This window comes from Hibiscus syriacus, unplaced genomic scaffold, assembly GCF_006381635.1.
Source record: "Hibiscus syriacus cultivar Baekdansim isolate YM2019G1 unplaced genomic scaffold, ASM638163v2 tig00110332_pilon, whole genome shotgun sequence".
In the NCBI taxonomy this organism is placed as follows: domain Eukaryota; kingdom Viridiplantae; phylum Streptophyta; class Magnoliopsida; order Malvales; family Malvaceae; genus Hibiscus; species Hibiscus syriacus.
The window spans coordinates 4,657,032-4,727,885 of NW_024062688.1; the positions used below are offsets into that span (position 1 = coordinate 4,657,032).

General features: G+C 33.4%; 9 protein-coding genes, 1 non-coding gene and 1 pseudogene across 10 annotated transcripts; 5 read left to right on the forward strand and 6 right to left on the reverse strand.

Moving 5' to 3' along the window:
* Positions 1–243: 243 nt before the first annotated feature.
* LOC120119491 (heat shock cognate 70 kDa protein 2-like) lies at positions 244–2,486 on the forward strand. The gene is made up of 2 exons (XM_039139305.1): positions 244–553; positions 709–2,486. Exons 1-2 carry the CDS (start codon positions 340–342, stop codon positions 2,439–2,441), a joined length of 1,947 nt encoding a protein of 648 aa, XP_038995236.1. The 5' UTR covers positions 244–339; the 3' UTR covers positions 2,442–2,486.
* A 2,554-nt stretch (positions 2,487–5,040) lies between these two features.
* Positions 5,041–5,275, reverse strand: LOC120119288 (dolichyl-diphosphooligosaccharide--protein glycosyltransferase subunit 4A-like). Its single transcript, XM_039139113.1, has one exon. The coding sequence runs from the start codon at positions 5,273–5,275 to the stop codon at positions 5,162–5,164; it is 114 nt and encodes a 37-aa protein (XP_038995044.1). The 3' UTR covers positions 5,041–5,161.
* A 1,350-nt stretch (positions 5,276–6,625) lies between these two features.
* Positions 6,626–6,697, reverse strand: TRNAH-GUG. Its single transcript has one exon. It is a non-coding gene; the product is annotated as a tRNA-His (tRNA).
* An 8,643-nt stretch (positions 6,698–15,340) lies between these two features.
* Positions 15,341–17,363, forward strand: LOC120119493 (WAT1-related protein At2g39510-like). The gene is made up of 7 exons (XM_039139307.1): positions 15,341–15,557; positions 15,643–15,705; positions 15,793–15,909; positions 16,011–16,254; positions 16,455–16,616; positions 16,688–16,839; positions 17,129–17,363. The coding sequence occupies exons 1-7, from the start codon at positions 15,358–15,360 to the stop codon at positions 17,331–17,333; spliced, it is 1,143 nt and encodes a 380-aa protein (XP_038995238.1). The 5' UTR covers positions 15,341–15,357; the 3' UTR covers positions 17,334–17,363.
* Positions 17,364–22,656: 5,293 nt separating this feature from the next.
* LOC120119492 (ankyrin repeat-containing protein ITN1-like) lies at positions 22,657–25,851 on the forward strand. The gene is made up of 4 exons (XM_039139306.1): positions 22,657–22,745; positions 23,273–24,019; positions 24,356–24,765; positions 24,991–25,851. Exons 2-4 carry the CDS (start codon positions 23,281–23,283, stop codon positions 25,819–25,821), a joined length of 1,980 nt encoding a protein of 659 aa, XP_038995237.1. The 5' UTR covers positions 22,657–22,745; positions 23,273–23,280; the 3' UTR covers positions 25,822–25,851.
* Positions 25,852–27,474: 1,623 nt separating this feature from the next.
* On the forward strand, positions 27,475–29,856 carry LOC120119359 (annotated as a pseudogene).
* Positions 29,857–30,471: 615 nt separating this feature from the next.
* Positions 30,472–33,843, forward strand: LOC120119494 (serine/arginine-rich splicing factor RS2Z32-like). The gene is made up of 7 exons (XM_039139308.1): positions 30,472–30,535; positions 31,686–31,803; positions 32,320–32,359; positions 32,510–32,605; positions 32,766–32,962; positions 33,062–33,148; positions 33,267–33,843. Exons 1-7 carry the CDS (start codon positions 30,487–30,489, stop codon positions 33,694–33,696), a joined length of 1,017 nt encoding a protein of 338 aa, XP_038995239.1. The 5' UTR covers positions 30,472–30,486; the 3' UTR covers positions 33,697–33,843.
* A 3,645-nt stretch (positions 33,844–37,488) lies between these two features.
* LOC120119361 lies at positions 37,489–38,268 on the reverse strand. Its single transcript, XM_039139170.1, has one exon. It carries the CDS (start codon positions 38,266–38,268, stop codon positions 37,489–37,491), a length of 780 nt encoding a protein of 259 aa, XP_038995101.1.
* A 747-nt stretch (positions 38,269–39,015) lies between these two features.
* LOC120119363 (1-aminocyclopropane-1-carboxylate oxidase homolog 1-like) lies at positions 39,016–40,291 on the reverse strand. The gene is made up of 3 exons (XM_039139171.1): positions 39,756–40,291; positions 39,344–39,665; positions 39,016–39,270 (listed from the first exon to the last, which is right to left on the reverse strand). Exons 1-3 carry the CDS (start codon positions 40,274–40,276, stop codon positions 39,016–39,018), a joined length of 1,098 nt encoding a protein of 365 aa, XP_038995102.1. The 5' UTR covers positions 40,277–40,291.
* Positions 40,292–46,417: 6,126 nt separating this feature from the next.
* Positions 46,418–47,376, reverse strand: LOC120119371. Its single transcript, XM_039139178.1, has 3 exons — positions 47,337–47,376; positions 46,943–47,240; positions 46,418–46,850 (listed from the first exon to the last, which is right to left on the reverse strand). The coding sequence occupies exons 1-3, from the start codon at positions 47,374–47,376 to the stop codon at positions 46,418–46,420; spliced, it is 771 nt and encodes a 256-aa protein (XP_038995109.1).
* An 8,992-nt stretch (positions 47,377–56,368) lies between these two features.
* On the reverse strand, positions 56,369–58,916 carry LOC120119553. The gene is made up of 2 exons (XM_039139369.1): positions 58,802–58,916; positions 56,369–57,122 (listed from the first exon to the last, which is right to left on the reverse strand). Exons 1-2 carry the CDS (start codon positions 58,872–58,874, stop codon positions 56,473–56,475), a joined length of 723 nt encoding a protein of 240 aa, XP_038995300.1. The 5' UTR covers positions 58,875–58,916; the 3' UTR covers positions 56,369–56,472.
* Between the last annotated feature and the right edge of the window lie 11,938 nt (positions 58,917–70,854).

The window sequence follows — 70,854 nt, forward strand, 5'->3', positions numbered from 1 at the left end:
TCCAAACCCGGAAAGGTCCATACCCGTCAAAAGCGCGTGGCCGACCTCGTCAAAGAAAAATCAAAATTCTCACCCGCCTGAAACACGCGACTAAATACACTAGTGGACCCCGTTCGCTTTTTTCAACGTGTAAGATAAAAACCTCGACCGTTCATTTTTTCAATCCAACGGTTCAAAATCCTCAATTTTCCCTCCGAACTTTCTAGAACCCTAATCAGCCAAATTTAAAACCTATAAAATCAGTACCCCCTTAGCACTAAAACACACGGTTCAATTCAAAAGAACAAAAAACTCTTATTTTTTCCCATTTTCTTTGATTTTTGTTGAATTTTTTAAGCGATGGCCGGAAAAGGAGAAGGACCGGCAATCGGAATAGATCTCGGCACGACGTACTCATGCGTCGGAGTTTGGCAACACGACAGAGTTGAAATCATCGCCAACGACCAAGGCAACCGTACAACGCCGTCTTACGTTGGCTTCACTGATTCCGAGCGTTTAATCGGCGATGCTGCTAAAAATCAAGTCGCCATGAACCCTATCAACACCGTCTTCGGTAAATCTCTATTCCCCCTTTTAATTAATTGTAAAATTCTGTGCTGTAGATTTGAATCTGAGACTTTGCATGCCTCTAGAAATTACTTCTGCTGATGAATTTGTGCTCTAGGATTTGTAGAATTTACCAGATTTGACTTTCTTGTTTAATAACAGACGCTAAGCGATTGATTGGTAGAAGGTTTAGCGATTCGTCGGTTCAGAATGATATGAAGCTTTGGCCTTTTAAGGTCATCGCCGGTGCCGGCGATAAGCCCATGATTGTTGTCATGTACAAGGGCGAGGAAAAGCAATTTGCTGCCGAGGAAATCTCATCAATGGTGTTGATCAAAATGCGTGAGATTGCCGAGGCTTACCTTGGATCTACGATCAAGAACGCCGTTGTTACAGTGCCGGCATACTTCAATGATTCCCAAAGGCAAGCCACTAAGGATGCCGGAGTCATTGCGGGGCTTAATGTTATGCGAATCATCAACGAGCCGACGGCAGCTGCCATTGCTTATGGTCTTGATAAGAAAGCCACCAGTGTTGGTGAAAAGAATGTCTTGATTTTCGATCTCGGTGGTGGTACTTTTGATGTTTCATTGCTTACCATTGAAGAAGGTATCTTTGAAGTTAAGGCCACTGCCGGTGATACGCATTTGGGTGGAGAGGATTTCGATAACCGGATGGTTAACCATTTCGTTCAAGAGTTTAAGAGGAAGAATAAGAAGGATATCAGTGGGAACCCTAGGGCTTTGAGGAGATTGAGGACGGCTTGTGAGAGAGCAAAGAGGACACTTTCATCGACTGCCCAAACTACAATCGAGATCGATTCGTTGTTCGAGGGTATCGATTTTTACACCACCATAACCCGTGCAAGGTTCGAGGAGCTGAACATGGATCTTTTCAGGAAGTGTATGGAGCCGGTGGAGAAGTGTTTGAGAGATGCTAAGATGGATAAGAGCACTGTCCATGATGTCGTCCTTGTCGGTGGCTCGACTAGGATTCCAAAGGTACAGCAGTTGTTGCAAGACTTTTTCAATGGGAAGGAGCTCTGCAAGAGCATTAATCCCGATGAGGCTGTTGCCTACGGTGCTGCAGTTCAGGCTGCCATCTTGAGTGGTGAAGGCAATGAGAAGGTTCAAGATTTATTGCTTTTGGATGTCACTCCTTTGTCTCTCGGACTCGAAACCGCTGGTGGAGTTATGACAGTTTTGATTCCAAGAAACACGACTATCCCCACCAAGAAGGAGCAGGTATTTTCGACTTACTCCGATAACCAGCCTGGTGTCTTGATCCAGGTTTACGAGGGTGAGAGAGCTAGAACAAGGGATAACAACCTGTTGGGTAAATTTGAGCTATCCGGCATTCCACCAGCACCCAGGGGTGTTCCTCAAATTACCGTTTGCTTCGACATTGATGCTAACGGTATCCTGAATGTCTCCGCTGAGGACAAGACTACCGGTCAGAAGAACAAGATCACAATCACAAACGACAAGGGTCGTTTGTCGAAGGAAGAAATTGAAAAGATGGTTCAAGAGGCCGAGAAGTACAAGTCCGAAGACGAGGAGCACAAGAAAAAGGTTGAAGCCAAGAATGCATTGGAGAATTATTCATACAACATGAGAAACACCATCAGGGATGAGAAGATTGGATCCAAACTAGACCCGGCCGAGAAGAAGAAGATTGAGGATGCCATCGACGGAGCCATCCAGTGGTTGGATGGCAACCAGCTTGCAGAAGCCGAGGAGTTTGAGGATAAGATGAAGGAGCTCGAGAGCATCTGCAATCCGATAATCGCCAAGATGTATCAAGGTGCTGGGGCGGACATGGGTGGTGGCATGGATGACGATGCACCTCATGCTGGCGGCAGTGGTGCTGGTCCTAAGATTGAGGAAGTCGATTAAACTAAATATTAATATAGTATTGCCGATGTTTAACGGCTTCTGGTGGTTTTATGTTTTTATGCTTTCTGCAATCTCTGTTTTGAAAGAGACTTCCGGTGTATTTTGGGAATGTATTTCCCATTTTGGGTAATGGATCAAGGATTTTAGATTATTTTCTGATTAATTACAGCTCAGTACCTTTAAAAAAGTTTTTTTTAGTTCACAGTACTCTTATACTCCATTCCTGAGTTGCAATAACTAGAGAAAATTTTATAATGAATCCCTTATACAAATGCAAATTGTATAGGAAATATTAAGCAATATTATAAATTGAAAGAAACAAATACTATTTTGGCTATTTCATGTTGTCTTCCAACTGTGTTTCCAAGCAGCAGATTCAATGTAAAAGAATAAACATACATTTTAAATGAGAAAAAATTAGATTATATGAAATGAGAAGTTATTCATAAAAAAATGAAATAATCTCTGTTATTTATTTGTACTCTTTTAATGGTTTAAAATTTATATAAAATTAAAATATTTTATATTAAAATATAACCTGTTAGTCTAATCATTTTTAAGACTAAATACAATCGTAAATCAAATATTTTTAATGCGAAAGAATTTATAATTTATTATGAAGAGCATTATCAATAATCTAATCATTCACCTCTTTTTACAAATATAAAGATAAAAATAAGAAAATTTTAATAATTAGTTTAATAAAACTCAAGTTTTCTATTGATGTGTCGCTCATCTCTTTTCTTTTTAGTATAGATTAATCAGCAACGATACTAATTTTATTGTTGGTTATTAACCGTCGATATTCTTTATTGTCTTTTTTTTATATTATATCTCTATTTTTTTTCAATAGTTTTGCCGGTATGACACATCTTCCTCTGTCTTTATGACATTTTTTTATATGTTTTGACGTGTTTTTCGATTATTTGTCAATATTTTTTCATTTTTTTCTAAGGGTTGATTTGACATCACCACAATTGATTAGGGTGATACTTATTTGATATCTTGTTGATCTTTGAACCCTTGGAATAGATGTGGATACCCGTTTTGTATTTGTGGATAACTTTTCACGTCGCTCGAGTCTGATTTGCGGTTTGTCGACGGTCCTTTAATAGTTTGATACGCTTTTGTAGTTCGTTTGTCAATACGATCAGATCTATTTGTATCTATCTTTGTTAGAGTTTCTTAGTTAGATTTTTAACCTTTCCTTGTATGGTCCTTATGTGAACTTAAGTTGTTGGTTTTATTTCAATGATTATAAGAAATTTTCTTAATTATGTGTTTAATTTACGATTACAATTGTAAATTTTATTATAATTTGAGATATTTTTTATTTTGAATAAAATTAGTTATTTCAATAAAAAATTAATCTAATTTTATATATTTTTATAATCTTAGCTACCGTTAATAATAATAAATTAATAATCTAATCATTAATTGAATGTAACAATTTAATAATATATTGCCAATTAATCTTAACTAAATATTTTTATGTTTACCAATCAATTGGATGCACGGCCTGTATACGGGATGGGTTCGAATTTATTTTAAAGAGTAAATCTGGATCTGCTAAATATAAGATTTAAAATTTCGAATTAAAATCAATTTGGAGTAATCATTTCAGATTACAATTGTTTTATATTCAAATCGAGTTTGACACAATCATCAAAAATTTGAATATGTAGATATTTAAGACATTTTATAATAAATTCTTGGGTAAATTTTGTTTTGTATTTAGTTATCTAACTATTATTTTAATTCTATTTTGATAATTCAATTAATACTTTTTAAAGTATCATTAATAATGTGTTTTGATTTCATTTTAGTCATCAATCTTTAAAAGTTCACAAAACTGTTGAAATGATCATTTTTATTATTTTGGAAAAAGTGACCAAAACAGAATCAAAGTGATAGTAGGGTGACTAAATAAGTAGTTTACTTTAAATTCTTTAAAGACGCATGTTTACCAGAACTGAAAACCCAAACTCCATACGTTGCAACTCGGTGACGGAAAACTTATTATTACCATTTTCGTCCCTCTACCTTTTTAAAGTTCTATAGTTTGTCTTTTTTTCCTTCTGAATTTCATCCGCAATCCAATCGTATTCAGCCACATGAAGCAGTGCTCCTTTCACCACCAAGAAACTATCGAGCACTTGGTTAAGGGACTGCTAGACATGGTGGTCGAACATTATCGGAAACAATTACCGGTAGCTACCATTGATTAGTCTTCAGAAAGGATGGTTAATTTAGAACCTGAAATAGAAAGTGTGGTACCATAAGCAACAAATCACGACTTGACGACGGTAGGTACTGGTAATCGTTACCCATAACGTCAACCACTATGCCCTCGTAGCCAGTCGGTGCCTTAGCAAGTGCTATAGTCTCTTGGTGGGGATGGAAGAAGGAACAAAGTGTAACTGCTGCGATAAGTTTGATTACCGAGACTCCCGATTCATATTCAAGCACGAAGCCCGGATTCATGCCTTTAGGGAGGGTAATCAGTGTATGCCATGGTTAATGCCAACTAAGCCATTGAAAACAAAAAATGATAAAATAAATAACAAAAAATTACTAAATGGGATTGGGAACAATGGTTATATGCTATAAATCTTAAAGAAAAATCAACTAAATGCCAATATTTAGTAATATTCCAGAAGTAAAATCTACAAGTTCTTATCTAAAAGTTGCATAAATTAGTTTTTATGGATACCCTTTTTTCAGTTCCCTTCATACTTTGGGTCAGCCGTCACATAATGATAAGCAATAACCAGCGCAAATATTAAAATGCCTAGAAAATTGGCAAGAAACCCCAGCTGTTCATCATCAATCATCTGCATCATCACATAAAAATCACCTCAAATCAGTAGGCAAATAAAAAATATTTCCCAATGAATCCCTAGTCCCAAAGGAAGCTTCAAAGTTCAAATTCCATCCATGTTTTTCCCTGTGAGTGTCGGATACAAGTATATACTCTAAATATCTACGTTGCTCGATAACAATATCGGGTACAAGCATACATCCTATACGAGCATATTCAATTTTTTAAAGCATTTTCAAATATGTAAAAGGATCATATCCTATAACGATGTCCGAGTATACGCCAAACAGGATACTTCAGATGGGCAATTGAAGCAACATAGGAAAAAACTGTAAATCAGAAGATTAATCACAAATTTTGCCAATGAATCCCTAATCTCAAAAAAGGTTTCAAAGTTCCAATTGTCTACATTATTCGATATGAGTGTTGTATATAAGTATATACTCGAAATATCTATGTTTCTAGGTGCGAGTATCAAGCCAACGAAATTCTAATCTCAAAGAAGGTTTCAAAGTACCAATCATCTACTGTATTCGATGTCCAATACAAATACAGGGAAGTTCATTTTTTAGAAAACATTTTTATCTATTCAGGATATCATATCCTATAACCTTGTCGTGATATATATCAAGCACGGTACCTAAAAGAAGAACAGGAAAAACTAAGCAACATAGAAGAAAACTGTTAGCTATGTTTGGCTAGAATTTAAATATTAGGATTCATTTTAGATGTGAATTTTGAGAACGGAACACAGAGGGTTAAATAGAACATGATTAACCAAAATGCGTTAATGGAATAACATGAAATCATTCAGTTCTCAGCTTATATAACCAAAATGCTAATTGTGAGAATGAAACAAATAGGCTCGTCCTTTCTAATATTATGATAAACATCCAACAAATGAAGAATTTGAAAAAGTAATATGTTCAAACTCCAGATCCAGTCTGTGCAATCACTTATTACTAGAAATCATTCAGTTTTCAGCTTATATAACCAAAATCGCAATGAAGAACAATGGAAGATCATGAAAACTGGAATATTAGAAAGAACGAGCCAAAATACCACGAAAAACGAAGAAATCTATCGACGAATGTGAACGTATAAGAAACCTATGATCCGATACCGACTACGTTGGTGATACATTGATTAACGAGAAAAACAATGGCGTACCTTGACGGATGTAGGCGACGCAAGTTAAAGCCAAAGAGCTGAAGAAACGAGCTGAGATCTCAGGAAAGAACGAGTGAAACAGAACACTGAAGGTGAAGGATCCCTATTTATCGACTTCGAAAACTTTGAATTGTACACTCTGGATGAAAAACGGCAGCGTTTCATGGACCGGAAAGAGGGAAAAATATACAAATGTGGCTGCTGGGATTCGAGCCCAGGTCTCCACGGCCACAACGTGGAATTCTTACCACTAAACTACAGCCACGAGTCGGTTGACATCAACCATTTTTATATACTTAGATCTTTTATTCTTCGGATAAGATCTAATAATTGATAATAAATAAATATAGTTTATAATTATATTAAATATTGAATCACTATTAATTATATGATTTTTTTAATATATTAAGTAAAAAAATTTAAATCATATTATATAAAATATAATTTAAATTGAATTATTAATAAAATATGACATTTTTTTAATAGTCTTGACTTTTTAGGTGATTACAAGATAATATATATTCAAATATTTATTAATCTATTGATGATACACACTATGCAAACACAAATACTTGAATATAAAATTTCTAAAAAGATAATATTTTATTTTATTATTGAAATTATTTGATATGTTCACAATAGAACATGACATAACATAAATTATATTTTCAGAACTAACTAGGTAAAAAATCCAAGGGGTTGAATACATATTCTAAGTCAACCAACAAGTTAACATAAAGATTAACTACACAACTTATAATTATAATATTAGCTCGAACAATCAATCGAAAATCGTTAAGATAGAATAAATTAACTTTTAGAAAAATTGATGGAAATTTAAATGAAAAATAGAACTTTTGACACAATCGTTTTAAAGTGGTACAGTTTTAAATCAAAATCTAAATCAGTTCTTTAGCCTTTTCAATCAAAGTTTATTATTGATACGAAACAAATTCTTCAATTAAATTCATTGATATTACAATTAAAATATAAAATATCAATTTAAAAGTTATATAACAAAAATCGATGTTGCAAAGTAAATTAGAGATGATATAACAAAAATACCGTTTGGTCTTCCTGATATGGTTTTCAATATTTTCCATAATGATTGTGCTGCTTAAGGATAATTTCTTTTTGTAATGGCCTGAAGGCTCTCTTTTTTTAGTTAAACTATTCATCGAGTTATCAATCACTATGGAGACAAAACGGCAACGTTTACAGACCCAAAAATACATTTAACCTGGCTGCTGAGATTCCTGCCCAGATCTCCACAGCCACAATGTGGAATTCTTACCACTAAACTACAGCTACAAGTTGTTAAGCATGTGTAATTTTATTCCAATTATATATTTTACTCACTCTTCGCATGGAATATAATAATTATTTAAAATAAATTAAATTTATAATTACATTAAATATTGGATTATCACTAATTAAATGATTTTAATTTTTAATATTTTATGTAAATAAATTTTAAATTATATGAATAACTATAATAAAGCATATAAAATATTAGTTAAATTGAGATATAATAAAATAAAAAGTATTATAACAGTAAAATATTTTTATTTAAATTTTAGTACCAATTGTTTTGAATTCAATTCTTAGGTAATAAAATGATATTTTATTTATTTTTAGTCATAAAAATATATAAATATTATATAAAACTCTAAATATCTTTTATTTTAATAATAAAATGAGTAATAAATAAAGTCAAACCAAATCCAATCATAATCAAAATCTGGCAAAGGCAAATTTGAGCACGGCATGGGCTTATGAAAGTATGAGATGGATTACATCTTTGTAGATAAATAAAAATATATATTTTACTAATAACTCGTTAATCTAGTGAAATGAGATAAAAGAGTAATGTCATGAGTTTCAAAACTAACGTTTGCATATGGAATAAATTAAGTTGGGAGGATCACCCCATAATAATCATCTACAAAACCCGATATAAATAAGTTGGTCCATAGATAGTATACAAATGATTAATTCAAAATAATATTTTAAAATAATATTCGTTATTATTTAATGTAAAAATATTTTTATTATTTTCTAACTGCCTTGATACCTAATTAAGTTAAGAAATATAATCGCTATAAATGTTATCTGATTCAGATTTTAAGACTTGTGCGGGACCTTATGTTTATTAAGTAAAGCATATATTGATCGATTATTATTACCTAATTTTGACTAGACATAACAATTTCTGTTATATCAAACGCCAATAGTTATATAAATAAAAAAATATTGGTAAATTAAATGAACTTTTTATTAAAGTTTTTTAAAATAAATAAAAGTTAATAATTATATAATTCAATTTAAGAATAGTGTACATGTATATAGATTTTGAAAATGTTAAATATTAACCTCAAAACAACTAAACCTTATTTATATGAGTTATGTTTAGATTTATTTTTAATTCTAAAACAACATATGGTGATCAAAATTCGAGTTTGAATAATCTAATATTTTATTAAATTTAATGGTTAATTATTTTAAAATCTTAAATTGATAAAATAAATTCAATTATTATATCCAATTTTTTTTAAAAATGTTTCACTACAACTCTTTGCTAATTATATACCAAACCCACCAATCCATCAAAGATTTTCCCACTTTGCTAGACAACATATAGTGGTTCTTGATTTTATAATATTTCGAAGTGTTAGAGGTTTTAGTTCACAAATTTAAAAATTTTAAATTATGATTACTTGAATTGAATCGAATTCAAAGCTTATTTAATTTATAATTAGTTCTATAATATATAATAAATATTTTATAATTTAAATAGGGAAATGACTTTAAAAAGTATATATAAAAATTTCTAATCATTTTTATTTATTTAAAAATTATTCATGAAAAAAGATTAATTTTTTCAAATAATATTCAAAAGCCATAAATAATGTTACTTTATCAAAATAAAATACAAATCTCAAAAATCAAAGATAATATGAAAAAAGTAAAAAATAGATGGATTATTCAAAAAAAATATCTAATCGAATTAAACTAAATCGTACACAGTAGTAATCGGAAGTCACTTAACTATGTTAAAAATATTTTTTTTTTGTTATTAAACTTTCATAAATTATAAAAGTCATTAAATAAATTTTGATTTTTTAATACTATAAATTTAATGATAACTTTATAATTATTTAATATATTTCATGATATTTTTAATTTAAAAATTTAGTGACTAAAATGATCGTTTGAGCATAGTTTATTACCTCTGTTGTACTTTACCCTAAATTTAATGGGATTGGTCCGAGGGATGCTTTGTAAGGGGATATTATTTTAGATAGGAGAAACCGGACAAGAATCTCGGGATATTAATTAGAGTTTTTAAAACATTCTTTTGAAATTAATAATTTAACATTTCAATATTTTTAATATTTTTAATAATTTTAAAATGTTTCAAACTTCACCATATTTTATTTTATTTTTTATACTTTTTAATTTTATATATGCCATTATTAAATGTCATACAATAACAATTATATTAATAAAGTTAATATAGTGGGATGAAACACTTAAATAAGGTTAAGAGTTTAAATTTTAGTGTGTTGCGTATAAAATAAAATGTGTTGGGAGAGTTATCTCTGTAATGGACTTCTTCAAAATTAGATTTGAATTAATTGTTCAATATTAAATAGCAATAACTAATTAGAAAAAATTAACGACAATTTTTCTCAATCAAATATTAACATTGATGAATTTTTGGAAGTCGAGAAATCAATTGAGTGTAATTTTCGCAAAGTAATTGAATTTCTTTCTTTCCTTTTTTTATTAAGAATTTATTTTATGGTACAAATATAAAGATTAAAATATTCCATAAACATGATATTTATATATATATATTATAGTTATTTTTAAAAATACTAATTTTATTATTAAAATTTACTATAGATCAAATCAAATAAGTTCGAGTTAAATTTTCCGGGCAGCCCACTCCAAAACAATTATGTTAATGCTTATAGGGCTATAAAAAGCTGACCCGACCTGCAAAACTGACTGAAACTGACTCGAGTCAAAATTGTTTTTGACATATACTGTGGCGATCCGATACCGACTCGAGTCGAAACTGGTGTTAACCTGAACCCGATTTAGACCTGGAAACTGTGGATCTGAACCCGAACTGCATCCGACCTGAGAACGACCTGAACCCGAATTGAACCGAAAATATGATACCCGAACCCGAACCCGAGATTGATCTGGTAAATAACTGATATTACCCAACATGTTTTCAACCTAACCTGTTTTTAAGCTGACCTGTTTTTAATCTGGCATGTAAATGATCAGACTTGTTAATGATCTGATCTGATATTTACCTGACTTATATATTACAATGGATGAAGTAATTTATTTTATATAGTATATAAATATATATACACTATACATGGTTTATATATACATATTATATAAAATTATTTAATAAAATTAATAAAATTATTTAATAAAATTAATAAAATTATTTAAATATAAATTATATAAAACATGATTAATTAGGTGTTAAATAATTAGTATGTCACATTGCATATTATATGGTTCATAAATAGTAGTACATGTCATATTAATTTTATTTGCATAATTAATATTTTAGTTGCATGTTAGGTTAATTCACATTAATAGCCTATTTATTTTGTTTTTATGAATAAGTAATAATAAAACCCAAAAATAAGTCCATTTGCAATAGTGATAGTCCATTTACATTAGTTTACATAGGCTCAATACATAAACTCACTCTTTTATTACAAATATATATGCATTAGTGCTAGTCCATTTATATTAGGGTTTATTGTTTAGTGTTTATGGTTTAAAGTTTAGGGTTTAGGGTTTAGGGTTTCTATAAACTATATACTTTATATAGTTTAAGCATAGTGTTTCTATAAACTATAAGTAATATACTTTATATAGTTTATATATATATATATATATGTTATATATATAGTTTATAAATACTATATATGGTTTATACATTCATATTATATAAAATTATTTAATAAAATTAATAAAATTATTTAAATGTAAATTATATAAACATTAATTAGGTGTTAAATAATTAGTATGTCACATTGCATATTATATGGTTCATAAATAGTAGTACATGTTATATTAATTTCATTTGCATAATTAATATTTTAGTTGCATGTTAGGTTAATTCACATTAATATCCCATTTATTTTATTGTTATGAATAAGTAATAATAAAACCCAAAAATAAGTCAATTTGCAATAGTGATAGTCCATTTACATTAGTTTACATAGGCCCAATACATAAGTCTACTCTTTTATTACAAATATATATACATTAGTGCTAGTTTATTTACATTAGGGTTTAGAGTTTAGGGTTTAGTATTCAAGTTTTAGTGTTTAGGGTTTAGAGTTTCTATACACTATATATTTTATTAATTTATGTAGTTTAGTGTTTAAGGTTTAAGATTTAAGTTTTAGTGTTTATGATTTAGGGTTTAGGGTTCAAGATTTAGAGTTTTCATAAATTATATACTTTATTACTTAGTTTATGCATAGTGTTTCTATAAACTATATATATATATATCTATATATAATCTATAAAATACTTATATTAGTTATACATACATATATATACTATATTAATATAATTTATAATTTATAAACTATATAGTTTATATAATATATATATATATATATACTATATTAATATAAATTATAGTTTATAAACTATATACTTTTTATAGTTTATACATATATACATAGTTTATATATATAGTTCATATAAACCTAATTTATATATAACTTATACTAATTATATAGTTTATATTTAGTTTGGGGTGTAAATTGAAATTCAATTGCGCACGAAATGAAAATCGGGGTTTTAGGCGGGATCTGCGTCTCCAATAGAAACCAAACCCCCACAATGCACGTCAATGGCCTTGATCGAGACCCCTCCACTAGGCTCAAACGGCAAATCAATAATATTACTTTCTAAAGCAGCACATCCTTCCAATTTTGATTCCATTGATGCCCTATTAAGTTTCTCAAAAGCATTAAAATAACCATTCCAATGACAAAGAAGTGCATGCGCACTACTTGTGTGGGAATAACCACTACCATAACACACTAACTGGGAATCAAGAAACAAACGCCCCATGCTAGCATCAATTCCCATTTTTTATATTAATTTAAACCTCATATTTTAAATTTATTTCGATTTTATCCCTTACCTATGTGTGTTGTTTAATTTATATTTTAAAATTTTATTTGTAATTTTACATTTCTTCAATTTTGTCCTGAAATTTATATTTTTAACAAAATTGATCCATTATTTTTTTTGTAATTTATTCGAAATCATATACAATTACAACTTGCAATTGTTTAGGGTTTAGGGTTTAATGTTTATGATTTAGTGCTAGTCCATTTTTTTTTGAAAAGGAGGTACTTTGTATTACGAATAATTGCAAAGTACACCTCGAGGACCTCTTTAAAAAATCTCCCTAACCCTAAGTGGAGAAAAAAGAGTGAACCAAGAGGTGAGAAGGATCGAATACAAAAATAACACTAACAACACACAAGGCATACCCCAAGCCACAACCCAACTCAAATTAACACCATTACAAACCATGCAACAGAATGAAGATAGAACGAGATGGACAACCATATCCAAACAACAGCAAAAAACCTGATCACCAAACCTGCTAAAAACACTAACATAGTGCTAGTCTATTATATTAGGGTTTAGGGTTTAGGGTTTAGTATTTAGTGTTTATGGTTTAGGATTTAAGGTTTAGGGTTTAAGGTTTCTATAAATAATATATTCTTTTACTTTATATAGTTTATGCATTAGTGCTAGTCCATTTATATTAGGGCTTACAATTTAGTGTTTATGGTTTAAAGTTTAAGTTTTAGGGTTTATAATTTAGGGTATAAGGTTTCTATAAACCTATATACTTTATTATTTTATATAGTTTATGCATAGTGTTTCGATAAACTATATAAGTAATTTACTTTATATAGTTTATATATATATATATATATATAGGTTATATATATATAGTTTATATATACTATACATGATTTATACATGAATGTACTATAAGTTACATATATAGTTCAAGGGTTGAGGTTTAGGGTTCATGATTTAGGATTTAAAATTTAAAGGTTTAGGGTTTTATAAATTATATACTTTATTACTTTATATTTTATGCATAATGTTTCTATAAATATATATATATATATATATATATAGATATATTATATATAGTTATACATAATATATATTTATATATAAATTATAATTTATAAACTATATAGTTTATATAGTTTATACATATATAAAATTAATTAGAATGTATACATGATTAAATTGCATCGAATTGAAAATTCAATAAGATATTTACAATTAAACCATGACTAAAATGAAAGAAATCAAAAATCAAATACAAGTGGAAAAATGATGATTGTTGGAAGAGCATGAGCCTAATTAACCCAAAATATATTTCCAAATAAAATCTCAATTTCCCTCCAAAATTTTTTATTCCCTCTAAATTTCTCAATTTTCCTCTAAATTCTCAATTTCCCTATATTCTCAAAACTTCTCAATTTCCCTCTAAATTCCCAAATAAAAAAAATTGCATACAAAAAAAATCTTTATTTTAAAAAGTTTTCTTCCACCACCCACTTTGAATAATATATATATAAATACTATATTAATAAAAATTATAGTTTATAAACTATATACTTTTTATAGTTTATATATAAACTTATATTATATATATATATATATATATATTATATTTTTTCAATTTTTTCAATGAATGCAATTTACTATATTTTTCATTATTTCTTCACATTTTATATTTATTTCGATTTAATCCTTTTTTGTTTTTTAATTTATTTCAATTTTAACTTTTATATGTATTCAATTTAGTCCTTAAATTTATATTTGCATCTTCATTTGGCCCATTGTTAGTTGTTATTTATATTTTTGTAACTGGCCCATAATTTTTAAATGTATTTAATTTAGTCCTTTTTATATTAATTTAAACCTCACATTTTAAATTTATTTTGATTTAGTCCCTTACCTATGTGTGTTGTTTAATTTATATTTTAAAATTTTATTTGTAATTTTACATTTCTTCAATTTTGTCCTTAAATTTATATTTTTTTACAAAATTTATCCATGAATATTTATTTTTTCTCTTAATTTACTCGAAATCATAAACAATTTTAACTTGCAATTCAACAATAACGAAAGATGACAAAATAATTAATCCAAAAATAAAAACGACCCGACCTGAACTCGATCCGTATCCGGTAAACATCCGACCTGAATTTTATCTGTCAATGATGTGACCCTATCTGAACGAGATCCGACTGAAGTCCACCCGAACCTGAATTAACCTGGTCTTTATCTGCTTCAGACCTTAACTGTTTTGACCTGAACTGTTTTGACCTGAACTGACATCGATCTGAACTGAAAAATGACCTGACCTGAACCCGATTTGGATATGGTGTCAAATCAATCTGAAAATAACCCGAACTGATTTGACCTGACCTGAATCCGATTTGGATATGGTGTCAAATCAATCTGAAAATAACCCGAACTGATTTGACCTGACTTGAACCCGATCTGAATCTGGTGTCAAATCAACCTGAGTTGATATGTACCTGATTTTACCCGACCTACCAAGTCCGACTGAAACCTGACCGATTAGCTGATTTTATAGCCTTAGATGCTAGAACATACCAAACTCAACCATAGGAAAATAATTGTCCTAGACTTTTAAAAGGGGCTGAGAAAGACGTGAAGAAGCTGTAATAACTTTTACATGCAAAATTAAAAAGGAAAAGATTTTTTTAGAAAAAATGGACAGCGTATATAAATACATGCATCATCTCCATTTCTTCAAACAAAATCTTAAATTTTTTCAAGAAAGACAAAGCCATGTCCATGAAACCCACAGGTAGCTTATACAATCAAGCTCAGCCGTATGTGGCCATGGTTTTAATGCGTTTAGGCTCGGCCGGCATGCCCATAGTTGCCAAATATGCTCTCAACAAAGGCATGAGCCAGCATGTTTTGGTGGTCTATCGGTTTGCCATTGCCACTCTTGTCCTCGCTCCTTTCGCCGTTGTTTTCGAAAGGTTTGGTTCTCTGTTCGACTCTTGTTCGTGTTCGAGTTCGAAATCGGTCCGATAAATAACGATCCGACGACGTTTTTGTTTGCAGGAAAGTTCGGCCGAAGATGACCTTATCTGTCTTTGTTCAGATAGTGTTGTTGAGCTTATTGGAGTAATGAAAACCTTAAACCATCAACAAAGATTTTTCATGGTTTATGTTTTTCGAGATTACAGACGTAACATTTGATCTTCCTTGCAGGCCTGCAATCGATCAGAACTTGTATTACACTGGGATCAAGTATACGACTGCAACCGTTGCGACCGCCCTGTCCAATGTTCTTCCTGCCTTCGTGTTTTTGCTAGCATGGGTTTGCAGGTAAAATTCGCCGTTAATGTGTTTCTTTCGCGGACAATGAATTTTTTTTTCTTTTCGATTTTGGTGGATTTCAAGGTTGATTTTGTGAAGAAATTTTCCAGGTTTGAGAAAGTTGATGCGAGGAAAGTACAGTGTCAAGCAAAGATTTTGGGGACCATTGGAACTGTTGGAGGAGCAATGATAATGACAATGTTCAATGGGCCAATGTTGCCATTTCCGTGGACGAAAATCAATCATCACCCACAATCTACAAAGGTTGATGCATCAAACATTGAAGATCCTATAAAGGGTGCTATCATGATCCTTGTAGGCTGTGTTTGTTGGGCATGTTTTGTCATTCTTCAAGTAAGAAATGAAAATGCCGACCTTTTATTTTTCTCATTCGAATCTACATTACTCCGTTCCCTTTTCCCCCCAAAATTTTCACGTCTGACACACGTATCTGACCCATATTCAAAATCCGAGTAATATATATTTGAGCTAAACCGAAAATCGAATTCAATACGGGTTTATGAGTTATAACTATGTTTGTTATCTTTGTGTAGACCATCACCCTAAAATCATTCCCTGCCGAGCTATCTTTAACAACATTGATTTGCTTTATGGGCACAATTGAAGGTGCCATTGTTGCCTTGGTAATGGAAAGGGGCAATGCTTCTGCTTGGGCCATTCATTGGGATTCTAAGCTCTTGGCCGCAATTTACAGCGTACGAATACCCTAAACCATAGAAAATTAATTCCAACGTCGCCTTTGAGAATTTTATTATTATTATTGCAGGGAATTATATGTTCTGGGGTTGCTTACTATATAGGAGCAATGGTTATACAAGCAAAGGGACCAGTCTTTTTTGCTTCATTTAATCCTTTGACAATGGTTATCGTTGCCATTATGAGTTCCTTTATCTTTTCCGAGATAATGTATTTAGGAAGGTACGTAATCTGCACACTTTAATTTTTCTTCTGGTTTTCAAACACTTGGAAAGCAAAGTGGAGAAAGAAGGGAAAAAGTAGCTTTTGATTCAATATTCTTTCTTGTAAGATTCGAGTTCAAACAATTATATTTATAGGATGAGTATACGTTAACAATAAATAAAAAAGATTGTAAACATATATAATCTTATAATTGATTTTTTTTTAATATTTTGTAATCACATAAACTCGAACCGGTAATTGGTTGAGAAATTTTCGTATTAGCCCACTACTCAAATGGTTTTTGCAGGGTCATTGGAGCAATCGTCATAGTTGTGGGGCTTTACATGGTTTTATGGGGGAAAAGCAGAGATGAGAAGATGTTGTCAGATTCAACCGACGACACAAAGGAACACACTCAGATGGACACTACAAATGATGCAACAACGCCCATTTCCAATCAAGATTTTTTTGCTTTAGATTTAAGCAAAGTGTCTACAAACACCCCACAATAAATACAAAATATTATATACATGTTACATGCATATGACTATGCTTATTCTAATTGCTTTGGTTTGGCCTAACCAGCCATTTGTTTTCTTTCTTTCTATCAATTTAGGATTTCATGTTTTTTGATCATTCTATGTTAGAAGGGGCTAACTTGAACTTTTAAAATTTCAGGGAGCGAACTTGAATTTCGAAAAGACAAAAACAGATTATCAATGGAAAATACTTAGAAAAAAATATATAAAATATATAGTAATTTTAAAATTTCAGTGGGACGACTGCCCCACCCAACCCCCTCGATCCTTCCCTGTATATAAGCTGTTGACATATTAACGATAGAAAATTAATCAAATGAATTATAATTCTATAAAATCTAATATTTGTAATGAATAAAATATTTAACGTTAAAATTTTTTCAAATATTTAACGATCCAATAACCTCTTTAACATTAAAATCACCTTAGCTGAATAAAAAATAATTATAATGGAATTAGGTATTTGTAACATTTTGAAATTAAATAAGTTATTAATAATTTTACAGATAATTGAGTTACCCAACCATGTATGTATATTGCTTTCCAATCATATCAAGTCTATTGAGGAGATGGACAAAGCAATTAATGAACGCATCAAAATATAATTGGATGGGGCTATGTAAAATGAGTTGGAACGAATTTTCACATGCTATGCCACATGTGTATCATCAAGTTTTACATTCATTTTTCATGTTAATCGTGTAAACATAAACATAACACAAATTAAATTAAATTTTTAATTCATTTTGTTTTTGTGATCATTCTTATGAAATTGTATTTAAAAATTTTAAAGGTTTGAATTTTACAATTATGTAAAGCTTTAAACCCATTGTGTTTGAAGTTATTAAATTAATTTTATATTTATTAAATTTGATGAGAGATTTCTTATCTTCTTCAAAAGATGTTGAAGACCATAAAATAATATCGAAATTTTTTAAATATCTTATTTTCGGCAATATTGAACCCATATCCTTGAAACATTACTAGATCAAAAAAATTAATTTTATATTTATTAAATGATATGGTTTGACATATTATCATTTTTTTTTTAAAAAAATCAGAAGATCTCTTAATAAAATTTATCATGTTAAAAATATTATTCTAGGGTTGAAGATGATGGTCTTGTAGACATAGATTTTAATTGGAAAAAGTAAAAGAAAAAAATCAAAAAAGTATTGTTGTGGATTTCTGAAATGGAATTCCAACTTTAAAAAAAATAAATAGTTCCACCTAAAATGAAAATGAGTTCTATAGGGACACGACAATGCAACATCTTACATTAAAACAGTATTATGTTGGGATCTTGGTCATCCCCAGTTGTTATCAATTATCATCATTAAGTGCAAAACCACTCAGTTATTATTTTAACATCCTAGGAAATTAATCTGTAACTAAAATTAGGGTAAAGAACAATCATAGTCACTTATTTATGGGTTTACTAGCAAATGTGCCTTTTCTTCTAATAGTTATAAATATATCACTTAATTATAATATTATTAAAAACATCTCACTTTGTTGTTAAAATTAAAACGAATGTTAAATGTGGCATGGTGTCAAAACCTATACATTCTATTAATTTTATCTTAATTTAAAATAATTTAACAAATTTAACCATTCATGTTTAAAAATTCCATCAATTTAATCTTCATATGATACTATCAAATCAAATGAGTCTATTGGATTAAAACAATACTTGGAAAATTATATTTTATCATAAAATAGCAAAAGTTACGGTTAAACTATTAGTATATCATAAAAGTAACAAAAAAGTAATATAATATTTCTAGTAGAATAACACGCAATTTAAGATCAAAACAAAGACTAAAAGAATGAAAATTTTAAATAGGAATAATTAAATTTATTAAATTGTTTTGAATTAGAATTGAATTGATAGACTATAAATTTTGAGGATTAAAATATTATTGTACCATGTCATATCACTTTTTACTTCTAATATTTAACCACAAGTTAAATGTTTTTTAATAATATTTTAGTCGAGTGACATATTTCTAACTTTACATTTATTTAAGTAATTTGATGTTAAAATTACTCTTAAAATTAAAGATTAATTTGTAGACTTTTTTTTAAATAAATATTTTTTTATTAATCTAGAGTGATTATAAGTAGTAATATTTGTTATAAAGACTCTCAATTATTGGATAATAAATACGTAAATATTATGTAATTATTGTTACTCAAATTCAAAACCTATGAAGATAACAATTTTTCTTTAATCACTCACCCGTGAAAATAAATAATTTTTTAGAATCCAAAGGAACAAATATCCAGAATATTGACCTACAAAGATGCCTTTTGTTATTGGTTTATTGTTCCGTTAAAGTGGAAATTAATTTTTTTAAAGTCGTTAAAGTGGAAATTAGAATATTAATTCTTACATACAAATTGTATACCTGATTGTTATGAGTATGACAACCACATTAGCTTAAAAAACTTTTCATATTTTTTTTAAGAAAAATGGGTTTCATAAAAAAAACACTTCTAAGACGGTAAGACTTATTAGAGGAAAGAAGTGCTATAGGATCTTATATTACCAAAAAAAAGGTTGTTGGATCCAACAAAATCAATCCAATCGACATGCTTCATTACAAATCTAATAGTCCAATTAACATACCACATTTATTACATGATCAATAATTCAAAGGTCATCTAAGTTTCCAATGATTCTCACATTGTCGTTTTATGAAACCAAACTACATACACTTTATTTAATATTGTCTAGCTCGATCACACCGGATACTTACCCCTTGCCTCTGATTCAACTACTAATCCTCTGAAAAAGTATTAAACAACATGTGTGCACGGAAAGCCCAGTGAATAACTAATGTTACAAGAGATGCTCATTTCAACCTAAAGGAAAAGTTACTGCATGCATTCATGTCTCACTTGTTTTTACCTCAATATTCACATAATGCATCATATATGCACACAAAATCCAGATTATACACATGCTTTTCATTTTTATATATCTTGCATCAAATCACATGCACAATTACCTTTTTGGCAAAGTCACACACAATGTACACATTGTTTTCATTTAAGATCAATGACCTTTTATTCAAAACACAACTCACTCATTCACTTAAGTCCAAAACCACGACTTTCGGAGTAAACTCAACGAACCAAACTTACCCCGTATTCTTCTCAGAGCATTGTTCAACGCACCAACCTTGCCCCTTATAACCCTTTGTTCACACATATATAGAAAACCATAGTGTACTCTTTTCTAGGCATGCCTTTCATATCTAAAGGTCCCATTTAGAACAAATAGCTAATTAATCGAAGTTCATCAAGAATGGTTATCAAATGATGCATAACTTATACACATATACACTTTCAAAATACACTTTGAAACACTTATCATAAGTGATTGTCATAATCAACCCTATATGGAAAGCAAGTTGCTCACTCATCCATGCACACACTCATATATATACTTTCAAAATATGCTTTCAAAACCACTATGCATCATTTGCAACGCATATTCAATACATGATATATTCACATTACATATCATATTTCATAACATTAATGTGCATCAATATAAGTTCACTTATTCTAGAATTCAAGTTAAGAGAATCATTCTAAACTACACATTTTTTTCACTCTTGAACATGTTCACCATCTAAGAATGAAAGTTACTCACCTTTGTTGTCCATTAACCAAAATCGCTTCCAAACACTTAACAAACGTTCATCAAAATATGACACACCAATTTTCCTCAATTATCAACTCATTAAACACCTTGGAAAGCAAAACAACACATCAATATCTTATCTAAAATAGAGTAGAATTTTCTGTTTCCAAGAAAGAGCTAAAGGATCGAAATTACCAAAAATCTTACTGTAACAACTCTTTAAGCTTTCGACCCAACTGACACTACTTCTCCCTAATAAGAGCTGATTAAGAACAACTAATATTAAAAACTAAACTCAACTAGAAACCACAAAATTGTAGCAATTAACACTAATTCCTAGATTTTAGAAAAATATTAAAATCAAGCTTGTTTTTGAAGAATTCCATATCAAAATCAAATGCAATTGAAAAACTGATTTAGTATGAAAATAATATCATCATAAACACATTAATCTTCACAAGAAAACCTTGAAAAATTATTAAGAAAAAAAATACATTAAATATCTCCCAAAATTAAGTTTATTTCACAAACTCCACTTTAAAATAATTGATCCATTAAGATCATCAAAACATTGAATCATTAATCATTGAAGCACAAAATGAACCAAGGAAAAGAGAATCACATTGTTGGAAAAGATCGAGAAATAAGATGAAGAAGATCAACAATGGCAACATCAAGAAACGAAGAAGATAGATGGCAAGAAGGAAGAAGATGAAGCAATTTTAATTGAAGAGAAAAAATAAAAATGAAAGGAGTAAAAATCAACAACAAACATTAAAAACTAATATTAAAAACTAGATCACATAAGGATCAAAAAAGAAAAAAAAGTTAAAAGACCTAACAAAAATGCTCAAAAAAATAATGATATCGACAAACAAATCATAAAAGAGAATGAAACTACTGAAAAACCACAAAAAACACAAATAAGAATCAAAGGACGTGAGAAAACTATACACTGATGCAAAACGTGTATCCAAATTTATTCGAGGGTCCAAAGCAGGAAAGATCAACATGATAACAAATAAGTGTCATCTTGATCATTCGTCACGATGTCAAATCCAACCCTGAGAAAACATATAAATGAAAATAACGACGAAAACTACTAAAGACAAAGAAAAACTTGCTACAAAGACAGAAATAAACGTGTTACAATGACATCATTAGTTTTATTAAAAACTAAAAGAAAAATAAAAAAATAAAAAAAAGACAATCGACAGTCGACAACCATCAACAAAATCAGTGTCGTCTTCAGTTAAATAAAATGAAAGAAAAAAGTTGTTTGATCTATAGGAAAATGACACAAATTGTAAAGAAAAATGAGAGAGAAGAGAGAGAGCAACTAAAATTAAAATTTTAATAAAACATATATGTTTGAAAGATTTTTTATTATTTAATAATGAACATTTAAATTTTTATAATGTATTTAGATAAAAAATCTCTAAGAATAACAATTATTTTTAACGATTAAAATTGTTTAATTTGTGCTTAATAAAATATATTTAAATAATAATAATAGAATAAAAATCAAATAATATTTTTAATGCTGATTATATTAGAGACAGCAGTTTCCGAACACCTTCCTCTTTCCTTGACCAACCACCAACTTTGTTCGTTGTTCTTTAGTCCTTTTTATATTTACTATTTTTTGTTCTAAATAATTATTCCCATCTTTTCTCCTCACTTTTTGCTTCTCTCTTCTTCGGCCATAGCCTCATCTCCAATTCAATAAGGTAGCACTGTTGACTCTCCTTTGACCCATTTGTAAATTTTCAATATCATTTCTCTTTAATTTCTATACATGCCTTTTTTCCATTCTTTTTTGTGTAAAGTTTGATCCTTTAACTTAAAGATTCACTTTTTGATTATGGGTTTTGATTCTTTCTTTAAAGTATTTTATGGGTTCATTTAGAAAAAAAATGCTAAATCGGCTTAGTTCAGCCGACTTGTCAGTTTTTTAATTGAATCTTTAGCTTAAAATTTGGTTTAGTTTAGCTTATATCTAGATCCATTGGAGCTTAGTCCTTAAGAATTATATTGGGGATTAGGGCTCTTCAGTTTTTAATATTGTGGTGGTTTTAGGATGAAATGAAGTTTTTAGATGAAGAAGTTGGAAGGTGGCATCGTCTCTTTTGTAATTGATTCGTTGATAAGTGCTGAAAAATCAAATCATCTAATTTTTGGTGATGGGGTTAAGGTTATGACAAAATTGTGATTAGTTTAATAATTAATTAATTACTATTTATTGTTGATTGTTAAGGTGGAGAAATGGATCTGGAGAAAGGACTGATGAGTCCACTTCCGAGTCATAATTCCGGCATGGAAGCTTCGCCGATACCATCACCTTCCTCAGCTGCAACAACGACTCCGGCTTTGATCCTATCAAATTCCAGCAAGCGTATTGATAGGATGGGAAGTAGCCTTACCAGTTGCAGTTCCACTGTTACGGACCTCTCCACAACACCATCACCCTCTTCTATAGCAACGGCCCCTGCGTTGATCCTATCAAATTCTAACAAGCGGATTGACAGGATGTCCAGTAGCCTCACCAGTTCCAGTTTTGGTACTGGAGAACCCTCAGCAACACCGTCACCATCGTCAGCAACAGCCCCTGCTCTGGTCCTATCGAATTCCGGCAAGCGCATTGATCAGGCTAGCAAAAAGAAGTATGTGAAGCAGGTAACCGGACGCCATAATGACACCGAGCTGCACTTGGCAGCACAGCGTGGTGATTTGGCAGCTGTGAAGCAGATTCTTGCCGACATTGATTCTCAGATGATGAGGACTGCAAGTGGTGAAGATTTTGATATGGAGGTCTCGGAGATACAGGCTAGTGTGGTTAACGAGGTAAATGAGTTGGGGGAGACTGCCTTGTTTACTGCTGCGGAGAAAGGACACCTCGATGTCGTCAATGAGTTGCTAAAATACTCGAACAAAGAGACTGTTACCAAGAAGAATAAATCTGGGTTTGATCCGTTGCATATTGCTGCAAGCCAAGGGCACCATGGTAATGATCCTTAGCTTTCGTTTTGTGAGTTTTCTTGTGCTGTTATTTGATTTCAATTGGTTAGTCGAGTTCTTTTGAATATGACATATATTAGAAGTACCGGTTCAAGTCGGTGTCAATGCCTGTTGAATAAATTTGATGGTTAAGCCATGTTTTATTCTCGGAAAACGTAGGAGGAAGGGATAGGGGGAATTCTGAGCCAAAAAGGAAAAATGAATTACTTTTACTAGGCCGCCTTTGATTTGTGTCGAATTGTATAAACCGAGTCGGTAATCTTATTTCAGTTGAGTTTCGTAGATTCTAGGATGGAAAAGTGACCTGGTCCATTCCTTGCAGGTATTGTCCAGGTGCTACTAGATCATGATCCTGGTCTATGCCAAACATTTGGGCCATCGAATGCAACCCCTCTTGTCTCAGCGGCTACCAAAGGGCATTCAGCTGTAGTCAATGAGCTGTTATCGAGAGATGGTGGCTTGCTAGAGAGTACGAGATCAAACGGAAAAAACGCATTACATCTAACTGCTCGACAGGGGCATGTAGATGTTGTACAAGCATTGCTCAGCAAAGATCCGCAGTTGGCGAGGAGAACCGACAAGAAAGGACAGACAGCATTGCACATGGCTGTTAAAGGACAGAGCTGTGAGGTGGTGAAGTTGCTTCTCGAGGCAGATGCTGCTATTGTGATGCTCCCAGACAAGTTCGGGAACACTGCACTACATGTAGCCACTCGGAAAAAGAGAGCAGAGGTACAGCTATTCTCTCACTTTATTTTCAATTCTTGTTATAGAGGTAGAAGCAAGTCTCAATGATGCCGGACACTGGTACCAGCAGTTTCCTACTATGTTGTTCCGAGTTTTTTTTTCCTTGAAGTACTTGTGTTCGGCACATATTTGAACATCATAGGAGGATAGTGACATTCCTCACAATATTTTACGAAACAGTTTCATATGAATCCTGCTATTTCCTTTCAGATCGTTGATGTGTTGTTGTCCCTTCCTGATATGAATGTCAATGCACTCACCAGAGACCATAAAACGGCTCTTGACATAGCTGAAGGGCTTCCGCTCTCTGCAGAATCTGCAGAAATAAAGAGCTGCCTTTCTCGTAAAGGTGCTCTCAGAGCTAATGAACTGAATCAACCGAGGGACGAGTTGAGGCAGACGGTGACCCAAATTAAGGAAGATGTCCACACACAGCTTGAACAAACCAAAAGAACTAACAAAAATGTTCATAATATTTCGAAGGAACTGAGAAAACTCCACCGAGAAGGAATAAATAACGCTACGAATTCCGTGACTGTGGTAGCTGTTCTATTTGCAACAGTTGCTTTTGCGGCTATATTTACTGTGCCTGGAGGAGATCAAGATAGTGGAGTTGCTGTGGCGGTAAGCTCGAGTTCTTTCAAAATCTTCTTCATCTTCAATGCTATTGCTCTCTTCACTTCTTTGGCTGTCGTCGTTGTTCAAATTACTTTGGTCCGAGGTGAAACCAAAGCCGAGAAACAGGTGGTGGAAGTGATTAACAAGTTGATGTGGTTGGCTTCGGTCTGCACTTCAGTTGCTTTTATGGCCTCCTCGTATATAGTGGTGGGCAGGAAACATAAGTGGGCTGCAATTTTGGTTACCGTTGTTGGGGGTCTGATAATGGCCGGAGTTCTCGGCACCATGACTTATTATGTGGTGAAATCGAAGAGGACTAGAAGGAAGAGGGGAAAGAGTTCAAGGAGAAGTGGATCCAACTCTATGCTTCATTCCGACTTCACTAATTCGGAAGTCGAAGTCGATAGGATTTATGCTCTCTAAGACCGAAATCTATAGCTTCGGAAAAGGAAAAATGGAAGATGAATGTCAGAAATGAGGCCCAATACGTCATATGCGGAAGATAAGTTTAAATAAGGAGAATAACTTTCGGCATATGCACTACGTACACCCCACGTTCATGGCCACGCTTTGCAAGGCAAAAGAAATTCTAATGAATGGTCCGGATCTTTTTATTACATGTCCTTCGAATTTGTTGAGTCCATATTTTAGTTATTTGATGGCTGAAGGCATGAGTTTCAGTCCACAAGCCTATGTTCAAGCTACTAAAAGGCGATACTTCATCAATGATGCCGTTTCACGTGCATAAAATATCAGAGCTAGAATACGATTCTAGATTTCCTGGAGTTGATACTGGTAAACACTGCATCATCTCTCATCTACGGATTTTGTTTGACCAGCATTGTCATAAATTAGCCCATTCTGTCGGACTCGAACCGGTCATATGTTTTTAACCCCTGAATAGTGTCAATATGTATTGAATCCATGGCCTTGAAATATATTTATGAATATTGAACTGAATTATTACTACAATACAAGTTTGTATTGCTTTCGTTGCAAATTTCTTCTTGTGGTAACATTTCGGTTTAGTTTGATTCCGAAAGGAGAAATCTACTCTTAGCAGTGTTGTGTGTTTTGGAAAACCGAATGGATATTGAATCTTTGAACATGTTTGGACTAACACTAGAATTTGGAAAATTTCTAATTTCGTCTCTAAATTGGATTTTCAGCGATTCGATGTGTGTCGCTATGAGATTGTATCATGTCATCATTCGAAAAGAAAAATTATTAGATAATGATATGGGACAATTTTCGAGAATTATATCATCAAAATGAAAAAAAGAATATAAATTTAGGGATTAATTTGTAAGATTCAACAAGCTATAGGACCATTGTGGATGAAAAGAAATTTATGGACAAAGTTAGGAAAGGTTGCCAAATTTAGGGACTGAATGGTTGTAAACCCCTAGACCCGACCTGGACGTCATGGCCGAATCTCGGAGACTACCACACCATTAGATTGAATAGAAATCAAGAACTCATATTTTGCTATGCATCGTCGTTAAATCGTCAAAAGAATTCGAGAGTTCTCAATACTTAAAAACATACCACGAGTTCTAAATTCAAAAACAATAAGAAAATCCTTATCCCAATTCCCATAAAAAGGAAATACACAATATATATATATAATCAACAATAATAAAAAGTCCGGAAAAAATCGTCCATACGATGTCTGGAAGAAAATGACAATAAACGATCATTCAACTACCAATCATAAATCCTAAAAGTCTAAGTAATCTGAAAAGACAAATTAGAAAATGAGCTACAAAGCCCAATATGCCCTCTAAAGTAAAGTAGATATCAAAGTATGTGCAAAACAATACTATTAAAGCATAACATTAAATCCGAATTTAATGAACTTAAACCAGCACCAATGACACCCTACTTTAGCTTTAGCTATAGATAAACAGAACGGAGATATAATCCCATGTAGATGTTAGAACATAGAACTAATCCCATGCAGATGTCAGAACTGAGAACTAATCCCATGCAAATGTCAGAACGGGAAACCAATCCCATGCAGAACAGAAATACATCAATAAGAAGATAAAAAGTGGTGCAACATTATTCGGAAATATGAATGATACAGGTAAGTGCAACCAAATTACAAACACACTTTAAGCTGAAGTATTAACATAGCAATCTAACATATCTGATATCAATTAGGTAAATAAGACACACCTAAAGAAGATAATTGATGCCAGCTAAGCCTTATGCTTCCCACGGTAAATACGGATGCCAACCACTAAATAAAATATACCATAAAATACTAATCTAATATTTACGCGTATATCAGGATGAGTGACCGAAATCGAATTAAGGAGGACAAGACTGATTAGGGTTAACTGGAGAGCGCTCTGGTGATGCGAGGATACCTTCAGAAAATTAAACTCAAAAGTGAATTGAAGACCCCATACTTTACTTAACATAATTAAGTTTGCTTCTCTAATAAACATGTGTCCTGGACAGGTGCAAGTAGATGTTCCAGTTGCTCAGAACATGGTAATATCATAAATGTGACTAAACCAAGTAATCTTAGCACCCTCAAGGTTTGTGAAATTTGTACTCTTGGTGCAATCATTGCTACTTTATTATTTCAGTGCTGTTTGTGTTATTTTCAAGGCTATTATTTAACTTAAACCATTTAATTTTTCAGGTCAACATTAACAAGCAAAAGAAAGATGCATTCCAGATCCTTAAACCTGAGCTAGAGGTGGATCCGGAATCAAATCCACATTTTGATGAGCGGATGGGAATCAATAAGAATAAGCTTCTTAGACCAAAAAGGATGAGTTTTCAGTTTGTAGAGGAAGGAAAATGGTAAAAAGATGCAGAGATTATCAAATTGAAGGTATTATTGTGTTTTTATTTTTTTGATTCTTCCATTACTTGTTTGTCTGGTTTTGTGATTATTGTCTATTTGTTACAGAGTCAATTTGGAGAAGCAAAAGCGAAAGAGCTTAAAGCAAAGCAAGCACAATTGGCAAAAGCAAGGGCTGATATAAATCCCAATTTAATTGAGGTGTCATAAAGAATTCTAATGAAAGAGAAACCAAAAGACCCGATTCCTGAAATAGAGTGGTGGTAAGTTGATGTTCCTTTCATTGTTGTATAACATTAAGTTTACATACCTTTAATTAATTAAATTAACTGGGAGGCTTTGGTTGATTCAATAATGTTTATTAAGAAAAAGATCAAAACTCGTCTTCCTGATTTTTTATTAATATTCAAAATAAGGCATGCAATGCTCTTCAACATGTGTAAAGCCAAAAAAGTTTGCATATATGTTCAGCATCACATGTCATTTCCTTGTTTAAAAATTTAAATGAAGCATTACAATCTATGCGACTTGGATTCGGGTACAAGTGTCTGGTACATGTATGCTTAAATTTTTTTCCATTTATTTAGGGGGTCCTTGGACAAAATTAGCATAGCTATGTCCGAGTTTTTGTTGGACTCGGGTTTTTTTAAAAAATATTTAGATTTGGAGCAACATGGGTTACAAACACTAGGTTATTTCATCCTTTTACATTCCCTGTTTTCTCATTGCTTTTGTTATATTTCAGGGATTTGCCTCTTCTTGTCTATGGTTCCTATGATGACACCACTGATGGTGTGCTGAGCGAGGATAAACTGAAGGAGAAGAAGATCACGATTTATGTTGAACATCCTCGTCCGATTGAGCCTCCTGCTGAGCCAGCTCCACCACCGTCTCAGCCCCTGAAGCTAACCAAGGAGGAGCAGAAGAAGCTTTGGACTCAGCGACGTCTTGCCCGGGGAAAGGATAAGCAGGAGATGATTAGACAAGGCCTGATAGAACCTCCCAAACCAAAAGTTGAGCAACTTAATAAAGTTTTAGGCTCTGAAGCAACCCAAGATCCCACTAAACTCGAAATGGAAATCCGAAGTGCTGCTGCTGAGCGAGAACAGGCTCACGTCGACAGAAACATTGCTTGCAAGCTTACCCCTGCTGAACGCCGATAAAAGAAAGAGAGAAAGCTTTTTGACGACCCAAATACGGTGGAAACAATCGTTTCAGTTTACTGGATCAATGACCTCTCACATCCCAAGACCCGCTTCAAAGTAGATGTTATCATGTTAATGCCCAAGAAAACCCCTTTGACTGGTTGTGCCGTGATTTCCGAGGGCATTAGTGTTGTAGTTGTTGAAGGCTGAAGCAAATCCATTAAGAGGTATGGGAAGCTTATGCTTCGACGAATCAATTGGGCTGAAGCCATAAACGAAACCGATGATGGAGATGAAGATGACGACAAAGAGAAACCCCCTAACAAGTGTGTGTGAGTTTGGCAAGGCAGCGTTGCTAAATCAAGTTTCAACAGGTTCTTGGTTCACGAGTGCATCACCGAAGCAGCTGCAAGAAAGGTATTTTCTAATGCTGGTGTCGGCCATTACTGGGACCTTGCGGTTAATTTCTCCGAGAATGATTTTTGATTTCCTAAACAAGACTTTGGATGTTCTCTAATTTGAATTGTTATTAAGAACTACTTCATCGAAGCCCTTTTCTCAATTACCGTTGTGAACTACTTCGGATTCTATTTGTTGAATGGTCGGGTTCCGACTGTGTTATCGCTTTATCTGTAGTTTTGTATGCTTGACTTCATTGACTTGAAATATGAATAAGAACCTATCTAGATCTAATCCTACAAGTGACAAAACTGAAGTACTCTGTTGTCGGAACATGAATTTAAATTGAGATTTCTATGCAATTAGTGTACAATGTTTAAAAATTGATTTTCATATTTTAAACATGCTTCAACGATATTGATATTTTGGGACTTAATTAGAACGTTTTTGAAGTTCAGAGACTATGATGGAATCTGAACAATAGTTTGGGATATCTGTGCGATTTACACAAAATTAAAGATTCAAATAACGTTCAAGATACGCTATTTTTTGTTTTGTTTTTTCTCAAGTCTACTATTGTCATTCCACATGGTGCCTTTTTAGTAATTACGCTTTCTCTGATTTTTTCAGTGTTGAAAGATCCTCATCCTTAGGGCTTAAGCCCCCTATAAATATCGAAAAGAAAACGCCGCGTTTAGTTAAAATGTTCTCTTCAAAAAATCTATGTGTTTTCAGCATCCCCTTCCTCGCCTCTCGCCTCTGAAATCCAATCGTAAGCCTCCTTTTGTGTGCGTAAATTGTATCTCTTTTATTCTGTCGTTGTTTTAGTTTTCATTTAGTTTTGAATTCTCATGTTCTTGCGTCTCTAAAGTCTTGATATTTTTCATAGATCTAAAATATTGTTGAGCTTGTAGTTTTTCAAAATTTCAAATTTCCGCTTTTTACAAACACAGAGATACATACATTTATTTCTTTTGATTTGTAATGGTAATTTAAAGATGTATGGATTTGATGCTTTAGCCTGTTGGAATTGAGAGCTGAAAATTAAATCCCTCAAATTTGTTTGTTTTGAAGCTTATATTTAGTTTTCTCCCTTTTTATTTATGATATGTATAATAAAAGATAATATGAACTAGGGGTCTGTTTAGATATCGTCTGATTGTTTCTTTCCATACTTGAATTTGTGTGTAATTGGATTAAAAAAACACAATTAAAATTTAAAAAAAAATCAGACAAATTTATTGTTTTTTCCTTGTTTGTTTAATATGTGCTAAATTGAATGCCAGAATCTATATAGAATAAGAAATTCAAACATTTTTGAACTGGTTGTTCTAATTGTTACCTTAGAGGCTAGTTAACCATCCTTCTGTAACAGTTATGAAGGGGAGCTAATATATCGTTTAGCATAACAAAACTAAAGTTATGTAACAGCAATACAAGCAAATGATTTAGCCAAAAAATGAAGCAAAGTTGTATAATCAGACGGCATTGTAATACAAGGAGAAAATAAGAGATATTAAGCTAAAGACTGCTCTTTCAGTCTTAGAGCGAATGATAGAACAAACTATGAATCTGTTTGATTGTTTCTCTTAATAATTGTTTTTTGTTTGTGCAATTGGATATTAAGGAGATACTTGCATAGAATTAAAAATTAAAAATGGTATATTTTGGGGTAACCTATTTGTGATTTTATTTATATGAAAGGTTTCTGTTATAGTTTTTTTACATTTTAATTGTCTGTTTAAATTGAAAATTGATTCACATTTCTGTTCTACGATGTAAGCGAAAGCAAGATTTTTAAGGTGACGTGTGCTTGAAATTGTTTGTTGATGCTGTTAATAATGATTGGAGTATCTTAATTATGTAAAAAAAAATTGCTTTCTTTTTTTTCCCTGAGGTTCTAATGACAATTGATAATGCAGGGCAGGACAATATGCCAAGGTATGATGACCGCCGTGGTGGCAGTCGCCTTTATGTTGGTCACTTGTCCTCAAGGACAAGATCACGTGATCTGGAGGACATGTTTAGCAGATATGGGAGGTAACCAAAACTTTTTGCTATGTTGAAGAGTTTGTAAATTTATCTTATTAGGTAGACTGCATTTCATTTAGTGTACTTGTTTAAGTGTTTTGTTTTGTTTTTCTTCATTTGGGTGTCCATGGTTGTTCTATTCTTTGTATTGAAGGCCTTTAGGATAGTTTCAGCGTGTAGTGACAATGTAGGAGAAAGTAGTCATTTCCAAAGCCCTTAAATGCGGTGACCCCTGGTCCTCCTATTAGAATATGAGAGAGATGTTGCAACCCTCCATGTATTGGTCTGGTTTAACTGGAATGATCTTGTTGAAGGTCCCTCGGCTTTTGCCTAACCTGGAGGTCTATGGTGAGAGGGTGACCTTGCTGGATTTGGCGAGTCTTTCTGTAGTGTTATTGCGTGTTTTTATCGAAATGGCCACAATCTCAAAAGTGGGTATTTTTCGTTCATCTGTGAGGGTGAACTATCAACCCTTCGATAATTGTGTCATGATGGCCTTACTGTTTCTGGCACCCATTTATGCAGAGTACGTGATGTGGATATGAAGCGAGACTATGCATTCGTTGTATGTATTTCATTTCTCTTTTAATTTAAGCCGAAATTTTTTTCTTTGTTGTCTATAATTTCTTCACCATATATTGAAAATATGATCTTTTTCCTCGGATATTTGCTTTGTTCGTTTTGTGTGTGTTCTTGTCTGGCTCCTTGATAACAGGAATTCAGTGACCCTAGAGATGCTGATGATGCAAGATATTCATTGAATGGTCGAGACCTAGATGGATGCCGTATCGTTGTGGAATTTGCCAAGGGAGTAAGTTTTATAATAACTTCACTGCCATAAATTTTCAAGGCAATGAATGCTATATGTAACCAATTGAGAAATCTAACCATTCTTTGATTAATGCTTTTAAGTACTTATTTCCCTAAGCCCTTCTAATTTTTGGGTGATGTGCCAAAAAATTGTGATGTAGGTGCCCCGTGGCCCTGGTGGATCTCGTGATTATGCTGGAAGAGGTCCTGCTCCTGTATCCGGGAGCTGCTTCAATTGCGGAATTGATGGTCACTGGGCTCGTGATTGCAAAGCCGGGGATTGGAAGAACAAGTGTTACCGATGTGGGGAACTAGGCCACATAGAAAGAGATTGTCAAAACAGCCCGAAGAAACTAAGGTTTTTTCCTTTTGGTCCGAATAGGAGTGCCGTTTCTATCATTTAAAAATTTATATTTTGTTTATTTAGGAGACAATTTTATTATTCTTATTGTTGCAGCCGTAGACCTCGTAGTTACTCACGCTCACCTAGTCCCCGACGTGGTCGAAGCAGAAGCCGCAGTTACAGCCGGGGACGTAGTGACAGGTTTGTGTTTAGCTTTCCCTGTGACAAGTTTCCAGTTCAGATACTGGAATTGTTTGTCTTGAAAGTTGTCAGGCTTATTCTCTTTTTTCTTTGTGTCGAATCTCTCAACCTTTTACAGTAGATCTCGCTCACCTGTGAAACGAGAAAGAAGCTTCGAGCTTGAGGATAGGAGATCAAGGAGTCCCAAGCGCCACAGGCGTTCTCCATCCCCAACCCGAGGGAGGAAGCACAGTCCAGCACGCGATGAAAGAAGCCCCTCCCCCGCCCGAAGGGGAAAGCATAGTCCACCGCTGGGTGAAAGAGGCCCCCAAGAGAGACATAGTCCATCCCCAAGGGACCGCCGGCACACCAATGGTTCGGATTACAGTGTGAATCCCGGGGGAAGGAGCAGAACTCCAGATCGCGAAGCTGATGCTGAAGACAGGCCTTATAAGATCTCCACAAAGGAAAACGGCCACAGCCGCAGCCCTAGTCCGCCACCTAAAGACGACCGAAGCCCTATTTACGATGATGAAGATGCTTCTCCGAGACGCAGCGAATCGAATTAAGCTGAAGTGGTTGGTAGGACTTGTTTACAATCCGTGTTTGGTAGGACTTTTTGAGAATCTTAATATACTTTTGATGGATAACTTGCGTTATGAAAAATGTTGAGCACTTTTAAGAAGTCTATTTCTATAAATGACCACTTTTATTAATCCTTGATAAATTACTTAATAACTGGTGAATGATTAGGCCATAATTTCCGAATTTATTTCACACAAAAAAAAATTATGATCGAAGTTTTCCGAGTAAAAAAACTCTATTAATTAATTTATAGTAAGTATAAAGAATAATAATAATTTTATTATTATTTATTATACAATGAATGAATAATAATTTTTATAATAATTTTTTTACTATTGATGTCATTTAATTCGCTTGATCAATTTAATATGTTATTTATTTTTAAAAATAATAATAAATAAGGACTTCACAGGTCATGAGCAGGGACGAAACTATTTCTTAGGTGATCGAGACTGTTTCTAGGGATAAATTCAGAAATTTTTATTGGATAAGTCAATATAAAAATAAAAAAAATTATTTAACAGAATTCATATGTATTTTAATTTAAAGATATAATAATAATTATATAAATTTAAACTGAATCTAGAAGAATATATCAACGAGATTAATATAATTTTATAATATAATTTAATAATAAATATATAATTAAATTATATTCTATCTTTTTTGGTATAAAATGGGCCATGGACTAGATAACAGATATGGGGAAAAATTTGTTGTTTAGCGAGGTGACACAATCTAATTTAAGACTAATAAATGATTGAGAATAGATGTAACTAAAAATATTATTAAAATTATATTATTTTTATGTCGGATATAACATAAAATATTATTTTTTTTATTTTTTAATATTTTAATATTTTTTGTTGAACAAAAAATATTATGAAAAAGCTAATATTTTCGTTATAGATATCAAAATCCGGTATAGATACAAAAATCCGGTATATCCCAAAAACTCTGTCAATACCTACAAATTATCTCTTAACATACTGAAAGTTATAGAGATCCCAGAAATATTATATCTCTCCAAAATAATTCTCTATTTCTAATTATATTATAACATTATCACTATTTATAAAGTCAAATACTTGATCACCAAGAATTCTTAATCCATAAAAATTCTTACCTAAAATAATTATAATAAAATTCAATTTAATTACCAATTATAATTTGAGTTAAAATATAACATTTTTATTGTCAAAATTTTTTTTAATACAATAGCTTTGGAAGTAAACCATTACTTCAAAATCATTTAGTGAAAAAGATTCTCCCCCAAGTTCTGTTCTCAAGCTTCCGTTTTATATGATGAGTTAACTCTCAGTTTTATATGGATGACCTAGTGACTGACCCTCAACTGGAGCGTGGCTTGAAGAGGGAAGATTAAAAAAGATAAATGCTGGGTTTTGAGGAGCTAAAAGAAATGGTGCTAGATCAGCGATTAACGTATTATATCAACTTTTTATCACTATCAATAACAATTTAAATATTAGTGACAATTTTATGTAATTCACCCTTGTTGAAAACTAATGAAAAATATTCTTCTATAATTTTATCAAATTAGTTCAAAGTTTTAAAACACTAATTTACTCTCGATACTTCACATATTCTCAGTTTTATTGTAATTATTTATTTTTTTATCATAGCCAAATGATATATAATGAACTGAATATCTATACATTCTTTTTATTAAATTAGCCAGTCTGATTTTTTTGTTGAACCGTATCAAAATATAATTCATCAAAGTCAATAAAAAGCAATGATATATATGAATGCAGTAAGTTAAATGGAATGATCATCCTCTTAGTATATTTTTATAAAGCTTAATATGAAATAAACGATTCCATCCTCTTCTTCTTTCTTCACTCTGTAACTCAATCTCTCCCTCAGTCACTCTGTAACAGATTCAAAATAGCTCCTGATTCAATCATATATTTCTCACAATTAAACAAAGGAACGAATTCAAAAAATAATATAGGAGTAATCATTAAACCAAAAGTGGATTCATGGATTTTACATTAGGTTTCAATATAATACGTATACTTGAGACGTTCCTGCCTTTGATTGAATTTAAAAAAATATATATAAAATGAATATATCATGGCTGGGTAGAGATTGGGTTACGGAGTAAAGAAGAAAAAAGAGGGATGCTTAAGGAAAGAGAGGGTTTGGCGGTGAAGGGAGAAAAGACAGATATTCAAGGGATATTATTTCTTTTGGTTTTTTGAATTAATTTTTATTTATTTAGATATGAAAAATAAATATTAAGAGGTGATGTGGTATATTTTGATTGGCCAGTAAGATTTTTTTAATTGGAGTTAACGATTTGGGACAAATAGAATAACGAACTAACGATTTAAATTTTACGGGACAAAACGTCCCTAAAAATATTTTAGGGTGCAATTCGATACAAATAATATACTTTAGGAGACAATGATGCATTTAAGCCTTCTAAAAAATCAAAGTTTAATCGTATTTGATACACTGGTGTTGAAGTAGGAGATTGCCTTGCTTGTTTCATCATTGACATCTCCTTTCTGAATATCTATTTTCAGTTGCTTAAGCAAATGACATGTTGAGCACTCAAAGTACGATTTGAAAATTAACGTTGACACTTTTTCCCCTCTTTGATTATAGGCGGTTTTTCTAATTAGAGAATTAAGTTGTAGAACATTAGTAGTAGGTTGCATGACGCTTGTGGGGAGGTGGGATTAGTGATGTGTATAGGCTGGGATGAGTTGAATTTTTGGTTCATTCGAGTTAATTTGAATATTATATGATTTTATTTGTTAATTGATTAAGTTTAAGATAGATTCTTCTGATTTTAATTTTTAAGTTAAAAATTTATATTTTACTCGATTTTATTAGATGTGTCTATATAATTATTAATTTTTGTTATTGATAAAATAGACTTTATTTAAAAATATAGAAAAAGATTATTGTTACAATTATCTTTAAATATCAAGGGATTATTATATCATTATCTTAAGCCAAGTTACGTTTTTTCATCTTAAATTCATATTAACTTGACCTAACTTGAATCTAAACATTTTAGAAAAGTCACACTATGAAATTGAATCAAACTAAAATTTCGTTGAATTCAAGACTCATGCCCATCCTTTGGTGAGGTAAGAGTTAAAAAAACAAAATTCTAGACTATATTATAAAATAATCATATAAATTAATACTTATTAATTTCTCTACCATTTAAATAGTTATCTATGGTCTTAAACCTTAAATTTGGACCAACCGAAAAATTTTAAAGGCTAAACTCAACTTGATAATTCGAAAAGAATTTATAAAATATGTTGGTATGGTTAATTTTAAAGGCTAAACATCAATACGACTGTAAATGTATGCGAAAATCATATTAAAAACCATAAGGATTATATTACCGAAATAAATAAAAAATTATACATCACAGAAACAGAAAAAAATATGTGACAATGATATAAATTTTTATTTAAAATTAAAAGTTCCAAAAAAACAAATAAATAATATAAAAAATTAATATCGTGGTTGGTTAAACAAAAATAAAAGAGAAAAGAGAAAGATGACGTAAATTTATTGAGAAAAAACATGAATTAAATAAGAAGAGAGAAGCCCAGTAACCCTCTATGATTGTAAGTGTCAAGAAATAGAACAATTTGAATACATTATAAAATTTAAGAGTACGATCGCACTCTGTCTCTATTTTCAATCGGTCATGTGGGTGAAATAGAATGACTGTTGTTAAGATGAATTAAGTCGAAAATTAATCAAGAAATTGAAATCGAAAATTAATGATCATAACATGGTCGTTTACACCCTAGAACATTAAGCAACCTCCAGGTCTTGCCTGGTCTTCTCCCGTTTTCACCTTTGACATTTCCGGATGGGCCGCTGCCGTCCGGTGCTGGAAACTTCATTGCCCTATATTTCCTGCTCTGTCTCATCTTCATGTCCTTGAGCTCAATCTCCATTGGGAACCTTCCAACTCCAAATGCAAACAAATACCACCTTGATTTAACCGGAGTTGCCAAAGTCGATACTTTCCTGACCGGAAAATCGATTTTGGAAACGGAAGCCGGCTTTGAAAATGACTTGTTGAAACACTGCGTTTGTGATTCTTTCGATGATTTTGATGAAGGAAATGTTCTTGACTTGTTGAATAATGAAGGCGGCGATGAAATTTTCCAGGGAAAGAAACAGCACTTTCTGGCATTTCTACAGCTGAAATCATTCATTTTCTCATCGTTTTCTTGCTCCATTTTGTATTTTCGTCTCTTCGATTTGCTTCCAACGTTGGGTTGATTTTCATTTTCTTTGTAAGAAATGAATTTACCACAAAAAATGATTCTGTCGTTTTCGTGGTTGTTTTCCGGGAAATTTGAGGCTGAAGCAGGAAAATCTTCACTGAAGAACTCAAACAAATCGCCGGTTTCCTCTTGCTTTAAGAAATCATCGTCGTTCCATAACTCATTTGAATTGTCATTGTTCATCACAATATCACAAAGAGAAAGCGTTTCTTCATTTGATTCATCTGGGAAATCTTGCCAGGAACCTTTGGTCTGTTGCATAGTTTTCCAGGCTTATGATTCAACTTTCCAGCACCTATGGAAAAGTGAAGAATCGAGAAAGAAAAACAAGGGTTGTTTTGATGGAGAAAACTTCCAATAAATGGAAGAATACGTTCAAATATATACACTTGTGTGTGTATATATATATATATTTAGACAGGAATAAAAATAAACAAATTATGTTAAAGACAATTATAGGAGGATGATATTATATAAATATAGATAGATGTCAATTATAAGTTTAGGATCGAAGGGAAAAGGTTATTTTGTTCCGAGTAAATAAATTAAATTGGTAGGATTCATATATGATATTATGTTTTCATACGAGTGTATATAAGTTTAGTTTGATTCAAAATTTTAATTTCTTTTTAATAGTTTCTTGATTTTTTATTTGATTAATTCCGATTTTTCAAAATTTCCTATTAATTTCGAGTGTCAAGAATTTATATTTTGTTTTGATAAAAATTATTTTATTTTATGAATTTTAAATATTATCCAATAAAGTTTGATTTTTTTTCATAAAAAAATGATTTTCAAGTAAATAAAGAATAATTAATATTTTGTGTATAATATTTTAAATTGATTTCACTGTTTTAAAATATAAAATACTTATTTCTATAAAATGCTGGAAGCCATTATGTTATATCTGAAAACCCATCATGGATCACTTTGCTTGTAGATATTATTACAAATTGAAACACAGGACACTGTTTTATTCAGTTTGGTGTTACAAAAGACTATCTGTCATCAAGAGAGCTTGTAGTAATCTATAGGAGGCTTGTTATCAAGAGAGCTAGATAGAAACTTGGCAACATAATCCTTTAGCAAGAATTCTTTGTATCGAGGACGATTCGTCTCCGATATCAGCTCTTCGATCGGCCCGATTAGCTTCACAAGCAGGGTAGCATGTCCCCAAAAAAAGCATGGCACTGTAATTCTTGGTCCGACATGATTGGCAATTGCCCTATGCTTCACACTCTTGAACTTTTCATTGGATAAAACCTACCATGGTAATATAAGAAGTCAGATGCTGTTTGAAAAGTCGAACGAAAAGCCTATCTGATTCTAAGCTGACCTGCAGAAGATCACCGATGTTTACGACCAAGCCACCTTGAGTGGGGCGGACATCGAACCATTGGCCCTCATGAAAGACTTGGAGGCCACTGATATGGTTCTGAAAAAGCAGGGTCAATATGCCTGGATCTGTATGTTTGCTTATTCCTAATGTCAGTTGAGGCTGAGGGCAAGGTGGATAGTAGTGGGAGTGTAGGATACTCCCTTTACAGCATCCGATCGAGTTAAGGCGGTCCGGTCGAAGACCAAGAGCCTCCGATAACAACTCGAACAAAGTTTCTCCCAATCTTTTCGTATGCTTAATGTACTCTATTGTTGATAGTCTGCAATTTTAAACAAACGAAGCCCAGATTCGTTCTGAGTTTAAGGACAGTTCCGACGAGCAACAAAAATGAGATTTAGTACTTATTTACCTGCAGACTGGAGGCAAATCTGAAGGGTCGGGATCAGAATCAAGGAAAGAAAGGCTCAAAGTGTCCCTCCAATCAGCCGTTTTGGAAGTGAAAAGATCAAAGTTAGAGTTGAACTTCACTTTCTTCGCACTGTCACGGCTATACATTTCTTTCTTCAGCTCTGAATCCTGCTCGTTAAAGAAACGTATACCTTCAATCATTTCATCCAAGACACTTAAGGGGATCTCATGGTTTATCACTTGGAAAAAACCCCATTCCTCTGATGCAACCCTCACCTCGTTTACGATCTCCTTACGCCGGTTTTTGTCTCTGATGTTGCTTAAGTCTATGATCGGGACTTCGACGTTGTTTTTCTGGCAGGAATTCGATTTGTTGGCGGCAAGCTCCTCGGCTGGTCGAACGAAAATCTCGGGGATGTTAAGTACTCCGGCATCAACCAGTCCTTTCACACCGGCTTTTGTGTCGTCGAACTCTTTCAACTCTTTGGTTCTGTTGAAATCAATGGATGTATTGAATGCCATTTTTTTTCTGTTTCTTAGAAATGATCAATGGAACATGTTCATATACTACTTTCCTTGAACATATATAAGAAAAAAAAACTGCGGTTGACTTTATGAACTTGAATGACATAAACCTTTTTTTTTACTAGCAATTAGCTGCACAAGTTGCTTCTCTGTCTTTGTCATAAGCTGCATATGTATAGATTCATGCACTTGCATTAAAATATAAATACAACACTTAATTAAATATACAACTAGATTTTGAGATTAAGACTTTTCACTTTCGTTAAATCTTAACAATAATAGAAATCAACAGCAATGATGATTAAGGACAATAATAGATCATTAATTATTCAAAGAACTCACCGGAAAGCTTTAGATTTGAGATTGTCACCGACATAGGTAACGGACAATATAGTTACATGTAGACTCTGCACACTCGAGACCATCTTCTTGGCAAAGCTTATCACAATGAGAACATTTAGGGTTACCCGTAGCCTTCCTAAAAACCTTAACATTATGATAATGTTGCTGATAATAGGGCCATGTGGCCCGTCCCTGACAAATGAAAGTTGTCCAAGAACACATTGGGGATGAGTCGAATTATCAATTGAAAAATGGTAATACCAGAGGTTTGAATCTCTTTTTCCTTCATAAATATCACAATAATCATGCTCTACGTGATCATTATCATCATGATAAGTAAGGTATAGTATGTGTTGATCAAATTTGTGAAGAGATGAATGCGGTAACATTATGCATCGATAATCCAAAACAAAACTGCACTTTCCACCTCTGAATGCACCATTGTTATGCCAGTGGCTGCCACAACCAATACATTGTTGCTTCTTGCATTTGAAGTCAAAAAAGAGCAAGTGTTGGTGTCCTTGATATTCAATGATATCAGGAACTTTGGCACACCTTAAGCAAACCATAGATGCTCCAATTTCGTAGAAGAAACCACTGTAAAATCGTAAGCATAAGTTACATTGCAAGATGCTTTCGGATTTGAGGACGGCATTGGATCGATGGAGCCAATGAGGCTTGATTCTTGGTGTTGAAAGTATTAAAATGGTTTTCAAGTTTTGTAACCAACTTTGAAAAAATGGTTTTCAAAGTTTGGTAAATGTTTCTTTGAAAATGGTTTTCAAAGTTTGGTAAATGTTTCTTTGAAAATTAGTTTTTCAAAGTTTGGTAGATGTTTGTTGAAAAATGATAATGGGATAATCACAATTAATCCCTAGGTTTTAGGGTATTTACAAGATTAAGTCCTTAAGTTTCAACTATAAATACCCTAGCTCATTTAGCTTCAAAACTATCCCAAAAATCATTTCTTTCTCTCAATACTAGAGAGCTTTCTTGTGAGTAGTGAGTGTTTTGTAAACACCTGTAAATTTTCTCTCTTAGTAAAAGATCTGCAGCAGTCCGGAGACGTAAGCACAATTGGCTGAACTCCGTTATCAATTTCGGGTATTATTTTTCCGCTTTTATTTCGTATTCTCACTAATATGACTATAGGGAAATTACTTGTTACTTGGTTTATTTCTCAACAACTGGTATCAGAGCTTTTGGGTTGTGAATTTTGTCAATTTTTTGCGAAGTTACTATTCGGGTTACTATTCACGTGAATAGTGAATTTTGTGAATAGTGAAATTCGGTCGGCGATACGAGTTTGACGACGAATGTGTTCTAATACACGGCGGTTCGCAAAAATTGTCAGAAACGATCCAAACGAAGCCAGATTCGAGTGGGAGCGATGGCTGCAGACGAAGGAAAGGTGAAAATTGAAAAGTTCGATGGTGCGGACTTTGGATTTTGGAAGATGCAAATTGAAGATTTTCTATACCAGAAAAATCTATATCAACCCCTCTCAGGAAAACAACCAGAGGGCATGAAGAATGAAGACTGGGCTCTTCTCGACAGACAAGCCCTCGGAGTTATCCGAATGACGTTATCTCGCAATGTTGCTTTCAACATAGCAAAGGAAAAGACCACGGCGGGTCTTATGACGGCTCTCTCCAGTATGTATGAGAAGCCATCGGCCTCAAACAAAGTTCATTTGATGAGGCGATTATTTAATTTGCGGATGACGGAAGGGGCATCGGTGGCACAACACCTAAATGAACTCAACACAATCACAACCCAGTTGAGTTCAGTGGAAATTGAATTTGATGATGAAGTTCGAGCTTTAATTCTCTTATCATCTTTACCAGACAGTTGGAATGCTACTGTTACAGCAGTCAGCAGTTCGTCGGGAAACAACAAATTAAAATTCGACGATGTTCGAGATCTGGTACTGAGCGAAGAAATTCGACGGAGAGAATCGGGTGAAGCATCAACCTCCTCAGCCTTGCACACGGAGTCCAGAGGGAGAACTTCAGAAAGAAATTCAAATCGTGGCAGATCGAAATCCAGAAGGGGAAAATCAAGAACAGGAAATAAAAATTTTACCTGTTATAATTGCGGCAAGAAGGGCCACTTCAAAAGAGATTGCCGAGCACCGAAGAAAAATACCGGCGCACAGGAATCTGCCAACATGACGGAGGAGACAGGTGATGCTATGATTTTAAGCGTCAACAGTCCGATTGAATCATGGATTTTAGATTCAGGGGCATCTTTCCACTCCACGCCATGCCAAGAAATCATGGAGAACTATATCAGTGGTGATTTTGGGAAGGTTCATCTTGCTGATGATGAAACCTTGAAGATCGTCGGAAAAGGAGACATCCGACTAAAGCTTCCAAACCAGACCACCTGGAAGCTGACAGGAGTGAGACATATTCCTGGTCTCAAAAGATATTTGATTTCTGTAGGACAGCTTGATGGAGAAGGATACAGTACAACCTTTTCAGGTTGTGAATGGAAGATTACCAAAGGAGCACTCGTCATTGCTCGTGGTAAGAAGACTGATACTCTCTATGGAACCTCAAATTTAGAGAATATCATTGCAGTAGCAGATGTTGATGGAAAATCAAACCTATGGCACCAAAGGCTTGGCCATATGAGCGAGAAAGGAATGAAGATACTTCTGTCAAAAGGGAAGCTGCCGGATCTAAAGAATGTAGATGTCGGACTATGCGAGAATTGCATCTTTGAAAAACAAAAAAAAGTCAGTTTTGCAAAGATTGGCAAGACACCCAAGGCAGAAAGGTTAGAATTGGTTCATACTGATGTATGGGGACCATCCCCAGTTCCATCTCTTGCAGGCTCACTATATTATGTCACCTTCATCGATGATTCAACAAGGAAGGTGTGGGTTTATTTTCTGAAGAAGAAATCAGAAGTCTTCGATACCTTCAGAAAATGGAAGGTCATGGTGGAAAATGAGACTGGTTTAAAAGTCAAGCGGTTGAGGTCTGACAATTGAGGAGAGTACAGAGATAGTAGATTCAGAGATTTCTGCGCAAACAATGGGATCAAGATGGAGACAACAGTTCCCCTAACACCGCAGCAGAATGGCGTAGCAGAGCGCATGAACAGAACTCTGAATGAACGTGCCAGAAGCATGAGCATACATGCCGGATTGCCCAAATTTCTATGGGCTGAAGCTATCAACACTGCAGCTTACCTGATCAACCGTGGGCCTTCAGTTCCTTTGGATGGCGGAATACCAGAGGAAGCTTGGAGCAAGAAAGAAATAAACCTTTCACACTTAAGAGTGTTTGGTTGTATTTCTTATGTACACATAAACTCTGCTGAAAGAAGTAAACTTGATGCCAAGTCCAACAAATGCGTATTTGTTGGTTACGGTGGTGATGAGTTTGGTTACCGGTTTTGGGACTACGAAAATCGGAAGATCATTAGAAGCAGAGACGTCATTTTCAATGAAAATGTGATGTACAAAGACAGGTCAACCGTAGAATCAAGTAATACTGAAGCTGAAACAAAGGAATTTGCTGAGTTCGAGGAGATTTCTGGAAATGATGTTCAGATCAATCCTGAAGCAGTTCAAGAGGAAGAACCAGGCACACCAGAACTGAGACGCTCCTCCAGAATTCCTAAACCAACCCAACGGTATTCTCCTTCTTTGCACTACTTGTTGCTGACTGACAATGGTGAACCAGAGTACTATGATGAAGCAATGCAAGTGGAGGATTCAGTCAAGTGGGAGTCTTCCATGAAAGATGAGATGGACTCGCTTATGTCAAATCAGACATGAGAATTAGCTGAATTACCACCAGGCAAGAAAGCGCTCCATAACAAGTGGATTTACAGGATCAAAGAAGAGCACGATGGGAGCAAACGCTATAAAGCAAGATTGGTTGTCAAAGGTTTTCAACAAAAAGAAGGTATTGATTACAATGAAATTTTCTCTCTAGTCGTGAAGCTATCTACAATCAGACTGGTGTTGAAAATTGTAGCTACAGAGAATTTACATCTTGAGCAGTTAGATGTAAAGACAGCTTTCCTTCATGGTGATTTGGAGGAAGAAATCTATATAAGGCAGCCAAAAGGCTTCATAGAGGTAGGCAAGAAAAACCTGGTATACAGGTTGAAGAAGAGCTTGTATGGTTTAAAACAAGCTCCTAGACAGTGGTACAAGAAGTTCGATAGTTTCATGAGTAGCAGTGGTTTTACCAGATGCCAAGCAGATCATTGTTGCTACATCAAGAGGTTCGATAATAGCTTCATTATTTTATTGTTGTACGTTGATGACATGCTCGTTGCAGGCTCAGACATGCAAGAGATTATAAACTTGAAGCAAAAATTGTCAAAGCAGTTTGCTATGAAGGATCTGGGCGCTGCAAAGCAGATTCTTGGGATGAGGATCAAGAGAGACACAAATTCGGGGACTTTGATATTATCACAGGCTGAGTACATCAACAAAGTACTCTCCAGGTTCAACATGCAAGATGCTAAACCAGTAAGTACACCTTTAGGTGTTCATTTCAGACTCTCCAAAGAACAGTCACCAAAGACGGAGGAAGAACGTGCACACATGGTGAAGGTGCCGTATGCCTCAGCAATTGGAAGTCTGATGTATGACATGGTTTATACCAGACCAGATATTGCTCAAGCAGTGGGAGCTGTTAGCAGGCACATGAATAATCCGGGCAAGGTACACTGGGAAGCAGTCAAATGGATCCTCAGATATCTGCGGGGTACCACAAACAAAACACTTTGTTTCAAAGGTGGAGATACGATACTGACAGGCTATGTAGATGCTGACTTAGCCGGAAATGTTGACATCAGAAGGAGCACTACAGGGTATGTCTATACTCTAGGAGGAACCGCAGTGAGTTGAGTTTCTCAACTACAGAAGATAGTTGCTCTCTCCACAACTGAAGCAGAATATGTCGCTGTTACGGAAGCCAGTAAGGAGATGGTTTGGCTCCAAAGTTTATTGGAAGAGTTAGGCAAGAAACAAGAAAACAATGTCTTGTATTGCGACAGTCAAAGTGCTATACATCTAGCAAAGAATCCGTCTTTTCATTCCAGGACAAAGCACATACAATTGCGATATCATTTTATCCGGTCTCTTCTGGAAGATGGGATTTTGAAACTTGAAAAGATCAGTGGAGCTCAAAATCCGGCAGATATGTTGACAAAGACGGTGACTACAGACAAACTGAAGTTGTGTTCAACTTCAGTTGGCATGCTAGAGTAACAAGACTAGAAAAGCTGTTGCATTGATCGAGGTGTGAAGACAGATTAAAATCAGTCTTCAAGTGGGAGATTGTTGAAAGTATTAAAATGGTTTTCAAGTTTGGTAACCAACTTTGAAAAAATGGTTTTCAAAGTTTGGTAAATGTTTCTTTGAAAATGGTTTTCAAAGTTTGGTAAATGTTTCTTTGAAAAATAGTTTTTCAAAGTTTGGTAGATGTTTGTTGAAAAATGATAATGGGATAATCACAATTAATCCCTAGGTTTTAGGGTATTTACAAGATTAAGTCCTTAAGTTTCAACTATAAATACCCTAGCTCATTTAGCTTCAAAACTATCCCAAAAATCATTTCTTTCTCCCAATACTAGAGAGCTTTCTTGTGAGTAGTGAGTGTTTTGTAAACACCTGTAAATTTTCTCTCTTAGTAAAAGATCTGCAGCAGTCTGGAGACGTAAGCACAATTGGCTGAACTCCGTTATCAATTTCGGGTATTATTTTTCCGCTTTTATTTCGTATTCTCACTAATCTGACTATAGGGAAATTACTTGTTACTTGGTTTATTTCCCAACACTTGGCAACTCAGCACAAGTCTTGTGAAGGCAAAAATGGCAATCTGAATCCGAACAGTAATAGAGCAGAGTTGAGACAGGCAGCATACACCCATCGCATTGTCTATCAGTTTCCTCCTCCATCTTGTCTGCTAACACCAAGCAATGACCTTCATGGCTCAAATGCTCGATCTTTGTGGCTTCTCCATCTTCATTCACTCCAATAACATGAGTGATGGAAGACTGTGTAGCTGCATTAAGCTTCTGACATTGGCATTCTTCCTCAATTACGTCATACAGATCTTTATCCGCTAAGGCACACTTCACATGGACAACGTAATTGCAACCTGCCTTCACACAAGAGTAACTACCACGCTCTACTTCTTCAAAGCAAATCTTGCAATCCTGCCTTGTAAGCTCTTGTTTTTCAAATGTGCTTGACCTTCAATGATATCACCAACTTTAGCACACCTTATGTAAACATCGTAGTATTCTCCAACTCTGTAGAAGAAACCACTACAATTTCGTCTTCACAGGTCACATCGAAGGCTTTTGGATTGAAGAGTAGCATTAGATTGACGAAACCAAAGTATGTTGATTTTTGGCAACTTGGCACAATTTTTGTGAAGACAAAAATGGCAATCTGATTCCAAACAATAATAGACCTGCAGAGTTGAGACAGGCGGCATGCACCCATCACATTTTCTGCCAGTTTCCTCCTCCATCTTGTCTGCTAACACCAAGCAATGACCTTCATGGAGGAAATGTTCAATCTTCGTGGCTTCCCCATTTTCATTCTCCTCAATAACATGAGTGATGGAAGATTGCGTAGCTGCATCAAGCTCCTCACATTACCATTCTTCCCCAATTACGTCGTATAGATTTGAATGCTCTAAGGCACAATTCACATGGACAACGTAATTGCAACCTGCCTTGTCGCAAGAGTAACTCCCACGCTCTAGTTTCATTTCTTCGAAACAGATCTTGCAATCCTGCCTTGCAAGCTCTTGTGTTACAAGTGAATATTTGTGAAAAAGGCAGTGAGCATGTCGTGAAAATTTGATAATACATGGGAGTTTTGTGCAGTCTTTATGGACCATGTTGCATGTGAGACATATATATGAAAGAGAATTCCCCTCAGTGCCACATGCATCACAAATGAATGAACCTTGTCTCCAAAATAAGCTTAATGCGTGCCGGTGGGAACTTTTATCTTCAACGACAGACCTCGGCCAAGCACAATCGATATGAATGTTGAAATGACAAAGAGAACAAGAATAAAAATATCCATCATGTTCCTTCTGGCATGGTTTGCAAAAGAGAAATTTCTCTTCAGACTCAAGAAAAAGAGGGTCTATGAGATGGGAAGGGTGTATAAGTTTTTTGGACTGATCAAGGCATTTCTTATGAAAGATAAGAGGACAATCAACACAAATGTATAATGCATCAAGAAATGGTTGATGACAACAAGAGCAATATGATCTTTTGTGTCCATCCATGGGGCTTTCAATGAAGGTCAATGGATGTTGGTGGAGGTCATGTTTGGACTCTTGGATTGCCTTGCTATACGAAGAAGATAAAATAGCACATTCGGTGTCAAGGGAAAAGTAGCAATTATTACATTCATAAAAGAACATGTTACGTTTTTCCTTGCATAATGCACAACCACATATACTCTTTTAGAATTGGGATGGGGCCTTTGTCGAAGAAAAAAACTTGAGTGCTTGGGATGGAGAAGGTGTTTGGAAATTGAAAGGGTGCCTCGACACATTTCTGATGAAGGTGATAATTGACGAATGAACAAGTAAAGTAGGGACCTGAAAGCACCTCCATGCATGCAGAGCAGTAAGCTTTGGGATCAACTTCATTGCTTTGCTCTTCCACTAACACCAAGGGATGCTTATGGAACTTATGCTTAATCTCTCTCATTTTTCATCTCCATTTCTGTTTTGGTGAGTAATGAATACTATGAGATAGTAGTGAATGACAACTCAATGTTCACAATGAACAACAATGTCTTAAAAAGGCAGTTTAAAGGAGAGAAAAAAATCCCATGTCTTGCGTATTAAAAAGGACAAAGTTGGTTGTTCAAACGAAGTAAAGAATTCATTGAGAAGAAAGAAACTTGGCAATTAAAACAAGTAAAGAATCTCTTGAGAAGAAAAACAATAAACAATTTTGTAAATTCATAGTGAAATTCGAAAATAAATATTATGAGTGAATATAACAAAGCTATAGATAGGACTGTACTTAGATAATAAACAAGAGTTTAATATTATGATTTTACAATTCAATTTTCCATCTACAATTTTAACTATTTATTATATAGATATATAAATTTATTTTAACATGCTATTAATATTTGAACACATTATTAATATTTTAACAAGTAAGGTACATGTGAAAAAGAATCAAAAGACTAAAATACATCAAGGATAATCACTTTTCTAATTAAAGTAACGTGCTTTGCTTAATTACGAGAGTAACCATTTTGATTTTGTTAGGGACACGCTGACCAAAAATAGACTTATCCCTTTACGACCTTTAGCCTATGGAGTATGCTCTTGTTAGGGTAACCCTAGAAAGTAAGCTGCATGAAAAAGTGGCTTGAAAGCTTGATACGTACAAATACTCGATATGTTGGCATATAAATCAAGTGGATTTAATAATTAAAAATTTTGTTATTTTTTTTGAAGTCTTGAGATTGAACACTAAATGTGCCAAGTATGAATTTTTAATCATTAATTTTAATCCGTTAACTTTGATTTATTGATTTTAATCGATTGACTTTGAATTTTTAACCAATTTTACTCAATATTTAGATTGATTTAATTGTTTCTAATCTTTGTGAAGGTGCCTCTTTGACGTCGGAGTAGTTCAACGACTTAGTTTATCCCAACAACAATTTTGATAATCAAGTTGGAGTAAAGGACTGAATGAACCGCTAAGTAGGGTTAAATTATTAATATCGATAATGAATAATTGTCATCATATAATATATTTTGTGAGTCATAGAACTTAATACTGAATAAAGTTGACATTTCTTTTGTTTAGGTTCTAACCATACTGAATTTTGTATTGTCTCTATTAGAAGAAAGACTCGTGCTCTATAGTCTCTATTTCGTAGTTAGAAGTCGGGCTCATTCATTAATAAGTGCAATTAATTGAAAGTATGAATGGATACTCGATAAACTTTATAACTCAACTAATACAAAAGCACGTTAATGTAACAAGAACACAACATTAATTGAAACTAATTTACAAATTTTACTAAGATTAACCGCCTATTTTGTTGTAATTCATTTTTAGCTTATATTTTGCAACCTTTTTACGTAATTGATAAGGGTTGATTAAGCTAGTGCCAACTCATCTTTATGTTGCTGCCGTAACTAAGTTTCTTCGATGTGTTACCACACCATTCCATCTCTAATAATCAAATGTTACTATCCATTTGTAACACCCCAATTTAGGGGCTAAATTTTAGAAATGATTAAATATCGGATTTAATTGATATTTTGAAAGAAATAGTGAATTAAATTGTAAAATTTCAAAGTTAGCAGACTGTTTTATAAAGTGCAGGAAATTCAGTGGCTAAACTCATCGTTTAACCATATTTCTTTATGAGAAAATATAAACCTCTTCCCGTGCGCAATTTCCAGATTTTTTTTCCAGTTCACCTTTCCTTTTAACCCTCATTTCAACTCCGATCTACTCACCGTCCGACCTCCGATCGATAAACCGAAACTACCATCGTGTTCGTTATCGATCGATGAATAAAACCCCTCAAACCTTTCGTCGTGAATCGTCGTCGTTCGTCGTTAATTTCAGCTCGAAGTATCGTCGGTTTTAACTCAATTTCCGTTGGTTTTCTGTCGATTCACGTCGATCCGACCATCCGTTTTTTACACCTCCCGCACCATTGTGTTCCTTGCATCGTTTTGAGTCTGCCGGTGTCCTCCGTTTCTCCGTCGTCGCCGGCGTGTGGAGGGGTGAGAAAGTCAAAGTTTTCGATGTTTCAGAATCGAGCTCTCCGCCGTTCAAAATTGTAAATCGAGCTTGGTAAGTGTCTCAAAATGCCTTAATATAATTTTTAGGAATTTTTCAGGGAATTTTCCTAAACTGTATCACTGTTCACGCGCCGTACGTGCCGCCATTGCGCGTAGGGGTGGTAATTTTGTAATTAATTTCTGTTAGAGTGATATTTTTGTAAAACTCGGGTGTTAGTTTTGTAAATATTTTTAGAAGGTGGTTAATTTTGTAATTAATTTCTGTTAGGATGCTATTTGTGTAAAACTATTGACTGTTGACCGGCGTTGACCACAGTTGGCCAGAATTTTGACCAGCGTAGAACGATCGTTGACTTTTTCAGAGTACACCTATCATGACGTTTTTCAACGTTTTGAGTCCGATTCCGCAGTTCGTTTTTTTGAAATTCGGACCCGAATGCCTCGAATTTTCCAATTTTGACTTTGACCGAAAAGTCAAAATTTTTAAAAAGTCATATTTTATGTTTTTCGACATTCTGAATCCGTTTTTGGAGTCTGTTTCGCCAAATTCGAATCCGGTAAGTTGTTTTGACTGATTTATCACCCGATTCGATCCATTTTTCAGAATTAAGCTCCGTTTTGATGTACTTTCTGTTGATATGCATCTGAGGAATTATTGGAAGATGATTTCAAGATTGGGGGCGTTCGAATGGAATTTAATGATCGATCAGTATGGCACGGAAATCGAGATAATACATTACTATCTCTTTATGCTTTATATAACATGTTGATATTGGTAAATGCATGAATGAAAATGTTTGGTCTCATATATGTAATTAATGGAGTTTTACAATTGATACAAATGTTTTAGAAAGTATGTAACTGAATGTGGCTCAGATGACTATTATAAGAATTGGAGGACAGTTGGAATTAAATTACAAGTTCTGGAATTAAGTGATAAAGGAATAAACCATGATTATGTAGATTATAATTTATCTCATTAAAGGTACTTGGATGATAAATTATGAGAATATTTCGATTAGGTAAAATTATGAAAATACCCCTATGTTGTAAAATGATAAGAATTGTCCCTGGAAGTTGATTAATACTATGAAAAGACTTGTTGATCTGATAAAACTACAAATATGTATAAGAAATGCTAGTTTTGCTTAGAAAATTTGGATAACTGGGTTTCAACCCCAAGATGGTTTGTGCAATATGCTAGAAGTCTGTTAAGGAGATCATTTCAGGATTAGAGAATGTTTGGGAAAACAATTAACCATAGGATCTCTAAATTATATTAATTTTGTTAAGAGTTAATACCGAAGTTATCAAGTTAAGAAATTATGAAAATGCCCTTGAGAGGTAAAAATAGTATGAGTTGACCATGAATGAGAAAGTACTTTGAGGATTCGTACTTAACTCGATAAATTACAGATTTATTTGTTAAGATCCTGTATTCATACAGAAAGTTCCTGATAACCTGTAATACACTGAATCTGTAAAATGACCAGAATATCCCTAGCATGGAAATGACCCAAGAATATCACCAAGCTCAAGAATGATTGGATATCCTGGAGCTCTGAAATGAATGGAATAAAACTGAACACCAAAATGACCAAAATACCCTTGTGGCCTAGACTAAGTAAATGTTTTGGATTATTTAAAGACTCCAAATAAACATGGATGTTGCACTGCTCTTAAAAGTTATGGAACGCAGCTTAAGTCGGTCAACCAACGCTAGTGCTATATCAGCACCTAAATGTCATAGGTACCACTTGAATGCTTGTTCGTCTCCTCAAGATTGGATCGATGATAATTCTAGAAGTACTCAACTCAACTCAACTTTAGATCGCATTCGATACTAAGAAATGTATATTCGTTAGACAAATCAACCACAAAGACCAAATTGAATTGAATGAAAGTACAATATGTATCCAAAATTCAGAAACGTCTGAATTACTCTGGAAAATCCCGAAGTAACGGAAATGGACTTGACTGCTAAATGAGCTAAGTAACCTCAATAATTGAGGATTAAGTAAGTGATTTGCATAAGTCTGAAAACTCTGATGAGTTTATAAGATGTACTGTCCTTACGGGTCATGAACTACAAATCAAACACGTTAGTATTTCATGATATCGTGGAAGCGTGGAAATGAAATAAAGAACATTGGAAGATCTATTCAGCGATGATTTTGAAGATGATCTATGGACAAGAATTTTTGGTATTAAAAAGTAAATATCATGGAAGGACAATGAATTGACCAGTCAACAAGCATTAGTTTTGGGAGTTATTCATCTGGAGTTATTCGATAATCTAATCAATCGACAAAGATTGTCAAGGATTCTGAATACCCTTATGATTACGTTAAGCTTCTGAAAAATGTCTGAATAATATATGATCCTGATAAATCACATTCTGAATAACTGATGATTCCGTCAGTTAATGAAATCTTCCCATAGTGATTCTAACTTCTGGCATTCTATCGGTAAATTGAAGATCTGTGTTTCTCTACCTGATAAGATTATCCAGTAACTCTGAATAATATCTATAAACTCTAGTGTGTTCCATAATCACATGACTATTTTATTTGATTTTCGACATAAATTTTGTTATAATACCTGGCATGGATTTTGAACGGATACTTGACCTGAATTTTGATCTGATACTTGACCTGGACTATGTTTTGATTTTTTGATTTATCCGTTTACGAACGGACATATTTTATTTGGGGGGTAATGTTGGAGGAAGTATACCTGGAGGCTCCTTGGTTGTGTGCTCAGGGCCTTACTTACCGGCTCCTCGACTGTGTGCTCAGGGCCTTTCTGGACTTGACGGTGGGTGTATGGTTCTGGGGAACCTACACATTTTGGACTTGACGGATGGGGGTAGTGTTCATGTTTTTAAAACATGTTACATAAATCGATTTTACTGAAATATTTTATATGTATATTTTCACTGGTTTTACGGGAACACACTAGATAACTTATTCTGATCTCCTGAACTTAGTCTTTCAAAATACTTATCTTAACTGAAAACTCATTGTCCGTTACCCCTAAAATATCAGTAGGATCTCATCTCAACATAAAGATCTATAAATATCTGAACCAATAAGGAAATATATGTTTATCTGTATCTGCACGTTCTTCTGCATCATATGGTAGTTCTGTATTACTGAGCTTTCCGAAGCTCACTCTGTTATTCACCATTTTAGGTTAAAAGAATTATATCAGTGTATCTATCGACATCAGTAAAGAAGTTCTTCCGGCGTTAGTTGCAGAGTATGATACTTGTGATTAGGGGCATGTAATTGTATTTTGTTTTAATATTTGAGTCTGAAAATCTGTTTTATTTCTGTATACTGATAAATCATTTTATAAGTTACATGTTTTAACAAAAGTTTTAAATTTTCTGCTATTTTTACAGTGGGTCGCTCTGGTGGCCCTAATGTGACACTCCAGATCGGATCGGGTTATCCGCATCGGTCTGAGGGGTTACACCATTATTATTTCTTAAGGGTGCGTTTGATTCACGGAATGTAAGATTAACAGTGGGAATGTAAGATTACCAGGGAATATGATTACTAGGAATGTTGTATTTTGTGTTTGGTTGGCTTAGCAGGAGTGTAAGATTACCGTGTTTGGTTAAAGGAATAAAAGATTATTGGAATGTATATTTGACCAAATTGTCCTTATTATATATTTGTTTTTTAACAAGTTGGAAAATATTTATATATTTTCTTTAAAAAATTTAAATTCATAAAATTTATATCATTTTTTTCAAAATTGAAAATATAAAAAGGTTTAATGAAAGGGTAAAATTTTATTTTAACCCCTGAACTTCATATAAAATTTTAATTATAGATTTTTTTTAAAGCTAAAATAGTTTAAGGATAAATTTGTAATTTAACCTTCGTAGAATTTTTATTATTCAATTACAGAAAAATAATATTTTAAAAAAAAAATTAAGGATATTTTAGTCCAAAACGTCTGTAATCCAACAATACATAAGGAAATGGAGGTAATGATATTCTCAGTAATATACCCCAAAAAATTCACTATTGGTAATCTTACATCACCGGGAATAGGATTCCCGGACTAACCAAACGAAAAAATATAGATTTCATTCTCATGAGAATCTACATTTCCCCATCCATATGCCCCCAAGTGATTCTTGAACACTTCGCTGCTGTTATTGCTTGTAGATGTCACCTATGATTCAAACTTTGCCGATATGTCATTGTGGTTTAAGTTACAGCCAAGTGCATGTTTTATATTCATGCATTTCTTTTTTTGTCTCGTTAAAATTTTCACTTTTCTTCGACTGTTGTCATTTCATGTCATAAAGCTTCTAGACATGCCAAAATAAAAAATGATATCTGGTTTGACTTCTAACATATTTGCGACACATCATTATAGTTTAAGCTACTATCATTTAATCATCCAAGTACACATTTAGAGCCTCGAACTTTGAAAAAAAATTGTTTCTATTGTATGCGTGCGTAAATAAAATTCAATGAAGAAAAATTAATTTTATATTTCTGATTTTTTTTATTTTGTAAGAAATAATAGTGATATGATAAATTTTAATCTTTTACAATTTTATTATAAAATATTTTAGTAATTTCATTTTAGAAAATAATATAATACCTCCATATTTTTTAGGACGGATCTATCAAAGGTATGTCCGTTGAACATTCACGTATGTTGTTTCCTTAAAATTATATGACATCTACCTTAAAATTGTGTAATTCATATTTCATCATGACTGAATTATTATGTGTAACTTGGTATAATTATAATATTACGTCCATGCAGGTTACTTTGTATGATTTATAAACGTGCCAATTATATAATGTTTTGTTGCTACATCCAGCAATGCTGATAGCCTAACCCTCTGAATGAAAATATATATGTGTATGTATATGTGTATATATACCGAGTTCTTATGTGATTGATTATTGTTTTGATATGTTCTATCGTTATTTCTATGCACTTAGAGATCACTCACATTTACTTTTTTTTTCTTTTAAATCGACTGTTTGATCTAGATTCAGTCTCAACATCCGTTTGAATCTCGTTACTTTTATTAAGATTTATTGAAGTATTTAACAACATACATACACCCCATAAATATAACTACATAAATTTAAAACCTTTATAATGAACAACATTTTAATATTCTTTTCTATATCAATATAACTGCTTAAATTAAAAAACCTTTATAAAGAACAACATTTTAATATTCTTTTCTATATCAATATAACTGCTTAAATTAAAAAACCTTTATAAAGAACAACATTTTAATATTCTTTTCTATCACTAAAGTCACTTAAAGGGTTCTTTGTCGTATTATTATTATTATTATTATTATTATTATTATTATTATTTGGATGATAGTTTTGATTTTTTGTATTTGATATTTTAATTTAACCGGTTCTATATAGTTTATGGACTATATACTAACCTTATAAAACTAATATTTTATTTTGATTATTATAAATTTTACAGGAAGTTTTAATTAATTACTATGAATGAATCATTACAATATCACATGTTCTTAGTTAATTATTCAGTTTTATTCAAAGAATTTGATTAATATTGTTTTGTTTAATGATTACTACGAATGAAAAAAAATATCATAAATAAAGTTAATTCTTATAATATGTTTTTGTGACAATTGTAACGTCCAGACCGGATTTTTTTTTGTACAATAAAGTTTAGGTCAGAAACAATATCAGGACATACATCAATTGAGATTTACATAAGAATTTATTGATTGTTTACCGAGAGTGATAGTAGTAGAATTCGAACTTGACATTACAATCTCATATTCCTGAATCCCAATAATTTATACCAAGATGTTATAACATAACATGTAATTCAATCATTTATAATAAGTTTCAAGCAAAAAAAAAAAAACTTTCACTACATCAAACTTAACAAGCAGCAAAAGACTGAAATTCCAAATAAACTCCATGAAAAATGTTGTGTTTCTCTGTAATCAACAGACTTATTATCCACGAAACTTTAGCGAGCTCCCGAGTCACCCATTCTCGACCTTTCATTAAGATCGGTTCACAAGTTCTTAAAAGCCGACTCGTGAGCTGCTTTCTGGGGTGTGAGTCTAGCCAACAAAGCCTTGTTATGGCAGTGCTCAGCATCTACGAAATAGAAGTTGTCATTGGCCTTGAATGTCACAAATGGTCTGTTGGTCTCAGGCGGACGGATGTCGGAAAACTTGATGGTTCGTGGAATATGTGTTGCTAACCAAGACAACATCTCCACCTCAAAGCTATCTGAACCGGGTTGCCACCTGAGCTTGTGGATGTAAGGGCTGACGAACCAGTGAAGTGCAGCTGTTGTTGTAGCACTCAAGAATATCACAGAGGACGCCACTGCGCCTTTCAGAATCACATTCATATCCGGAGAAGTCATGAATGTAATGACGGGGCCTAATGATACCGAGAGGCAGCAGGTTGAAAGCGAAAGCAGCTTTACTTTCTTGATTGTAGATGAAATCGGACCGTAGTAAACGACCTCGACATCTTTCTCATCTTTGCTATCGTCTCTCCCTTTTTGAGGACCGATGCTGATTCTGTTGTCGTCCTCAGTTGTCTTAGCTTGAGAAGCCCATCTTTTCTGGACACCGAAAATGCTCACTGCAGAGTTGATGTTTGGCTTGGCATATTGGGTGACGGACCGTGTTGCATACCTATAAGAATAACCTAAAGCAACGGAGAGAAGAATGAGCAAGAGAAGAACACGATATTGTCAGCTTATACTATAATTACAGAAGAATCCAAAAACATAAAACGGTAACAAGAAGCATGAATGAAACGTGATTTCATTAAAGCTTGGATCAATGGAATTGCAGACGTAACATATTATTCACGTGCCTGGTTACAAAGTTTAACTTAATCCATAGCATCTTTTTCGAGTTGTAAAATTCTTAGTTAAGAGTCCTATATGCTCAGTAGTTTATTGGTTGATTTTTGAACAAAGAACAACGAAATTAAGAAAATCGAGAAACATCAAATCCCTGATGGCCTGATCTTTTCTGATATCCACAAAAGAAACCAGGGGTGGGGATTAGATTGAATACTAGTTAATGTAACATGGTAAGGAACATGCAACCAAAGTAATATCCGGAAATTATATCAGGATTCAGCTGTCAATGAGCAGCAAACAATCCACGGAATCAAATTCTAAACGGTGCCCTGGTAGATCAAATGTTGTATTGATGGAAAACCTAGTCATCTAATATCATGAAAGAGAATTATAAGCAAGGTACAAGTAGTTGCCAATCAGAACCAATCACAAGCAAAAAATTTCAAGCATCGAGTTATGAAAGGAGACAGATTTTTATGAAGTGACATTTTCGTGCAATCATACGAATATGTGACATTATAAGGATTCAACAATGTGAGACATTTTCGTGTAATCATACACTAGCAAGCAGATGGTTCAGTTTCACACACTGACACTATAAAACACCAGCTACAGCTAAACTAGATTGGACCTGGTAACGCTGGATTCTACACTAGAGAAATCACTAAAGCCATGACAGGGGAAAAGCACAAACATAGAAATACTATAAGACCGTGTCAAAATCTATATGATATGAATGGATCGGATAGAGACTTTCATGACATGTGTCATATTTGTGCAACCATACGAATATATGGCATTCTAAGGATTCAATGATGTGAGACATTTTCGTGCAATCATACACTAACAAGCGCATGGTTCAGTTTCACATGCTAACGCCATAAAACACCAGCTACAGCTAAACTAGATTGGACCTGGTAATGCTGGATTCGAAGTTACAGAAATCACTAAAACCATGACACAAAAAAAACACAAGCGTTTTAATAATATACGACCGTGTCAAAATCTACATAATATAAATCATTATTTTAACAAAATTTATATAAATACATGATATTTGAAACACAATAATGACACAAGAAATAACACAAACACTTGTGATGCTGTAAATTATTTTGATCTCAAATTGTTCCTGTAGAAATGCAAATCACATCCCCAACCCACTTCCTCTGACCAAATACCCATTGTGATTGCAGAGAATTATTAACTCTAAAATTGTAAAAAAGAAGCCAGAAAAATGCTAAAAAAAGTTTTAATTTGAAAAAAATGGCAAACCACAACAACATAAAACCCAATCTTTTTTTTCCTTTTGTGTATGTGTTAGTGTTAGCAAAACCCAATTTCCTAATCAAAGGAAAAGTCCCAAATTTCAAACGATAGAATCAGAAATAGGATTAACAGACATGGTTTTGAGCTTTTAGACTAATGGGGATATTAGAATCAAATATCTAAACTCGACATCTAATAGAGATGAACAAAAATAAGGGGTTTCCCAAAATCAAGAGAGAAAGAGAACCTGAATGGACGTTTCTCGAAATGAGTTGCTTGGATTGAGATCTAAGCAGGTGGAAGAGAGCAGTTCTCGCCATTTTCTCTCAGTTTTTGTAGAGACAGACACTGAAAAATCAAACAAGGGTTCAATTTAATGAGGGTTTTAGATAGTTGGTTAAAATACATCTCAGGTCACTTATTTATTAGTTTAGTTGAAATGGATCACTGAATTAAACTATATTACAAACAAATCAATGGCAGTTAAATACATAAAATAATGATATAATCTGGTACAAAAATAGTTTTTAAGTCTCTAAAACTTATGTCGTAACCGGTTTTCGCCAGGGTACGAATTTTGTACTTGGCGGGAAAAGTGATGTGAATAAATGGTTTTTTAAAATAATTTGGGAGTCGCTATCGGCCTTTTGGGTCAGGTAGGTCGAATACCTAAAAAAATTGTCTTTTAAAAGAGTTTTTAAGAAAACATCAGTTAAAAGATAAACTGATCTGCGTTTTAACCAAAAATTCATTCTTTTTATAAATAAAAAGGGATTCGTGGTCGATTACGTTTAGGGAATGATTAGCACCCCTACAACGCCCAAAATTGGTACTTTATTAATTATAAATTGTCTCTATTATTAGAAATTTAAAAATTCAAAGATATATTTAATTCATAATCTTATATTTCGAAGTTATAATTATATAAAAAATGTATTTATAACATATATATAAAAAATAAATTTATTTATTTAGAAATATCAGAAAATGACTTCTAGGTGCCTTAAGATAGCTCTTTTCTTTGATATTAAATAAATAAATAAATAAATAAAACATTTTTTAAAAAATAGGATATTTATTTATTTAAAATATTTAGAAAATGGACATCCAGTTGTTTTAAGACTGCCCTTTCTTAATATTGAAAAATAAATAAATAATAAAACATGATTAAAATAATTTATATAATAATAATTAATATTTAAATTAAAATATAACTAAATAATGACTAAAATAAATAAAAATATAACTATAATGTTAAAATATAAAAAGTAATAAAACTTGTAGTTAAAATAAGTGAAGATATTAAAATTAATGACTAAATTAAAATATATTAATATTAAATACCCTAATTTGTAATGTTATGAAATATAATAACTAATAGTGTAATTTAACCTTAATTATTTATTCAGGGCTAAAATATAATAAAATAATATTGAAAGACAAAATTAAAATATCCAGAAAAACAATTATAGTGACTAAATTGAAAAGATTACAAACTTGGATGACTGTGCGTATGGTTTGGCCATGTGCGAAATTACAGGTATACCCCTCCCAAAACGGCGTCGTTTGGGAAGGGGTATTTATACCCGAATATGGTTGGCCCTACGGGCCATTCTCTCATTTCTTCCTTTCTCTCTTCTCTCTCTAAATGAGAGAGTTATAAAACCCTCTCGCTTCTCTCTAAAACAGAGAGAAGAGGCACCAGCCGGCAATCGTTCGCTGGTGTTGACCCCGCTACCGACCACCGCATCCGGTGGCCGGAAAAAAAAATTTTACACCAAAATATAGATCGGGCCGTCCTATTGACGGTTCCGATGACTGGTTCTCTTAAAAAGCTCTCGATCGGAGCAAATCTACGAAAATACCTTCGGGTTTTCGTAGGCCTTTGGTGATGTTTGGAGGCTCGTGTGAACTCCGGCAACGGCGAGGTTTTGTTAGTAAGTATCCCTCATATTTTCCTTGCTATTATGGTTGTTGAGTTGCTCTCTATATCTTCTCTTCTCTTTTTTTTTTTGCTTTCTGTTTTTCTCTTGGGTTGCTGTCGTGTTCCTTTGTTTGCAGGTGGTCGCTGGCTTTTATAGCCATCGACGGTGTGGCTCTCGGACCAGTTAATAAGGTGGTTGTTTAGTGAGTCACCGGATTTCCAGTGGTGACTCACTGTAGAGCGACATGTGCGGCTGGAAGGGCTCTTCTGGAAGCCTTTGGTGGACGTCGTGGCAGCAGCTGAAACGGAGTGAACTGGCGGCAAAAGCAACGACGGCTGCGTGGCCCTAGGGTGATGATACCCTAGGGTTTTGTCTAGAGCCATCTGGGAGAGAGGCGGCTGGATGAAGATGTTGAAACCCTAGTTGGGTTTAGGGTTTCTATTGGGCTATTGTAACTGGGCCGGTTATTGTTGGGTCTGTAAATGGGCCGGTCCAGTCTGGATTGGGCCTGTAATAATATTTATTAATAATAAAATAATAATTATAATTATAATTATAATTATAATTATAATAATATAAATAATATTCAAATGAAAAAAATGAGTATCTTCAACTTATATTGCTATCAATTTGGTCATAATTTAAAACAATTCAATAAATCTAACCCTTTATGTTTAAGAATTCTATCAATTTAATATTTATTCTTCTCTTAAATTATTCATTCTTCAAATATAAAGAAATTGAAAACATAATTAGATTATTTTTAAATATTTTTAATATAATAGAATTATATTATTTTTATAGAATGTATTAATTACTATTTGTTAAAACATAATTAGAAAAAAGGCAACCTAATTTTTTTCACATTAATTAATATCCAAATTACGTCAAAAAAATTTAAGGCCGAGTGACTATCTTTTTTAAACTTATAGATTTTCGAGTACCTTTTTTAGAAACGCTATGAAATTGAGGGGCAATTGATATATTAAGCTATCTAATTCACCTAAGGTCCAGGAGGTAAATTCGGCCATCGAAGCCTCCAAAGAAAAAAAAAATGTCAAACGATTCGCGAACTCAGTCTATAGCTTTCGGGTTACCTTGGCCGGAAATCAACGACGGCATATTCTACAACGACGTCGTTCCGTTTTCCGATTCCGGTCATTCCAAAACTTAATTTATTATTCTCCTTTTATTTTTCGTTCAAGTTAATGTGATAATTGTTAACTGAATATTTTAACTCCTTTTTTTATGTATATGTTTATAGGGCTTACTTTAGTAGAATTTTACTCAAGGAAGTACAAACATTCAGCTCCTTTACAAGGGTAATTGTTTTAATTCCTTATAAATTATATCAAAATTTCAATTTCTTCGTCGGTTTCTTTACAAGGGTAATTGTTTTAATTCATTTGGTGGACGTCGTGGCAGCAGCTGAAACGGAGTGAACTGGCGGCAAAAGCAACGACGGCTGCGTGGCCCTAGGGTGATGATACCCTAGGGTTTTGTCTAGAGCCATCTGGGAGAGAGGCGGCTGGATGAAGATGTTGAAACCCTAGTTGGGTTTAGGGTTTCTATTGGGCTATTGTAACTGGGCCGGTTATTGTTGGGTCTGTAAATGGGCCGGTCCAGTCTGGATTGGGCCTGTAATAATATTTATTAATAATAAAATAATAATTATAATTATAATTATTATAATAATAATAATAATATAAATAATATTCAAATGAAAAAAATGAGTATCTTCAGCTGCCCCTCTTTGCTTATTCTTGTGTTAACAAGAATAGCGCAAAGACGAAAAGATAATAAGTTTTTTTTTCATTTGACTTCACTTGATTATGATGGGAATGTTGAAATAATTCTTCTTTGGGATTAGCTCTTCTCATTATGAACTTTTCCACTGGGGATGACAACTCATCTCCTTTTGTGATGTAATCTAGCAAAGGTTGAATAAGCTCTTCTCATTGTGAACTTCTTCTTCTTCAGATGAATTCTTCTCATTATGAATTCCTTCTGGAAATGTTGATGACGATATATCTCTTTCTGTGATAGAGTCATGCAAAAGGTTGAACAAGTTCTTCTCATTATGAACTTCTTCTTCCTTCTTCAGATGAATTCTTCTCATTATGAACTTTCTCTGGAAAAGTTGATCCATCAAGTGATGAATTTAAGCAAAAGGTTGAACAAATTCTTCTCATTATGAATTTCTTCTTTCTTCTTCAGATGAGTTCTTCTCATTATGAACTCTAATTGGCATTGCTGATCCACCGAGTGATGAATTTAAGCAAAAAGTTGAACAAGTTCTTCTCATTATAAACTTCTTCTTTCTTCTTCAGATGAGTTCTTCTTATTATGAACTCTACCTGGCAATGTTGATCCATCAAGTGATGAATTCAAGCAAAAGATTGAACAAGTTCTTCTCATTATGAACTTCTTCTTCCTTCTTCAGATGAGTTCTTCTCATTATGAACTCTAACTGGCATTGCTGATCCACCGAGTGATGAATTTAAGCAAAAAGTTGAACAAGTTCTTCTTATTATGAACTTCTTCTTTCTTCTTCAGATGAGTTCTTCTTATTATGAACTCTACCTGGCAATGTTGATCCATCAAGTGATGAATTCAAGCAAAAGGTTGAACAAGTTCTTCTCATTATGAACTTCTTCTTCCTTCTTCAGATGAGTTCTTTTCATTATGAACTTTCTTTGGAAAAGCTGATCCATCAAGTGATGGATTTGAGCAAAAGGTTGAACAAGCTCTTCTCATTATGAACTTCTTCTTCCTTCTTCAGATGAGTTCTTCTCATTATGAACTTTACCTGGCAATGTTGATCCATCAAGTGAAGGATTTGAATCTTTGCTAAAATCTTTGAAATTCCTGTCAACATTTAACATTGATAAAATGAATGAAAATGCACCTATTTTTGCAAATGCCTAAATATGATGCATGAATATTAAGTTCATTTTTATTTGATTTCAAATTGGTGAACTCGGTCTTTCTTCAATTTTGTAGAAATCCAATAAATCTTCCCTCTTCGAATGGAAAATCTATCATCTTTGAAGAGTGTAGATGTAAATATGCCTGAATTTTTGCATGATGTCACAAAACCACTTGAGAATAAAACTCAATAGTATATGCTCTTGAAAAGCTCGCACTCATGCAACATGTTTATTCTGATAACTACTCATCTGACTATGAAGCGATCTTTCAGGGTGATTTCACAGATATTGATAGTTCTTCTGATACCGAGGAAATCCTTAATTCTGATTCTGATGAGGAGAGTAAACTGTTATATTTGACGAAAATAGGATACTCAAATGCTAAGTCTTCAATAGTCATAGAGATGTGATCTTGATTCATCAATTGTAGAGTTGACAGATTTTATATGTGCTGCTCAAATGACTAAGGCTGCTGACACACTTCTTCCGGTAAAAGATAGGAAGCCATTATGCAATGATCCCAATTATAAGAAAAGGAGAAACTTGGGCTATGATTTTCTTTAAAAAAAAGAAGAAGCAGAGGTAGCTTGGAAAGAAGCTTCTTGATGAAGACAATCATGTAGTTCATCTTCCTAATCCAATGATTAGTTTTGGAGTTCTTATCGAACCAGATCAGATAACTCAAAGAACACTTCCAGAAGATGTTATTGGGCCTCCTTATTTCTACCATGATAACGTGGTGATTGCTTCAGTTGGTGTTTGGACCAAAACATCACAGTACTTATATGATGTAGAGCCAGAATTTGTAGATTCGAAGCATTTTTGTACTACTGTATGGAAAAAGGCTATATTCATAATCTGCCAATTGAGAACATATTTCTTCTTGTTCCGCTTCCAAATAACTATATGATGGTAATAATTTGTTTGCTTTTTAACAATGATTGCAAACGTTGATAAGACTTACTTTGTATTCCATGCCCTTAAAAGTATTAACATAAAGTGATATTCAGAAATCTTTAACTTATTTCAAAATTATGTTAATCCATTTACAAAATAAAAGAATAAATTGAATTTTCAAAAATAAATTGAATCTCAAATAAATTGAATTTAGAAAAAATAAACTTAGAATTTATTAATAAATAGATAGAATTGTATTCAAAGTTATGGCAAGCATAGGAATGATAAAAATTCAAATGACTCAACAAATTATTAGCATAAGTATTTCTAAATTAATCAAATTGATATAATTTAGAGTACTGATGTAAGCTTTTGTCTGGAAGATCTCAAACGTTGTCAGAATGCTTGTAGATGTGAAGTTCCTCCCAAACTATCAAAATCTTAAGAGGGTTCAATTGCCAGATGCCTAATATCAACATGCATTTGAGCCGCTCTTTCAGGTTTTCAACTCAAATCCTTCATTTGGTTGCAAGATGCCCTTTGCGAGTTTTCATCTTGACCCTCCTTTTTTCTTCTTTTTTTCCTTTTTCTCCTTTTTTACTCATTTTTTTCTTCAAGCATAATATGTCTTGACAGAATCTGAGTTTATTGGGTTTCTCAGAACTTTTTCATCCATTTCTGCCAATATCAACACTCCTCCGGAAAATGCCTTTTTTACAACGTATGACCCTTCCCAATTAGGCATCCATTTCCCACGGAAATCTTTATGTATAGGCAAGATCTTTTTTAGTACTAGATCACCCTCTTGGAATTCTCTTGGATGTACTTTCTTGTCATGAGACTTTATCATCCGTTTTTGATACATCTGTCCATGGCAAATAGCTTTCATTCTTTTCTCCTCAATAAGGTTCAATTGATCAAATCGAGCTTGGATCCATTCAGATTCATCCAATTTTACTTCTCTCAAAATTCGAAGCGATGGAATCTCAACTTCAATTGGTAAGACTGCTTCCATCCCATAGACTAAAGAAAAAGGCGTTGCCCCAGTAGATGTTCGAACAGTAGTTCGGTATGCATATAAAGCAAAATGTAACTTCTCGTGCCAATCTTTGTAAGTTTCAGTAGTCTTTGTAATGATTCTCTTGATGTTCTTATTTGCTGCTTCAACTGCCTCATTCATCTTTGGACGATATGTCACTTAGTTTGCATGTTTGATCTTAAACTGTGCACAAAGTTCGGTCATCATTTTGTTGTTCAGGTTCAGAGCATTATCTGTAATGATCCTTTCTGGTAGGCCATACCGGCAAATTATTTCTTTCTTTATGAATTTGCAGACTGTAGACCTCTTAATATTGGCATATGAAGCAGCTTCAACCCACTTGGTAAAATAATCAATTGCCACAAGAATGAAACAATGTCCATTCGATGCTTTTGGTGTGATTGCCCCAATGACGTCTATTCCCCACATAGAAAATGGCCAGGGTGCTGTCATTACATGTAAAGGAGATGGGGGTACATGAATCTTATCTGTATATATCTGGCATTTATGACATTTCCTTGCATAATCAATGCAATCTGTGTGCATGGTAGCCCAATAATATCCATATCTCATTATTTTTCTAGCCATGGAAAGACCATTTGCATGTGTTCCACATATTCCACTATGTACTTCCTCAATGATGCTTCTGGCTTCGCTGTTATTTACACATCTTAATAGCATTTGATCATTGCTTCTTCTGTACAAAATCTCACCATCAATAAAGTATCCAGCAGCCATTCTTCTCAATGTTCTTTTATCAATTTCAGATGCATTTTGTCGATAACTTTGATACTTGATATATTGCAAGATATCATAATACCATGGTTTGTCATCTGCCTCTTCTTCCACACTGTAGCAATGTGCAAGAATTTCATATACTTGCATTTCGGTTGGCATTATATCAACTTTCTTAGTTGCCTGAAACATAGCAGCTAATGTAGCCAAAGCATCTGCCATTTGATTTTCCTCTCGAGGGAGATAATTGAAGGTGACTCTCTCAAATTCTTTCACTAATTCGAGGGTAAAATTTCGGTATTCCAACAATTTGGGATCTTTTGTTTCCCATTCACCTCATAATTGATACACCACTAACGATGAATCTCCATATATCTTGAGACATTTAATTTTTCTTTCTATGGTTGCTTTCAATCCCATGACTCAAGCTTCATATTCCGCCATGTTATTGGTGCAAAAGAACTCCAGTCTTCTTGTAAAGGGATAATAAATATTTTCTGGAGAAATTAACACTGTCCCGATTCCTCTTCCCAAGGCGTTGAATGCTCCATCAAAGAAAAGCTTCCAAGATTCATCATTTGTTATGACTTCTTCATTCATGGATATGCATAACAAATCTTCATCTGGAAAATTTAAACTCAAAGGCTGATAATCATCTGATACACGACTGGCCAGAAAATCAGCTATGACACTTCCTTTTATCGCTTTTTGGTTGACATATACAATATTAAACTTGGATAATAACATCTGCCATCTAGCCATTCTGCCTGTCAAAGCTGGTGATTCCATTAAGAATTTCAAAGGATCAAGTTTGGATATCAACCAAGTAGTATGATATAACATGTATTGTCTGAGTCTTCGAGCAACCCACACCAAGGCACAACATAATTTTTGTATTAGTGGATATCGAATTTCACAATCAGTAAATTTCTTGCTCAGATAATAAATGGCTTTTTCTTTTCTTCCAGATTCATCATGCTGTCCCAGTACACATCCCATCGAATTTTCAAAGACTGTCAAATAGAGAATTAACGGTCTATCAGGCATTGGTGATACTAAAATGGGGGCATTGGATAAATATTTCTTAATAATATCCAAAGTTTCTTGACATTCATCATTCCAGACTTCAGGATTGTTCTTTCGATGTAATTTGAACACTGGATCACATTTGTCAGTTAATTGAGAAATGAACTGAGATATATAATTTAATCTTCCCAAAAAACCTCGAACTTCTTTTTTTGTATTGGGTGGTGGAAGATCTTGAATTGCTTTTACTTTATCTGGATCAATCTCGATTCCTTTTTTGCTGACCACAAATCCCAAAAGCTTCCCGGAAGTTACCCCAAAAGTGCATTTAGCGGGGTTGAGCTTTAATTGATACTTCCTCAATCTCTGGAAAAGCTTTCTCAAATTTTGAATATGTTCTTCTTCGGTTCGGGATTTGGCAATCATGTCATCCACATATACTTCAATCTCTTTGTGCATCATGTCATGAAATAAAGTTACCATGGCTCTTTGATACGTTGCCCCTGCATTTTTCAATCCAAATGGCATTACTTTATAGCAGAATGTTCCCCACATGGTTACAAATGTTGTTTTTTCCGTGTCTTCAAGGTTCATTTTTATCTGATTATATCCTGAAAAGCCATCCATGAATGAAAAACATGCATGTCCTGCAGTATTATCCACCAAGGTATCTATGTGGGGTAATGGAAAGCTATCTTTCGGACTAGCTTTGTTGAGATCTCTGTAATCCACACACATTCGAACTTTCCCATTTTTCTTTGGTACTGGAACAATGTTGGCTACCCATTCTGGGTATTTGGCTGCCTGTAGAAAACCTGCATTAATCTGCTTCATCACTTCCTCTTTGATCTGTAACAACATTTCTGGCCTCATTCGCCTGAGCTTTTGTTGGACCGGTTTATATTCTGGACTGATTAGAAGTTTGTGCATCACTATATCTATACTCAAACCAGGCATATCTTGATAAGACCAGGCGAAGATATCTTTGAACTCTTGAAGGAGATTTATTAATTCTTATTTTATCTGGATTGTCAGAGTAGTACCAATTTTCACCTCTTTCATTTCTTCATCTGTTCCCAGATTTACAGTCTCAATCTCTTCTTTGTGAGGTAAAATTTGTTTATTTTCTTTTTCTATCAGTCTTAATAATTCAGTAGGAACATCACATTCCAATTTATCCTCACACTCATTGATTTCCTCCAGACATATGGCTTGCTCTAAATTTATCTCTCGATTAAATTTAGGAATAAACATGCTATTAACAGTGTGACACCTGCAAATTTAAGTCGGACATATTTCCGAAAGGATATAGTAAATTTATGAAATAAATGAAAAATAATGAATGTAAAAATGTAAAGAATGATTGCCATTTGAGAATTTTAAAGAAAATTTATTATATTTGTATTAGGTGAACTTAACATAATTTCCTTTACAAGATAACAAAAAGTTTTCATACTCTTAGGCTAAACATAAAGATTTGTTCTGAATATTACTCTGTGTTAATATTAAAAACTAAAGGGAGGTCTTCAGCAGTCCAATTGTTGAGTGTTTCTCCAGGAAAACAAGGGCGAATCTTAGCCAAGTATTTGCCAGTCTTGTTGTCATTCATGATCATATTGATAAATAATCCTTCCATAGCTTCTTCAACTATGCTTTGATCTTTTGTCAATTTTTCTTCTTTAAAGGCCTCAACAAGCTGTTGTTCTACATTAATTGTTCCTCCTGATCTGAATATGGCCTTCAACTGCGGGAAAAACATGTGTTCCCAAGGGATTTCTTCTCTTTTCAACCTTGCCTTTCTATCTTCACATCTTCTTTTCATCTCTTTATTCTTTTACTGAAAATTGGGCTTAAATCCAAGCCCAAAACGATCTTTCTTTATCTTCATACATACAGGAACTGAACTCCCTTGAAGATTCTTTCCCAAACCTTTCCCAGTTTAAGCTCCGATGCCTAAAGTCTGTCGTACAGTCATCTTGATGCAATCAGACAATATGGGATGTGGAATTTTGCTTCACTCTGCAATAAAGGTTGCATTGACAAATTCAAGAGCTCGGAAAGAGCATTCGAGAGCATCATCATTGGTTTCAATATACAGAATATCACTTGTTATAGACGCAATGATTTCTTCTTCAGCTCCTACGCATATTAGTTGTCCATCAACAACGAATTTCAATTTCTGATGTAATGAAGAAGGAACAGCTCCTGCAGAATGAATCTATGGCCTCCCTAATAAACAATTATATGTAGGGTGGATATCCATCACCACAAAGTCAATATTGTACATGACTGGTCCGATCAACAATGGTATTTCCAATTTCCCAAGCACCTCTTTTTTGAGTGCCATCAAAAGCTCGCACTACATTCTGATAACTTTTCATGTGCGATTATCACAGGCATTCTTTGAAGTGTGACTAGAGGTATCAAGTTAAGAGCGGATCCATTGTCAATCAATACTCCTGGAAAAACATGACCATGACAATGTGTGGTAATATTCAAAGCTTTTACTGACCCCATTCCGCCTTCAGGTATTTCATCATCCGTGAACGTTATGTAATTGTCAGCGGCTAGATGTTCCACAATTCTGTCAAGCTTGTTGAGGGATATATCTTCAGGGATAAAGGTTTGATTAAGCATTCTCATCAAGGCATTTCTGTGTGCTTCTGAATTCATCAATAGATCAAGAATAGAAATTCACGCTTGTTGTTTATGTAGTTGTTCAACCACACTATATTCACTATGTTTCAAGAATTTCAAAAATTCTTGTGCTTGTTTTTCTGTTACAGGCTCATTGAATGCTGGAGGGGATTCATCATCAAATACCTTTTGGGGTATTACCATGGCTTTTCCTTTTGCTTTCACCTGTTCTGATGCATTTGATGTTTTGAGAGAGTAACATCTCCCACTTCTTGTAAAGAATCCGACTTCACTCACTAGTTCAGACGTCGAATCTAGACTCTGTATTTTCTCTTCTGTTTTTTCCAGAGAAACAGATCCTCCTACTATTGAAACATTGGTAGTATAATTCCAAGGTACCCTGCAGGTATCCTTATATGGAAATGGTAAAGGAGTTGTGATAACTACTTTCGGCTTTGTTGGTGCAGGAATTGTAGATGATTCACATTAATAATCACGGGATCACTTGTTCTCTGATTAGGTTTAGAATCTTCTGATGAGCAAACATCATCTTCTCTTTTCCCTGGTTCTTCTTCAAAGAATTCTATCTCTTTATTATTCATCAATTTTTGCACCAAATCCCTAAATTCAGGACATAGTTGCATTTCATGTCCCTTCTCTTGATGATATTCACAATAATTCTTGCCTTCATTATGCTTTGGCCTGAATTCTTGTGGAATTATATCGGATAAGGAGAGTTGTTGAAATATCCAAACAAAAGGAGATTTAATCTCAAAAACGTCAGTTTTTTCTTTCTTTCTGTTCTCTTCCTGAATTGCGTTCACGTTTTTATCTCCATGATTTGGCAGCGGATGATTTGATGTAGATGGTGAATTGAATTCCAACTTTCCAGTGTTGATCAAATTTTGAACCACCCTTTTGAATGCCAAACAGTTTTCGATAGAATGACCCGTAATTCCTTTATGGTAAACACATTGCGCTTTTATATCATACCATGGAGGGAATGGTGGTTGCATGGGAACCAAAGAATAGGGCCGTATGACATTTGCTTTTAATAGTGAATCATAGATTTCAGCATAGGGTACTGGTAAGGTGTAAAAGACAACATTTC

What these genes read in the sequence shown, in the direction of transcription:
- LOC120119491 (XM_039139305.1), top strand. Translation starts at nt 340, where the DNA reads ATGGCCGGAAAAGGAGAAGGACCGGCAATCGGAATAGATCTCGGCACG. An exon ending in CCCTATCAACACCGTCTTCG is followed by an intron (nt 554 to 708) that starts GTAAATCTCTAT and finishes GTTTAATAACAG; the next exon opens with ACGCTAAGCGATTGATTGGT.
- LOC120119288 (XM_039139113.1), bottom strand. Translation starts at nt 5,275, where the DNA reads ATGATTGATGATGAACAGCTGGGGTTTCTTGCCAATTTTCTAGGCATT.
- LOC120119493 (XM_039139307.1), top strand. Translation starts at nt 15,358, where the DNA reads ATGTCCATGAAACCCACAGGTAGCTTATACAATCAAGCTCAGCCGTAT. An exon ending in TTGCTAGCATGGGTTTGCAG is followed by an intron (nt 15,910 to 16,010) that starts GTAAAATTCGCC and finishes GAAATTTTCCAG; the next exon opens with GTTTGAGAAAGTTGATGCGA. An exon ending in GAGATAATGTATTTAGGAAG is followed by an intron (nt 16,840 to 17,128) that starts GTACGTAATCTG and finishes TGGTTTTTGCAG; the next exon opens with GGTCATTGGAGCAATCGTCA.
- LOC120119492 (XM_039139306.1), top strand. Translation starts at nt 23,281, where the DNA reads ATGGATCTGGAGAAAGGACTGATGAGTCCACTTCCGAGTCATAATTCC. An exon ending in TGCAAGCCAAGGGCACCATG is followed by an intron (nt 24,020 to 24,355) that starts GTAATGATCCTT and finishes CATTCCTTGCAG; the next exon opens with GTATTGTCCAGGTGCTACTA. An exon ending in CTCGGAAAAAGAGAGCAGAG is followed by an intron (nt 24,766 to 24,990) that starts GTACAGCTATTC and finishes ATTTCCTTTCAG; the next exon opens with ATCGTTGATGTGTTGTTGTC.
- LOC120119494 (XM_039139308.1), top strand. Translation starts at nt 30,487, where the DNA reads ATGTGTTTTCAGCATCCCCTTCCTCGCCTCTCGCCTCTGAAATCCAAT. An exon ending in AGCGAGACTATGCATTCGTT is followed by an intron (nt 32,360 to 32,509) that starts GTATGTATTTCA and finishes CCTTGATAACAG; the next exon opens with GAATTCAGTGACCCTAGAGA. An exon ending in AACAGCCCGAAGAAACTAAG is followed by an intron (nt 32,963 to 33,061) that starts GTTTTTTCCTTT and finishes TTATTGTTGCAG; the next exon opens with CCGTAGACCTCGTAGTTACT.
- LOC120119361 (XM_039139170.1), bottom strand. Translation starts at nt 38,268, where the DNA reads ATGCAACAGACCAAAGGTTCCTGGCAAGATTTCCCAGATGAATCAAAT.
- LOC120119363 (XM_039139171.1), bottom strand. Translation starts at nt 40,276, where the DNA reads ATGGCATTCAATACATCCATTGATTTCAACAGAACCAAAGAGTTGAAA. An exon ending in GATTTGCCTCCAGTCTGCAG is followed by an intron (nt 39,666 to 39,755) that starts GTAAATAAGTAC and finishes TTAAAATTGCAG; the next exon opens with ACTATCAACAATAGAGTACA. An exon ending in ACATCGGTGATCTTCTGCAG is followed by an intron (nt 39,271 to 39,343) that starts GTCAGCTTAGAA and finishes TTACCATGGTAG; the next exon opens with GTTTTATCCAATGAAAAGTT.
- LOC120119371 (XM_039139178.1), bottom strand. Translation starts at nt 47,376, where the DNA reads ATGAAACTAGAGCGTGGGAGTTACTCTTGCGACAAGGCAG. An exon ending in TTACTCTTGCGACAAGGCAG is followed by an intron (nt 47,241 to 47,336) that starts GTTGCAATTACG and finishes AGCTTGATGCAG; the next exon opens with CTACGCAATCTTCCATCACT. An exon ending in AAAAGCCTTCGATGTGACCT is followed by an intron (nt 46,851 to 46,942) that starts GTGAAGACGAAA and finishes ATATCATTGAAG; the next exon opens with GTCAAGCACATTTGAAAAAC.
- LOC120119553 (XM_039139369.1), bottom strand. Translation starts at nt 58,874, where the DNA reads ATGGCGAGAACTGCTCTCTTCCACCTGCTTAGATCTCAATCCAAGCAA. An exon ending in TTCGAGAAACGTCCATTCAG is followed by an intron (nt 57,123 to 58,801) that starts GTTCTCTTTCTC and finishes CCGTTGCTTTAG; the next exon opens with GTTATTCTTATAGGTATGCA.